This window comes from Globicephala melas, chromosome 1 (assembly GCF_963455315.2).
Source record: "Globicephala melas chromosome 1, mGloMel1.2, whole genome shotgun sequence".
NCBI classification, from domain to species: Eukaryota; Metazoa; Chordata; class Mammalia; order Artiodactyla; family Delphinidae; genus Globicephala; species Globicephala melas.
This window is the reverse complement of record NC_083314.1, coordinates 60,401,060-60,473,148: the sequence shown is the minus strand read 5'-3', so window position 1 is coordinate 60,473,148 and position 72,089 is coordinate 60,401,060. Positions and strand designations below refer to the sequence as shown.

The window sequence follows — 72,089 nt, the reverse complement described above, 5'->3', positions numbered from 1 at the left end:
TACTTATAAGCTTAAGGTGTAGAGAATAATGGTTTGACTTACATCTATTGTGAAATGATCACCAGAGTAAGTTTAGTTAGCATCCATCATCTCATATAAATACAATTAAAAAAAAGCAAAAAAAGCAAAAACATTTTTTCCTTGTGCTAAGGAGAACATCAGTTTAACATGGGGGGAGAAGTCTTAACTGACTCCAGAGAGATGCACTAAAAACAACAAACTTACGTTTTGCCATATTTTACTGCATACCAAGCACTTTCTCATATCTTAGTTCATTTTTGAAATACATTTGGTAGCCAGGATTGATATTATTGTCTTCATTTTTTTTAGAGGGAGAGCGGAAGCTTATTTAAGTGATTTGTCCAAGGTGAGAGAGTGGGCTAGTCGTGGAGCTAAAACTGTATTTCTGATTCCTTTACTAACTCTCTTTGGAGTGTCTGATGTTCCTACACTACTAATTCTGTCAGCTGGGTGAGAGCCTCACTGCTTTTCACTTAACTGGTGTCCACTCATTGCAACGTTGGTGATCTTGGCCAGAATTTAAGCTACCTCACCCTCTAACACACCTTCTCTTATTGCTTTGGAGAGGTCCTCTGAGGCCAGCAGTGAGATGTGGAAAACCACAGAGAAGTCTTTGCGTCCTTTTTCACATCCTCTTAGGCACTCAGTGAGATGACAAAATGTCCATAGTTCATGAATGGCCAAAGAAGGAACAGAACCTTGAGACAGAAGATGGCAGTCCAATCAATAAGCCTTCTTCAAAGGGCTATAGTGTGACTGACACCGAGGGGAGGACAAGCAAGATTGGACCACTACTTTTGGTTAGATGGCTGACAACCTCAACAAAATTCTCTTACTTAGTATCTGATTTCATTACCACTCTGCTTAAAGAGTCCAGTGGCTCCCCCAAACACCTTGAGGTTAAAGTCCACATGCCTTGGTTTAACAGAAGTCCTTTTCTATCTAGTCTGTTCCTTCCTTTGGTTCTTATCTCTCACTCCACTCTAGCTTGCCCTATCGATATCCGCATATTTTCTTTATCTACCCTCTCTATGTCATTGAACTTTTCCTTCATCCAGAATGCTGGAACACCCTTCCTTCCTTCTTTAATTGGAAACCCCTACTCATCAATCCTCTGTGACTCCTTTCTTTTCTGCCCCACCCTTACCCACTAGAAGGGATGTCCCTTCTTTGTGCTCCCACAGAACCCTTTGCTTTTTTCCGTTACTGTTTTATTACTCTGTGTTACAGCTCTTTCCTTGGTTCACCCATTGTCTCCAGTGCTATCACTGGGTTTGGAATTGCTAGATGCTTAGTAAAATGTCTATTGTATGAATGACTAATATGAGTGAATGTTTGTCAAATATGAAGTAATGATTGGCAAAATAATTTTAATTGTCTTGTGTAGCCTATGATATGAAATATGGAGCTCAGCATACAAGAAATATTCAGAGGCATAACCTTCCACTGACATGTTGGACCTCATGACCACTGGGATTGACAGGATGTTTTCAGGTGTTCAAGGAGCATCCTTGCTAGCCTAACCCTGCAAAGGTGCCGAGGATCCTCCCTCATAGAATGGAGCTGATGCTTCCCCACTGATGTCAGGTAAAGGCCACTGAAAGGATCATGAGGGCATGTGGATATCAGAGGAAATGGTTTGCCTTTGCCACATGCACCAGCCCCCCCCCCAGAATACAGTACACAAAAACCACACTGAATAAGAACGCTGTAACCCATAGGCACATGGTGAAGCATCATGAGGAGAAACATCACAATGTGACACTTAGATGGTGTGGTGAGTGGAACAAAAATCAGCTTTTCCACTGATACAGAAGTCCCCCTCAGACCACTGATATCTCTCCTTCCTCAGACAGATCCTTCCCCAGCCTGCTGGTTAGGTGGCTACACTGGTGGTCTTGTACCAGAGGAAATCTCCAGCTCAAGGGAGGGTCCAAGAACCTTAGAGTCTCGCATGGAAAGTCTAATGAGTAACATTTTAGGTTGGTGAACAGCAGAGGCTGAGAAACTTGGTGGAGGGGCAGGTCAGAGTTTTCCTCTTCTGCTTTTACTTCTCCACTCAACACTTTCAAAATAGAAGCTATTTCCTCTCTGCTCCACCACCTGCCCCCAGTCTCAGCTTCAAGGTGGTCTACCACAATATTTTGTACTGACTGACAGTGGAGAAGCCGCCAACCTTCCTGTCAGTCACTACGTCAAGCAGAGGAAGATTCAACCCATGTCACACCAAAGAAGAATGTCTTTGATGTCAGGCTGGTCAGCATGAAAAAGGAATAGAGCTGATGAGAGAGCTCTGGGAAGAACACATTGCCTCTTGAGGTCTGAATGTAAGCAGGAGAAAGAGATATTGATGATCTGGAAATTTTGCTTGGGAGATCCTTAAGTATAGGAATCATTTGTCCTCTGCACCTCTGAACCTGCAACCAGAATAACACCTGGCACCAGGTGGTGACTCAAAAATCTTGAATACATCATCAAATAAAGGAAAGAGGGAGTATGGGATTATTCCCCAGAGTGTAGCCTGCTTGCCAGGTAGGGGCAACTAAGTAGAAATAACTTTCATTTTGTCTTTTTCTAAGGGGCAAAAAAATAAAAGCAGAAGTGCTCAGTTATCTTCTTTAAATAACAATAGAGAGTTTGCAGCATGACATATTGTATAACTGCTTTGTAGGCATCATTTACATGATTAAGACCTAACTGGGATAGGGGACAGATTCTTCAGGAGCTACTGGCCTGGGTATTGAGTAGTAGTCTCAGTTGTTATGCACTGGCAGGGCAATTGCACTCAAAGGTGGAGTAGACGATCCTAAACATGACTTAACTTGAGAAAAACAAGTGATACTAGAAGTTCTAAGTAAAGTGAGAAAAGTAATGATGAATTCTCTTCTTCTTAGTTTGATGGAATCGTGGATTAACTTTCGAGAAGAGGTGTCTGGAAATCAGAGCTTGGGTCTAAACTTAGAGCTTTTGATGCCACCTTCACCTCTGCCCCTGGACCCTTCCGATTCTCCCCCACATTTAATAAAATTTCAGAAAGGTATGGTCATCTTTGATTCTTTCTGGAATAAACAAATTTCCAGATTGGCTCAACAGTGTGAAGAGAAGGAAAGGAGGAGCTGGCTTTGTGGCTCTGTCTGTTACTTGCTAAATCTACACATCTCATGTTGAGTTCCAGAATGTTATTGGCCTTTCCTTTTTTGTTTTTGTTTTAATTTCGGTTTTGATTTCGACCTTTGATAAGTTAGTTATTTTGTCTGCTTGGATTCCTTTCCCATTTTCTGAAGACAACCCCTTCCACCGTCCCATACAAATGTTTACATGAGAGAAGCGTGTTCTTATAATAGAATCCTCATCCCCCTGGCAACAGCTGACTGATCGAAGAGTGAGCATTTGACTCAGGACTCTGTCCCCTAGGGGTCTCTAAGCGATTCCAGTTTTAGTCTGGATGGGACTTTGAACAGAGAAAATAGAAACCAGGGTAGCTGTGACGTACCACGTAGAGTCTCATGAGGCATTGGAAGCTCACGTGCTGTGAGAGAGGGGAATAGAACCTGGTATAGACATGCTTTCCTGCCCTGTCTAAAATGCTCCAAGCCTGCATGCAGACTGCTCTCTAGGCCTGGGCACATCTTTGCTCGTGGCTTCTACGAGTCACTTTTGTATCCTTACAACAATCTTCTCATCTCTACTTAAACTAGTTCTTGCAACCCCAAGTACTAATTCTCATCTCTTCAACCCCGATTTCAGGGGTGAGGCCTCTTGCCTCCATTCGTAGCCTAAATCCTTTGTCCCAGAAAAGGGGTTTTAGCTCAGCCTTCTGCTAACATTATTGAGCAATTTAAAAAGTCTCAGGCACCTTATGAATATCTACCACAATTGGAGGATCTGGGAGGATCAGGGAAAGCCTTTATGCTGTAAAGTGTACAAGTGCTCAAGAAAGATATCACATTTCTTCTGTTCTAAAATAAAACCAGTGGTAAGGCACTTAATAGGAATTTTCAGAAAAAAAATGAAAATATGCTACCACCTTCAAAGTAAACAATCTGAAGCTGATTCCAAATTTAGAAATGTTAAAAATGTGAAAAAAAGTAGACATCTTGGAATTGTGGCAATTTGGTAATGCTTTAGGTTTAAGCATTACATAGCATGTCACATTTTTCCACTATGTTTTTTACATAGAGCACTATTAATCAGTGTGTGATCCTTAAGTCACTAGTCCAGAGATATTCCATGAAAAGAGCTCAAACGTTGAATGAAAACAAGTCTTTTTCTTCCTCTTCATTATGGATCTTTTCTTACAAAACTTTTTGAGGATATTCTCCAGGAAAACAAAAGGAGTAAATTGAGAAAAAGAAAGACATGGGCCTATGAAATAGTGGATTTAACCCCAGATAGCAATAATGGGAAGCCCTAAAGTAACACCCGGGAAGCAGGAGGGGAGAGGGCTCTAGGAGGGAGGCCTCTAGGAATAAGGGCAACTCAATAGATTACCCGACATATACAATTGGGGGAAAAATTTAGGATTTGTGGATTGCATATGGGATGAGAGATTCAAAACAAAAGTCAATTAGAAATTACAAGGAAAACTAAAACATGAGCAAGGAAAGAAATGTAATAATTGAATGTGGTTTGGCTCTGCATTTAGCAATGGTCCCAAATTCATAATAATATAAACTGTAATTATTGAATCAACCTACATTCATCTATTGGAAAGACAAAGTACAGGAGGGAAAACTAATGTGTATATAAAAAAATCCTAACCTGTTATAATAGTAAGTCAATTGATAGCATCTAAAATTCATAAATTAAAATATACCATATAAGCAATATCTATATAGAGAGTCAAATATAACTATAGAAGAAATAGCTAAAAGAGTTAAACATAGTTTAACTATGGCTGGGAGCTGTGAATGGGTGAGAAGAGATCCTTTATTTTCATGATAAATCTTCATCTTTTAGGGCTATTTGGCAATTTAGAAAACCATTTTCATGTGTTTCAATGAAAATCTTTAAAGTACATATAATTAGGATGATACAACATTTTTTAGTGAATCTGAGTCTACTAATCATGGTTTCTTTTTCTAAATACTAGCAAATAATTTATTTACTAATCCGTTTTAGAAACTGGGTCAAACTCAACATTGTGTCATTTGGAAATCTACCATGTCTTCATCTTTGAAAATAGAGACAATACTTGTTTTCCGTCTTCTGTCCTCCTTTTATTTTCCATGATTATTTAGATTCTCACTGTTTACATGCTTTTAGTATTCCAGGCTGGCGTATTTTCTTGAGGTAACACAAGGGCAGAGAGAGAGAGAGAGAGAGAGAGAGGAGAAACAAGATGCAGCTCAACCATGGGTAGGCTGGTTGGACCCATATTCATGTTGTGGCACAAACTCAATTATGATTCAGCCACAGTAAGACCCAAACAGGCTGGCAAAGCAGAGTGTCATAGAATCTGTGCAGATGCACTTTTGGAAATCAGTCATTTCATATCTCTGTGGTCTGAATGTAGGGGAGGAATGGGGATCTACTCAGATCTGTTCATAGGGGGAGGTTTGGCAAGAGCTACAGAAGGTAAGAGAGCAGAAGAGCAGCTCTGTGCTGGAAATGGGGACATGTCTGGTATGGGAAGGCAATAGTTTGGGGGCTCTTCTGATTAAGATTCTAGGATGCAAAAATAGAAACTAACTCTAGAAACCTAAGAAAAGAAGAATATTGAGTAGCTCACTGAATTGTCCTAAATTCTGGGGAACCTGGATCAGAGAGCAAGGGATAATCAAAATGACGTCACAGGGACAGTTTCCTTAGGATGCTGGCACCATCACCACTGAGCACTCGCCAACCCAATGCTGAATGCCAGCGCCCTTCAACAATGGCTGCCTTACTGCCCGACTCTAGATCCTGTCACAGCTACCATGAATAAGCTCTGTCCCTGAACCACTTCGTCATTCTCTTTAGATTCAAACTTCTAAGGAGAAGTATCTACTTGATTTAAATTTGCCTTGTGTCCAGGTTATTGAGAGACAAATGTGTCCTCCATTTTCCGTAGTGGGTGGTAGAGATTTTATTCCCATTTATCTTGGATTTTGGCCCAGCAGGACAGGTGTCTGGATGCGGGATAGCCAATCTCCATGTCCAGATTTATTAGAGATCAAATGTGGGACTGTGCCTACAAAGCGGAAAATTAATGGTCTCAGCTGTGGTGAACACAGAGGGCAGAGCCCAGCCATTGAGATAGGGCTGACATAATTCATCTTGGTCCACAGATTTGAATCTATTAAAATCTAGCCTCTGTCTTGCTGTTTACCACCTACCTCTAACTTCAACTCTCTTTTAACTCTTTTAACTACTTGCTCTTTGTCACTTTGAAAATCATTCCCTTTACTAGAGAAGATAGAAGATAATTGAAGCTGATTTATTCTCTTTTTGTTGACTATGTTATATTGCAAAAACTAGAAAATGCTGCCATGCTTATTAGTGGGCTTTTAAAAAGTGATACACAACATAAGATTACAATTATTTATATTATAGGAAGTGACAGAAAGTAAAACAGAGTGTATTTTGGATGTGGGACAAAATCTAACAGGAAAATGACAACCCCTTCGTCACTTGCAGCTGAGAACTATGCTCAAGGGGATCACAGCTTTCACGGTCTCACAGCTGGAAGTAGGGCTGCCAGATTTAGCAAATAAAAATACAGGATACCCAATTAAATTTGAATTTCAGACAAATAATTTTTAGTAATAGTGTGTCTGTACAATATTTAAAATATACTTATACTAATAATTATTTGTTGTTTATTTAAAATCCAGATGTAACTGGGAATCTGGTGTTTTATCTGGCAACCCTGGCTGGAGAAGACCTCAAAGGAATTCAGTCCAATCTTGTTACAGAAATATGTTCTGCAGAGCAGCAGATCTGGTGTCTGCCCCCCACCTCACTCAATATCCCTAATCAAAAAGCAACACATCATTTAGGAACAGAATATGCTTGGTCAGTGTTTTGTGTTCAAATGCAAAATCTGAAAAAAAAAATGAAAAGGAAAGTTTAAGTATCTAGGTAAATCAGGAAAAACTCCCATTCAGCTGTTGAATCATTTAACCAAAAGCAAGTGTTTTCTTCTTTCATTACTGAATCAAGTAGGTAATTATCCTCACATAACATGACTCTAAAATATTCTTTTAATAACTTTTACTCTCTTGTACATAACATTTTGCATAATACTAGCATTATATTAATAATATCAATTAATATATATTGAATGCTTTATCTGTGCCAGGAACAATTCTAAGTAATTTGCATGTGCTAATAGCTCATTTAATTCTTGCAACAGCTCCATATGGTAATCAGTATTATTACTTTCATTTTATATAGAGAGGGAAACTGAAGCACAGACAGATTAAGTGCATTCAGTAACTGACTGAAGGTCACACAGTTACCAAATGATCAATCTGGCTATAAATACAGCATTCTAGTTTGCCCTTAACCACTACAGTATATTACTTCTCGGAGGTAGATATTCCATAAATGAAATCATATTACATTAAATATAGTGTAAACTGGGTATTCTGGGGTCTGAAACTACACACTTGGTTCTACAACTTCAATAGACTTCCCGGTCTGAACCGCTTGATTAAATGGCTCCACATTATAGTACCTTCTCTAAGCATTGTCAGCTTGTACTTAACACCTCTAGGGTGAGAAACTCCTCCTAAAGTAGACACACCAGTTTTCTTGATGGTTCTCCTCTGGTACTTTCTTCCCACGCACTCTAGATTGATCCAGTGGAACATATGATTACAAGCAATCCCTTGCCAATAGGTAAAGATCAGTCTGTCTTCCTGAGCACCTCTCTGCTTTGCTCCAAACACTCCCAGCTTTTTCAGCCATTTCTTTTTGATCTATGAAGAAAAATGTGCTCATGCTCAAGTTCTGTGGTTGCCCATGAATATTATTTTCTTGGGCATAAACCTGTCCATAGAAATTTTCTTATCATAAACTCTAGTATATGTTCAAATACAAATTTATAATCTTTTACAGGATGCCCACAAGGAAGTTTGCTTCTGTGGAACTTTGGAATGGAAATTCTGTCCTGGTAACTTTCCATAGTGATTCTATGTTCATTGTCTTTCTGAACCAGTTTTTGGCAGTGAAGAGTATAAATTAGGGAAATATTTTTCTTTTGTGTTTTAAGTCTGCTACATTTTTCAGAAGATCTAAGTGTAGGACTTTTGTAGTGAAAAATTATTAAATCCCTACATTTACCTGCTCCCATGCCTAATGAAAGTGCATCCCTGATTCTTTTCCCCCTTGTCGTTTCAAAAAGCAAATTTTTGCACTGAACAGGTTGTTTTAACTTCTGCTTAAGTAGCCTAGTATCAGAATTCATGGAAACATATGGAGAAAGCAGATAAATTGAGAAAAGTAATCTGGATTGCCTGATTTTAGAGACAGCAAGCAGTGACTGGAGAAAGTTTTGTGAATATGACTAAGCTTAGCCTCTGAGGAATATCTGATGGTCGTCTGAGTCTAAGGACTAATGGTTTTGAAAGTATTCATCACCACTGGTGACGAAATTTCACTGAACTTTTGGTTACTTTCAACAAACCACATAGACCTACTGTGGATTAGACTATGCTTTAGGGGTAGTATATTCGTGCATACATACTTCGAGGGGCAGAGAAAGAGAAGCAGAGAAACACACACACACACACACACACACACACACACACACAGATCTGATAAGAAAACAGCAGCCGTGGTATGATACTCTGTTAATAGCATCATTGCTATTCTCTTAGGATGAAGAAATGAATAACCAGGCTTCAGCAGCAGTGCTAGTGCTGTTAGTAGGGTCACTTCTACCATTATTTTGTGCTATGTTATCAAAAAGAACCCCAGACTTACTTTTATTCCTTTTAACTGAAGTGGATTCTGGGAGTATAATGATGCTCCTCCACAGATGAGGGTGATGCTAAGACCAGTGGATGCCACTTATGTAACCTGGCAGCTGTGCTTCTGGTAATTTTCCTAAAGAAATGATTGGTCAAGTACACAAAGATATATGGGAAAGGATGTTTATTGCAGTTTTGGTAATAACCCCCTCTCTCTCATTAAACTTATCTAAATGTCCATCAACAGGAGACTAGCTAAATAAATTTTTTACATGCATTTAAGAGATTCTCAATGGTCGTTTAAAATGATGCAGTTATGTATCTGTGGAATATGCTTATGAATGTTTTTAGGTGAAAAGAAAACAGGTTAAGGAACAGAATATATAGTATATTCTTATTTTTGTCATCTATCTCTCTACCTAAATGCATAAGAAATATTCTGGAAAGATAGACACCTAAACACTGGGAATGGTTATCCTGGATAGTAGAATTATAGATGATATTACCTTTATTTTTGCTTTTCTGTTTTTCAAACAATTTTCTATAATTACTATTAATTAAACTTTATATAATACAGAAAAAATAAAATTGTTTTTCAACAGTAATAAGTAGACCATATAAGCTTATTGTTGCTTATAAAAATACCACTTCTGCAGATCCTTAACTAACTAGAACAGATAAGAGAAGTCTTCCAACAATACCTAGTCTAAACATGCAACGTATATGGATCTACCTTAGTCACAAGATATATTGATCCGTTCTTTCGTTTGAATCCTATACTAACAATTAATTATTATTTTTAAATTATAGAGCTGTTACTACTAAAAAATTCAGCTTACTCATGCTAAAACTTTTTGTATTTCCTTAAAATATTCAATTATTTTCTCTATTGTTACTAGCGTTCCTAAGCTGGTACATCCAATCAAATAGAAAGCCTTACCTTATCTTTTAGGTACAATACTTTGGAGTAAGAAGATCATCTTGGCAGACAGTAAATGTAAAGAGCTTTAATTGAGGGCTTTCTATTACCTGTCAAATGTTTTGATTAGTATCACTTACTTCTCAAAAATAACCTTACGACACAGAAATTATTCCCATTTTCAGAAGAATAAACAGAGATTTGGAAGAGTTAGGTGATTCCTAGCATCGTACAGTTAGCCGTAGGCAAAACCAAAACTTAGACTCAGGTCCGTTGATTTTGAATCCCATTTCCTTTACCTATATCATATTGCCTCAAGAAGAATAATAAAGAGCTAATTGTTTGGCAACTTACTATCAAGAAAATACATTTGACTGTCTTTGGAGATCATTCGTTCCCTGTGAGTTCTTGGTTGCAAACAATAGAACATGCTTTTGAAGAATAATTACCAAATTACACTGTGGGACTACCTACAGGTGGGTTCTCACAATCATGACTCTATGACTACAGTAATCAAGACAGTGTTGTATTGGCAGAAGAATAGACAATTTTATCAATGGAAGAAAACAAGAGCCCAGAAAGAGATCTACACAAATATAATCAACTCATCTTTGACAAAGAAGCAAAGGCAAATCGTTGGAGAAAGAATAATCTTTTCAACACATAGTTCTGGAACAACTGCGCATCCACATGCAAAAAAAAAAAAAAGAAAATAGACATAGACCTTAGGCATTTCATGAGAAAAATAACTCAAAACATATCATAGGCCTAAATGTAAAATGGAAATGATTAAACACATAGAAGATGATATAGGAGAGAATCTAGATGACCGTGGGTTTGGAGATTTTTTTTTTTATTTTGGGTATGACACCAACGTCATGCTCCTTAAAAGAAAAAATTAAGTTGGAGTTCATTAAAATGATAAACTTCTGTTCTGTGAATGACTGTCAAAAGAATGAGATGATAAGCCACAGTTTAGGAGAAAATATTTTCAAAAGACATATCTGATAAAGGACTGTTATCTAAAGCACACATAGAACTCTTAAAACTCAACACTAAGAAAAAACAACTTGCCTAAATAACCCAGGCAAAAGATCTTAACAAATACCTCACCAAAGGAGATATACAGATGGAAAATAAACAAAGGAAAAGATGCTCAATGTCATACCTCATCAGGAAATTGCAAATTAAAATAATAATAACACACCACTACACACCTATTAGAATGGCAAAAATTCAAAACACTAACAACACCAAATGAAGGCAAGGATTTGGAGCAACAGGAATTCTCATTCATTATTGGTGGGAATGAAAAGTGGTGCAGCCACATTTGAATAGTTTGGTAGTTCCTCACAAAGCTAAACATAGTTTTACCATGTGATTCGTCACTTGTGATCCTTGGAATGGACCCAAATGAGTTGAAAATGTGCTCACACACAACCTGCATATGGAGTTTTAATAGCTTTTTTCAAATTTGCCAAAACTTGGAAACAACCAAGATGTCCTTCAATAGGTGACTGGATAAATAAACTGTGCTACATCCGTACAATAAAATATTATTCAGTAGTAAAGAGAAATGAGCGATCAAGTCACAAAAGACATGGAAGGAACTTAAAAATATACTATTAAGTGCAAGAAGTCAATGTGAAAAGACTACATAATATATGATTTTAATTATATGGCATTTTGGAAAAGGCAAACTATGGAGGCAGTAAAGAGTGGTGGTTTCCGGAAATTTAGACTGAAGGAGGGATGAATAGGTGGATCACAGGTGAGTTTTGGGGTGCTAAAACTATTCTGTATGAAGCTGTAAAGGGTGGGTACATTTGTCAAAACCCATAGAATGGAAAGCACAGAGATTGTGTCCTAATGGAAACTGTGGACTTTGGGTGACGATGTGTCAATGTAGGTTCATCAGTGGAACAAATGGACCCCTCTGGTGTGGGATGATGATAGGGGGAGGCTATACATGTGTGTGTGGGGAGGCTATACATGTGTGTGGGGCAAGGGGATATATGGGGACTCTGTACTTTCTGCTCAATTTTGCTGTGAAACTAAAACTGCTCTTAAAGCCAATAAAAAAGAGTGTATATATTTGTGTGTATAACTGATTCACTTTGCCGTACACCTGAAACTAACACAACATTGTAAATCAATAATATTCCAATAAAAAAGTTTTTAAACAGTTAGCTAAAAACAAACTCTAAGGCTTTTGTTCACAATCATAAAACTCTTGCAAAATATGGATATATGGAGCCTTCTATCTGCATAGTGAACTCTTCTAAATCCAAACTTGTAGTGGTAGTTTGATTGGCTCAGTCTAAGCCATATGACAATGACAGGTTGGAGATGGACTCAGGACTCTACGTTGAGGAAAAGGACTATTATAGGGGAATGTCCATAGACATAGGAAGTCATATTGCCACCATTCTGGCAAATACCCACTACAGACACCAATGTGGAAAGGGAAAAAAACCCACATTAATATATTTCAATGAGTAACTCCATTATAGGCATAATACCTGAATAATTAATTCATTCTCTTCTCCCCATTGAATGGAAAAGAAAAGTCTTCTTCATTTTGATATTTTCTTCCTTGAATTTCCATACGTGCACTTTTTTTTTTGGTGGAAATATCAAAATACCTTCCAGAAATACGTAAAGCACACGTGTAACTTTTTCTAATTGCTTTCAATACATTCACTTCTAGGAACTGTTTACTAAACGGATTAGCATTTCCTCACACTAGCTTATTTATTTACTTATTTATTTTTGCGGTTCGCGGGCCTCTCACTGTTGTGGCCTCTCCCGTTGCGGAGCACAGGCTCCGGATGCACAGGCCCAGCGGCCATGGCTCACGGGCACAGCTGCTCCGCGGCACGTGGGACCTTCCCGGACCGGGGCACGAACCCGCGTCCCCTGCATCGGCAGGCGGACTCTCAACCACTGCACCACCAGGGAAGCCCCTCACACTAACTTTTTAAGCACTAAATAAGCAAAGTTTACACATTTATTAAACTCCTTTCATGTCAGTTATGCAAATGTAAATACCCCTAACAAATTTATTTTGACTATGTAAGAAAAATCCAGATGCTGAATATCTAAAGACATGTTTTTTAAATGTTAGGACTATCAACTGATTCTAACAGTGGGAGGATGATTCCATCTTTGGTTCTCATGGTAAACTCAGTAATTAATGGACTTTGCTATTCCATAGGAGATAAAAATACAAGGATTAAGTAAATTCCTACAGCAGGGATAATATAAACGACATGAAGAAAGAAAGAAGAAACAAGAACTAAAACAAGGGCAGTCTCTGGGAGTGTAGATGTTAGTGCAGGTGTGGTGACTCATTTTTGTAGACTATTGATTGTGACCCAAAGGAAAATAATCACGGTCATAAAGAGAAGGAAAAGGTAAATAAACGCACCTGAGTAGCAAAGGGGAGTATAAAACTTTTATAGGTATTATAGGGAAATTTTCGGGAGCAGCTTTACAGTTATGGCTTATTATGAAAGATATTAAAATACCATAAATAAGAAACTGTATAATGCAATTACGTGTACAAAACACAACTTTTAAAAAGATGATGATCTACACTTTGAAAGTTTTAAAAGTTACTTGAGTAATGTCATTTACAGAAAGAAGGGAAGTAGATGGGTTAGAGTTGTGTGGATTTCCCAGGTCACAATGCAGTTCATACTTAATTTTACTTTAATGTCTGTCCTGGTTGGATGCAGTGAACTGTGAAGGGGATCAGCAGAAAAGGAGCCACTGCAGGTGATGGGGGAAGACTAGCGTGCGAGCATGCATCCACCACATGAACCCATCGCTGTGTACTTTTTCCACGGGGGCTCTGTCTTGTGTAGTTGAAAAAGCAAACAAAGAAATGCGTTAATCATTCTCCCCCATATAGATCACATTTTTTTTATTGGTAATGGTCTTTCTTCTCGCTTCCACTGAGACCTACCAAGAGCTATGACAGAATAAGCATGTTTCCTGGGGTTGCCCATAACTGCAGTTTGCTTTTTAAGAGTATTCACAGCAGTTTTATTAATAAAAGCCCACAACTAGAAACAACCCAAATGTCCATCAGCAGGTGACTAGATAAACAAATTGTTCTAAATCCATGCCATGAAATAGTATTCAGCAGTAAAATGAAACGAACTTCAGATGCATGGAACAATGTAAATGAATATTGAAAACACTATGCTGAGTAAAAGTAACCAGACTCAAAAGATGACACACTGTATGCTTCCATTTATATAAAATTCTAGAACAGACAAACTAATCTATAGTGACAGAAAGCAGATCAGTAGTTGCTTGGACCCAGGGATGGAGAGGATTGGGTGGGAAAGGACACAAAGGGTAATAGAAATGTTCTGTATCTTGTGGTACTAGTTACAGAGGTGCATTCATTTCTCAAAATGCATTGAACTGTGTGCATCCGTAAGTGTAATTTGTTTTCCCATTCATAAAAAGATAGTGGATTGGCTAGATCACTTTTAAGATCTATTCTAGTCCCCATATACTTTAACCTTTTCCCTCTGCATATATTTCATCATACTAGGATACTATCAGTGTAAAGTATAATAGTTTGCTCCAAGTTAAATTGAACAGGGCTTCTCTTTTTAGTTCTTTGAAGAAAGAAGAAAATTAGTTTCTATTCATTTAGTTAATCAATAAATGCTTATTGAGTTCCTACATTATAGGCACTGAGAATTCAAGACTGAAACAGTCTCAGCTCTTAGGACATTATATTCTGGTAGAGAGAGAAGAACAATACACAGAATATACAAAGATGTGTCAAAGGTGATGATAAGAGCTATGAGTCCAAATAAAGCAGGTGATGAGAAATTTTAGTAGTGGGATGGTAGCTGCTCTTTTATATGGAATATCCAGGCTAAGACTCTGATAAGACAACATTTGATCAATTTGTTTTTACAATCAAACAAATTGAGGACCCACTCAGATTCAATCTAGTATCATATGTTCTTTAAGTGAATGCATACATTGTCAGAATCCTTCTAGGTTCTGTATATCGGTTATTGGCCTGTGGCACTAATATGAAATGTGTTGACTGAGGCTCTGACATTAAAGATTCAGTTTTTTCCCTCTGCTCTATCAGAAAAAAAATTGGAAAAATTTTCAGTAAAGAATAAAGTTAAAAATTGTTTTGGTTAGTCAGAGAGTTAGGTCATCCATAACACTCACATACAAATATTTCCACAATAAAGAGGTCTTATTGTATTTGTGACTGATTCTTTCACTGGGAAGATGGAAATGTCTTCCTGCTTGAGGTTAAAGGTGTCTAGTGACATACATCTTCCTCCTGGTATTTCAAATATGGGGAGGAGATCAGGTAAGGGAAACAGGGGATCATAGGTTTGGCTGACTCCAAAAAATCAATCGTTAGTATTCATAAAAATAAAATCATAAACTCTGATAAAAACCACTTTCCGCTCTTTGTCACCAACTTCTCTGACAGACTTGGTTCTAGGTTCACAGTCTTTGTGATGGTTTCAATGTCTATCTTTTGATTGTAATCACTACCATTTATTGAGTTCCTCCTATGATCCAGACAAGTTATATGTTCCGTTTCTAATTCTGATGTCTGTGAGGTGGGGATGATCTTGATTCTTCTTCACGTAACACATCTTGTATCAAGTGAACCAGGATCAGGATAAGATTGAATGATCTGCTTTTACAGCTCATGTTTCCCATTCCAGTATGTGGCTTCTCAAGGAAAGGCTCCTTAGGATGGCTGCTGCCCATGGATGTTGGGCCTCAGGTATATTTCTTTCCAGGCAGATTGAGTCAACCTGACATCCAGTTTAGGAAATCCATAAATGTTTGAATTCTGCACCACAAAATGCCGACTTCTGGAAAAAAGGAAAACAAAACCAAAAATGACTCCCGCGCTTACTAATTTTAATTCCCGACAAAGTGATTGACTTGACATCATAGAGACTGAGCACACTTCTTCGTCCCAACCTAACCTTCCCTGGAGAGTTGGTTACTTTGACTGGATTGCCTGTTCTGTCCAGCTTCCTCATTGATCTGTGAACAATGAACAATGTAAGCAAGACTATGTTTAAGCAACTTCTGTACAGTGACCAACATGCAGTATTTCCTCTGTCACCTTGATCCTGTGGCTCCCTGGCCCTGAGTAACACATTCCCATATAGTGGAGAGCAGTAGTTTTTAACCTTTCGATAACCACAAACATTTTTAGAAATTTCTTTGTGTCCTTTTTGGTGACTGTACCTTTTATCAAGGAACAAAGGTGAATACAAACCTACCTAATGACGAAGTGCCTGCCTGCTAGTGGCATATACTTTTATTAATAAAGAATAAATAAATTAAATAGCTAATAAATGACACAGGGAATTGAAATGTCAGAAGCTAGCTCTTACTGGATGTCTTCCTCACTCTGCCAGCCTGACCGTGAACTTGATAACTTCCTAAGGGAATGCGCAGAAATGTTTTGGTTTACTTATTTAGTCTTTTTTTCTCTCTCTGCATGTTTTACATCATTGATAGTATATTAAACATAGCTTGGTTTCAATAATACATACAAATCAGGGGGGGACCCAGGGGTCAGCAAACTCTATAACGGCAAATATTTTAACCTTTGAAGACCAACTCACCAACTCTGCTGTTGCAGTGTGCAAGCATCCAGTAAAAATGTAAGCAAATGGGCATTGATGTGTTCTGATGAAAATTTATTTACAAAACATGAGGTGGGTGTATGTGCTATGCTACTAGTATAGACTTACTAACAGTATCTATCATTTAGAGATAATATCTGTGCGGCATAGCTCATTAGAATTCACTAATTTAAAAAAATCCAGTGACTCAGTTTAATAAATAAAATTTTACAGATTTGACTATAATTAATTACTCAAAGTTCATGCCAGTGAAATAGATATTTTCTATATAATTCTTGTTTTCAGGAGAAAAAAATTAATTCTCTTTGCACAGTATCTCAACTTAAGTGTACAAAAAAAAATCCTATAAAAGTTAAGCACTCATTGTTAGCAGTTTCTGAAAGAAAAAACATCAGTTACTGTTTTAATTGGTTACTGATTAGGATCTAATATTTTTTCTAAGCTGTGAGAAAAACAAGATGTACAATTACACATTTTATTGGAAAGTAAGCAGAAACAGAGTAGTAATCATGGGGAAAACTGCCACAGAGTCAAGATTTCTCCCCTGGCTGGGTAATTCAACTGAAAAATTTATAATACAATTGGATTTCCAACTAGCATCAAGTTCTATACCTGTGTTGAATTCACCATCAAAATATTTCCAACCTCCCGTGCTCTAGACCATGCTCTAGTTTTGGACAGTGACTATTTTTAGCACCCACTCCTATCACACCTAAGTTTTATTATGACACTCCTAAGTAGATACCAACACTCTGGATTAGTATCTCTAAAACACGTCTCCAGTTGGTTTAAGTCTTCTATGAAAAGTGTTCTGTAAGTTAAAAATATTTAGGAAAATCTGGGTTAGCTGAATTTTACTGCAGTTCTTCTCAGAGCCCTTAATATGGTGATATACACTGTGATTTAATAAAACACAAAATTTCCCAAACTTACTGGAAATGGACCCCTGTCTTCCTTTTTTACAGAATAACTTTCAAAGCTAGTATTTGGTATTATCTCACACCAGTCAGACTGGCCATTATCAAAAAATCTACAAACAGGGCTTCCCTGGTGGCGCAGTGGTTGGGAGTCTGCCTGCTGATGCAGGGGACACGGGTTCATGACCCGGTCAGGGAGGATCCCACATGCCGCGGAGCGGCTGGGCCCGTGAGCCATGGCCGCTGGGCCTGCGCGTCCGGAGCCTGTGCTTCGCAACGGGAGAGGCCACAACAGTGAGAGGCCCGCGTACAGCAAAAAAAAAAAAAAAAAAAAAAATCTACAAACAGTAAATGCAGGAGAGGGTGTGGAGAAAGGGGAACCCTTTTGCACTGTTGCTGGGAATGTAAATTGATACAGCCACTATGGAGGATAGTATGGAGGTTCCTTAAAACACTGAAAAGAGAACTACCATATGACCCAGCAATCCCACTACTGGGTATATGCCCTGAAAAAACCATAATTCAAAAAAGGGTCATGTACCACAAAGTTCATTGCAGCTCTATTTACAATAGCCAGGACATGGAAGCAACCTAAGTGTCCATCGACAGATGAATGGATAAAGAAGATGTGGCACATATATACAATGGAATATTACTCAGCCATAAAACGGAATGAAACTGAGTTATTTGTATTGAGGTGGATGGATCTAGAGTCTGTCATACAGAGTGATGTAACTCAGAAAGAGAAAAACAAATACTGTATGCTAACACATACACAGGAGTGTAAAAATAAATGGTTATGAAGAACTTAGGGACAGGACAGGAATAAAGACACAGATGTAGAGAATGGACTTGAAGACATGGGAAGGGGGAGGGGTAAGCTGGGATGAAGTGAGAGAGTTTCATTGTTTCATAAGGTCCCATTTATTTATTTTTGTTTTTATTTCCATTTCTCTAGGAGGTGGGTCAAAAAGGATCTTGCTGTGATTTATGTCATAGAGTGTTCTGCCTATGCTTTCCTTTAAGAGTTTTATAGTGTCTGGCCTTAGATTTAGGTCTTTAATCCATTTTGAGTTTATTTTTTTGTATGGTGTTAGGGAGTGTTTTAATTTCATTCTTTTACATGTTCTAATTTCATTCTTTTACATGTAGCTGTCCATTGTAGTGTAGTTTTCCCAGCACCACTTATTGAAGAGGCTGTCTTTTCTCCATTGTATATTCATGCCTCCTTTATCAAAGATAAGGTGACTGTATGTGCAGGGGTTTATCTCTGGGCTTTCTATCCTGTTCCCTTGATCTATATTTCTGTTTTTGTGCCAGTACCATACTGTCTTGATTACTGTAGCTTTGTAGTATAGTCAGGGAGAGTGATTCCTCCAGCTCTGTTTTTCTTTCTCAAGATTGCTTTGGCTATTTGGGCTCTTTTGTGTTTTCATACAAATTGAGAAATTTTTTGTTCTAGTTCTGTGAAAAATGCCATTGGTAGTTTGATAGGGATAGCACTGAATCTGCAGATTGCTTTGGGTAGTATAGTCATTTTCACAATGTTGATTCTTCCAATCCAAGAACATGGTGTATCTCTCCATCTGTTTGTATCTTCTTTAATTTCTTTCATCTTGTAGTTTTCTGCATACAGGTTTTTTGTCTCCTTAGGTAGGTTTATTCCTAGGTATTTTATTCTTTTTGTTGCAATGGTAAATGGGAGTGTTTCCTTAATTCCTCTTTCAAATTTTTCATCACTAGTGTATAGGAATGCAAGAGATTTCTGTGCATTAATTTTGTATCCTGCTACTTTACCAAATTCATTGATTAGCTCTAGTAGTTTTCTGGTAATATCTTTAGGATTCTCTATGTGTAATATCATGCCATCTGCAAACAGTGATAGTTTTACTTCTTCTTTTTCAATTTGGATTCCTTTTATTTCTTTCTCGTCTCTGATTGCTGTGGCTAAAACTTCCAAAACTATGTTGAATAATAGTGGTGAGAGTGGGCAACCTTATCTTGTTCCTGATCTTAGTGGAAATGGTATCAGTTTTTCACCATTGAGAAGGAGAACATGTCTATCCTTGTTGCTGTGTGGTCTGGGGTTTAGAAAGGAAATAACCTAGAGACTATCAATAGGGAACTGTAAGTGCATTAGAGAATATCTGACAGCCTAGCACACTGTTTAAAAGCTTAGGCCTTGACATCTGGCAGATCTGAGTTTGAATCTTCACTCTGTTATCACTAAGTTTTGGGATTGTGAGTGGATTACTTAACTTCTCCTAGCCTCAATTTTCTCATCTATAAAGTATAGATAATAATTCCACTTAATTTATAATATTGTTATTCATAAATGGTTAATGCCGTTGAGTCCTTAGCTACTTGTATGGCTGAGGCAGGGCATACTAGACCTTAACTGCTCTTCTTTCCAAACACAGATCTAGATCACATTTCCCAGATGCACCCTATTCTTCCCCTCTGTCCTTGCTTCTAGGATGGGACCAGATAACTGGTTCTTACAAGTGAAATGTGACCAAAGAAAAAAATTTCAGTTCCAGATCAAAGTAATTAAGAGTAGGTGTGCTTTTTTGTGTTGTTTCATTTCCTTTCTGAAGCTGGAAGAAAAGGACTCCCAGGCTGTAAGGGTTAGTTTTGCTCAAAGGTACAAGCATACTAGATGCCTGAGTCACATTTTGGAGAAGAGCCCTTAAGAAAGACAACTTGCTAGGCACTTCCGCACTGACTTTTGTGTGAGTGAATGGTAAACTTTTTTTTTTCTGGTGTTATGGCAGTGAGAGTTTTGTTTGCTTGTTATAGCAGTTAGTCCAATCTGAGTTATGGAATTATAGGTTACAATCATTGGTCTACATATGACCTTCTTTTATACAATTAATTAAGTTGTGTAATGTTCCACTAGTAACCTACCTCCAACTTAACATTTCAGATAACTTGAGCATTTCAAATAACTCCTATCTATGTGCCCCTTCCTTTTGATATTCTCTAAGTATACATCTAGGAGTGGAATTTCTGGAGCTTCAGGATATGCAAATGTGTAGCTTTACACAATGATGCCAAACTGCTATTCAAAGTGTTGTACCAATTTCTAATGCCATGAGTAATTCATGTTGTTCCATATTCCTGCCATCACAGTAGTACTATTAGACTTAATTTGGCCATTTGAATGGGAATAAAGTGGGGTCACACTGTGGTTTGATTTACATTTTCATGATCACCAGTGAGCTTAAGCCAAGACACTTCTGAAGAAAAAGATTAAGGAAAGGGGGTTTTCCCTACTAGAAATTAAGGTTAAATTATAAGCCTATAGTAATTAAATAGTAATAGAATGGTATGAGTCAAGGATAGACAGATTTACCAACGCAACAGAGAATTTGAAAGAGGTGCACATGTATGTGGAACTTTAATATGTGACAGGTAGCATGGGTAAAGGAAGAACTATTCAAAACCAGAGCTAGAAAATTCAGTTATCTAAAGAGGAAAAAAATGCATTTGGATCTCTATCTCACACTACAGACAGAAATAACCACTAGAAATGTTAAAAATTTAAGTGTCAAATACATGACTTTAAAACTTTCTGTGGAGTAAGTTTTGTTGACTTTGGGGAAGAAAATAATTTATTAAAGCACAAATGTACTAACCATAGAATAAAATATAGATAAATTTGATTACATTGGTATTAATATTTTTTTGCCCATCAGAGACATCATAAAGGAAGTGAAAAGATAAGCTACCAACTGAGAGAAAATATTTGCAACATGTATAAAAGACAAAGAATTAGTATGGAAATACATAAAGAGATCATACACATCAATAAGAAAATAAATTATCCAATAGAAAAATGGAATATTATACAAACATTCATTCTACAGAAGAAGAAATTTTTATGTGAATTACATATTACATATGATAAAATATGAATTAATTTTCTTTTCAGATGAATCAAAATATTCAGACCATACAGTAAAAAGAAAAGAGAAAATATATTGAATTTTCTTACTTTCACCCTTCATGCTTATACTTTCTTCCCTCAAAAAAGAATTTTTTCCTTCAAAAAAAATTCTACCATTCCACTCTGTGGTCACACATATATAAATGGTACTGATCTTCCAGAGTACTAGTCTTTGCAGGTACAAATATTTTATGTGATCATATGACTTCTCACACACTCATACACTTATGCATTCTTATATATTTACATTTAGAATGTATATATTAATTCAGCACCTTCTTTATGCCAGGCATTGTCCTAGACTCTGACGAAATGAAAAAGGCAAACAATTCCAGGAAAAAGATGGATAATAAAAAAGTAAATTATTGTTATATTAGAAGGTGCTAGGTACTATGAATGAAAGTAGAGCAGCAAAGAGAAATCAAGTGATACCAGAATTGGTATGTGTGTGCACTTTTAAATTGCGTGGTCAGGAAAGCCACAATAAGAAAGCAGTATCTGAACAAAAACTTGAAGGTGGTAAGGGACTGAACCATGCTTATGTCTGGGGGAAGAAAATACCAGGCGAAGTAAACAGCAAGTGAAAAGACTTGAAGGCAGGAGCATGCTGACATGTCTGAGAAACACCAGGGAGGTCATTGTGACTGCAGTGGAGAAAGAAGTGGGGAAGAGTAGCAGGAGATGATGTCAGAGAGTAAATGGGAGATGAGAGCATAGGTCATGGAGGTACATGTAAACCCTTGTTAAGACTGTATATATTTACAGTCTTTACATTCTAGACAAATAACATTCTTTGTCACGTTGTTATGGTTTTTGACCTAAGTCTATTTTGTCTAAATATAAGTATAGCTAGCCTTGCTCTCTTTTGGTTTCCATTTTCATGGGATATCTTCTTCCATCCCTTTACTCTGAGCTGATTTGTGTCCTTAACAATGAAGTGAGTCTCTGTAGGCAGTATGTACTTGGGTCTTTTTTAAAAACCCAATTAGTCACTTTAGGCCTTTTGATTGGAGAATTTAATCCATTTACAGTTAAAGTAATTAGTGATAATTAAGGACTTACTAATACCATCTCAATTGTTTTCTAGTTATTTTGTGGTCCCCTTGTTTCTTTTTTCCTCTGTTGCTGAATTTATTTGTGAATTGATGATTTTCTATAGTAATATGCTTTGATCTCTGTCTCTTTTCTTCTGTGTATATACTGTTTTTGCTTTGTGGTTATTGTGAGGCTTACATAAACATCTGACAAATATAGCAGCCTACTATGACAACATAACGTTGTATGCATGTAAAAACTCTATCCATTTTAATCCCCACTCCATTTTATGTTTTTGATGCCTTAATTTTCCTCTTTTTTATATTGTATATCATTAACAAATTATGGTAGCTATATTAATTTTTAATACTTTTGCCCTTTAACCTTTACTCTAGGGTCAAGTGATTAACATAGAGCAAAGCATCTAAATATATTAAACAATACTTAGAAAAAAAAAAAAGAGGGGCTTCCCTGGTGACGCAGTGGTTGAGAGTCCGCCTGCCGATGCAGGGGACGCGGGTTTGTGCCCCGGTCCAGGAAGATCCCACATGCTGTGGAGCGGCTGGGCCTGTGAGCCATGGCCGCTGAGCCTGCATATCCGGAGCCTGTGCAAAAAAAAAAGACTTTGTTGTTCACTCATGAAAATGTGCTCCATTGAAGGATTTTTGAGCAGAGAAGTAACATATTACTTACATTTTGAAATGATTACCTTTGTCAGGGTGGTAAATTGATCAAAAGCAAATAAGGGAGGAATTAGGAAAATCAGTTAGGAGGCTGTTGCATGAATCTGTTAATCCAGATGAGAAGTGAGGGTGGCTTGGAGTTGGGTCTCTTGGGGTGATGAGAATGGTTTAGATTGTATTTTGAGGACAGAGAGACAACAGTATTTTCTGACAGATTGGGTGTGGCATGTAAGAGAAAGAGAGGAGTCAAGGATGAGAAAAATTTGTTCTAATATCTTTCAACTGATTGTCAATCAACGTCCACATTAGCAGATTATGCCCATTTTGCAATAGGTTTCTACTTTTTTGTTGGTTACTTAGTTCTTCTCCATTAGAGACTGTAGCGCATGCTTTGAACAATTGAAATGAATAATTCATTCTTAGAGTGTAAGAAATTCCATTTCAATATGCTAAGTAAAAATTCAGCCATTGGTCAGTTTGTCTATTTGACTATAAACAGGAGAGGAAGACATAGGCACAGTCTTCTGGCTTTATGTTTTTAGATGTTCATCCTTTACTTAATGTACAATATTATAATGTTGGTCTTTTGAAAAATTCATTTATTCAAAAACCATTTGGTGAGCGTCCACTATATAGCAAACTTTCTGCTAGTGCCAGAGACCCAGACAGCACTGAGGCAAATACCTGCTCTCAAGCAGCCTGGCATCTAGTGGGAGATGCAGAAATGTAATTGAGTAGGAGAATAAAAATGAGATTAGTGATAGAACAGTGGTGGCTAGAAAGTTCCAAGAGAGCATAGAAGATGGCACAACTTAATTGTATCTGGAGAATTCAGAAAAACTTGTAGAAAGAGGATGAGTTTACAAATAATTATGTAGGGAGCTAGGATGGGCATTCCAGAAAATGGAGGCAATATATTGGAAGTAGAAGAGAGGATGGCCCATTTGGTTGACTGCACAGACATTTATTAAGGCTAGAGGTTTTGGAGCATGTGCATGAGTGGTGGAAAATGAGTCTTAAAAGAAGCAGTGTTATATCTTGAACACCTTTACATATGACAATGAATGAATCCTGTAGGCAATGGGAATTAGCAAAGAGGTTCTCAGCAGGAAAACAACCTGATTAGATCAAGACTTTAGAATGATTACTCTGGCAATGCTGTGGAAAATAGTTGGAAACAGAGGAGACCCAAGCCTGGGGAATCAGTTGGTATACTGCAGTAGTCCTAACAAGGAGTGATGGGGTCTTGCCTTGAGCATTGTGGCGAGAAAGGAGAAGACATACAGAAGAGCTACTTTGAAGGTATACTTAGTCCAGCTTGGTTGAGAACAACATATGGGTAGCTAGCAATGAGTCTAAGATGACCCAAGTAATCTGTATTTGGAAACTGAATCGTAGATAACACATTATTTGATGTCAAAGAGTAATAGGAAGAGAAGCATTTTGAGTAGAAAGATGTGTTCAAAGTTTAAGAACTGACAGTGTAGCCACGTGGAGATAACTAAAAAGCTATTTGAATATCTGAGTAGAATCTGGGTGGAAAATTAAATGCCATTAATGAAAAGCATCTTAGAGCTTAACCTATAATTTTCTTAGAAATATAGGAATTTGTTTTCATATCCTTAATAGCAATGGCAAAACCTTTTAGCTATACATATATTTAATCAGAATGTTATTTTCATATCCCTGAATGGTAATGACAAAACCTTTCAGCTACATACATAATTAATAAATGCATTTTATAGATACTTACATTAAATAAAACAAGACAAAAACCAAGAACAACAAATTGAGTGCCAGATAGGTTGTATTGTAGCCGATACACTGAAACCCTGCTGGAAGCATTGCAAATGGAAATTACATTTTGGGAAGTATATATGTCAATATGTAGCAAGAGTTATAAAGATGATCATATGATTTTGCCTAGTCATCCTACGTCTGGTGATTAAAAGCAAAAGATTCAGTGTAATTAATCAAAATTTGCCTTACAGATGTGGTTTATATAACAATAAGTTATAAGGGGATGGTTTAAGTGCCTGTGCATGTGTTTATTTAGAGTAGAAACATGAAGACTATGAAGAAACATGGCAGCATATATACATAGATGTAAAAATAGTCTTTATAATTGTCTCAACTCTGCAAACATATATATACCGATAGATACTCATTGAAAAACATTAAAAATGAAAACAGAATGGTAAGATTATAGATAATTTCCTTTTTCTTTTTTCCAAAATAAAGTTTTTCTGAGGACAACTTTTCAAAATCTTTTAAAAAGGTATGTATTAAGTTAAAATAAGGCAAACCTGTGCATATAGACAGGCTCCAATCATCATTATTGAAGTGTTTCTTGGGTATGTGGGGAGGCTGGTGTAAAGAAAGGGGATCACTTGAATGAGGGCAGAGGAGAGAAATAAGATTAAGGCAGAGGAGTGAGGAGCTCAGGGAAGCAACAGCATCCTTTCACCTCCCTAAGGTGTCACTGGGCTTAGGATTCACAGTGGTGGAAGCCTCATGTCACAGCTGATGTTCCATGAGGCAGGTGGGGGAGATGGACCACAGGGACCACTCCACCTTGTTTCCTTTACACTGTCCCTGTGCTGGGCCATGACACTGGCATGGCCTTGGGGCATGTGTGCAGTGGAAGATTTGAATTTAGACTGGTGGCAGGAGATGAGACAACTATGTTTCTTCTGTGCACATATTTGGTTTCGCGGACACGTTAACCACAGGAGAGAAAAGGCCACAAGGTGTTGGGTTAGTATGAGTGGGGACAAAGGAACTTATTTTTTCAACCAAAGAAAGCATCAGTATTGCAAAGACTTTCCATGATTCCACACCCACCTCGAAAGCGCCCTCTCACCACAGGAAGTGCGCTGATCATTGGAGGAATAAAAGAGACTGAAAGGATCAGTTCCTCAGCCTCTCGCTGCACAGCTCATCAGGACCTCAGCCATGAGACTTCTCATCCTGACCTTCCTCGGGATCTGCTGTCTCGCTGCATACACTGTGGAAGGTAAGTCAAAAGCTTATTTATGAGAGAAGGAGCATCTATGTATGCAGGCAGTGGCCACACATTTTCGTTTTGACTCAAGCTTTGACTGCAGTAAACTTTCGCCCAGCTTAGCCTCAGACTTCCCTAGTGAAAATGGGAATAATTTGACTCTAGGAGACTTTGTAGATTTTGAAGATAGAACTTGGTCACAATCTGGGCTCCTATTTTTCACAATTGGGTGATTTGGGGTAAATTTCTTCACCTCTCTGTGCCTATGCTTCCTTATCTATAAGAAGAATGTTATAACCGATACGCTTACCTGGGATTAAAATGAAATAAATCTGATGATCACTTATCAGGTTTCCACACAAGTCCTAACTTCTTGATTAATGCTCGCTGTGGAATGCTGATGACGATTGTATATACCTTTGAAGCTTTTGCCTATTTAATATTGATCTTGAAAATTCTCCAGATTTTGACAGTTCACAATGCGGGAATGAGCTAGAGGGTGTATGTTCTGAAGGAAATCAATGTTTCCTATGAAAACAAAAATGACTGGTAGCTCATACCTTCATACCCAGGAAATCAATATTACCTTTAAGTGTGTAGGAGAGTCTATTATTACTGCTCTGAATGTTGTTCCCACTGATGATCAATTTCTTGAGTTTATAAGAGACCATAAGTGCGAACAAATATCAACGTCTTATATACAATCAGATAAACCTACAAGACATACCCAGATGAGACTTAACTACACTGAGACTTACCTGAGCGTTCTACACATATTTCTTAAAGGATCATTTTTTCCCAGCTGGTTGGAGTGTATTTCTCCTTGTGGCTCTGGCAACAAGAGAGAATATCCTTTGGGTGTAATTAACGTTTCAGTTAACTGTCCTTTCAACTTCCTAATCCGTAGACTTATTACTTAGACTAGAATATCTGAACCTGATCGTGGATGCCAAGGGTGTCTGTAAATAGAGATGGCAATGTCTGGAACTCCCTGAAATTGTGCCCCAAATTAAAAAAATATTGATGAAACAAAAAGTTTAGGCCAAATGTTGTCTTAACCATGGCTGGCTGGCATTTTTCTGAGACAATATTCTGCCATTTGGTGGAAACCCATGTATGGGTAGGGGAAAGAAGACTGAGGAAGACTGTAGACACTTGGGTATTTCCCTCTTTCATTGGGTTCAGAGATAGTTCAGCATTAGAAATAAATTGGCAAAAAATAAAAAATAAGTAAATAAATAAATAGGCAAATGTAGAGGGTTAAGAATGTACAGGCTGGATATTTTGTGATGGAAAGAAGGAGAGATGAAGAGCAATGTTAGTGAATACCTTCTGCTCAGTTTCATGTTTATAGAAAGACTTCTGATATCAGCAACACTGTAGCTCAAACTTTGTCATCATCAGCTATTATTTTAGATGCTTTTTTGCTGAATATTTCTCTAAGAAATAGTCTCTGAGAATATTTACTTCCTTGAGAAGCAAATACCAGTCTCTTCAACTTAGGAGGAAATCAGCACTTAGAAATCCTTTTTAGATTTTAGAAAACCCTTACTATTATTCACTCTTCCAAGTAATTTTCCCTTCTCTAATGTAAGATGTTCTCTACACTTAAAAAGTTTAATCCCCTGGACCATTTCTGTTGAGGAGGAGTACTTTATGAACTACTTCTTACACATATTTTACATTTTACCATTTAAAATGAGAATGCCTTTATTTATTCAGTCAAAAATGAGCTACCTCTCCCATATTTAGTGTTCCTTTCCCAAATTATTCTTTATCATGTCACTCTTTGTTGGTTTATTTATAGTATTCAAACATTTATAGTATTAGAAATTATATTTTATTTTTATTTACATGGTTTTCTTTCCTAGGTGTGGGGAGTGAAGTTCTAGAAAAGACCATCTGTGTGAGTCTGACTACCCAGCAACTGCCAATTAAAAAAATCAAGACCTACACCATCAAGGAGGGCCCCATGAAAGCAGTGATGTGAGTTGCTCTCCCCCAAATCTGGGCTTGATGGAACACAGATATATAGAAATGCTGCCCTCCTCAGGAAAAATGTCAACAAGGAGGAAAACCTCAATGTAGCCAATAGTCTTTCTGTTTTTCCATATGAACCATGCCTTTATGTAGCCCCAAACAATGTTTATGACAAAAAATTGGCAACCGAGTGAAGACTATCACCCTCCTTTCTGCTTTATCTTAGCAGAAGAATCTAACTGGGAACCAAATGAATAATATGCTCAGTCCCGAGGGTTAGGTTTAGAGCTGGCTGGTTCAGATCAGGATTTGACCATAGAGACACACTGGTGTGGGATGCCTTCCTTCCCATCCTTCCCCTTCCCTGCCTTTCTCTGCCCTTATGGTGGGCTGGAGTAGAGTGCCATATTTTATCAGTTGCCATATCTCGAAGAATAGTGTCAACAACTAGCCTACGTGGTACCGTTCTCTTTCTAGGATCTCATCTTCAGAACAGCAACTCTTCCCAACACACAATTGCAACTTTACCTCCCAAAATATGATAAAGCAATTACCTTTTGTCCAGAAAATAAGATGAGTGTGTTTACATTTGAAAAAGAAGATGATATGTAATAATTGGACTAGATGACCTCAAATGTCCAGTTTAATTACATCACCTGGTAGCAATGATGAGAAAAGGAGCCTGCAATTTATGCTGAGCCAGGGATCTGGGTATTACCTGGAGCTATTTCTCCTTTATGGGAAAATAGATTGCAGAGGAAAGATTTTCATTTATGTTCTCCTGAATCTGAAAGACTGTTTTGTCCAGTCATTTCTGCACAAGATCTCTTATATATGATCTGATCTTAACTTCTGGTCCCAAGGCTTTGAGGATGTGACTGACTTTGTCTATTTTTTCTTTGCATTGCAGATTTATTACCAGACGTGGCCTTAAAGTCTGTGCTGATCCACAAGTTGAATGGGTGAAAAAAGCAGTCCGAACAATAAAGTCCACCAGGAGAAATGTGAGCCAGACCAAGCCTACAGGAGCCCAACAATCCAGCAGTACAGCTGTGACCCTGAGTGGGTAGTGACCCTCTGGCATCTTGTCCCCTCACTAGCCAGGCAGCTCATTTCCCTTTAAAGCTCATGGACTCATTACATTATATTCACCTTTTATAAAAGTGCTGCATGAGTCAAATTATTGTTTTAATATTTTTATGTCTTTCATATTCATTTAGATGCTCTAATTAATACATGTTTATTATTAAGAACAGTCCCAAAGTTTATTCATTACATATTGGGAAAAATAATACATCATTTGTGTCTATTTCTGTCCTAACTGTACTTCGTTGATGGTATCCATGATGGGAGAGATTTTGGTCAGTGTTTATCAGCGATGAAAGATATATTCATCATTTTTAGGTTCTAGTGCAAAATGGTTCTCTACACATGAGTTATAGGTGACAACTGTGACAATGACAATTTAAAATCTATTTCAACCTGTCTTCATAATGGAGTTCTATCTTTATGGAATAAAGGAGAAAATGATCCAACCACTATTGGGGTCCCATTCTGAGGGTTCACTACTCAAAAATTAGCTTCATTCAAGTTTGATCTGGAGCAAATTCTCATACCTCTGTGTCTCATTTGATCTCCTTAAAAGAAAGAAAAAAAAATACAACTTGCGAGTTCTTTCATTTGCCAAAGTAGCAAAGATTAGACTTTTGATGGAAAGATACTTTATTCCAACAAAAATCAATTCTCCTCAAATTGGGCAATGATCTCACTGCCTTTCTGTGATTTCCATAACTGTCACTACTCTAGTTATCATACAAGTCATGCTTTTTTGTTTTGCCAGTAAGATTTTAACATTCCAAACACTGTCACCTGGAACATTTTTTGAATGTGATCACAATTTGCAGTAACGTTTTAATTAACATTACTTCACCTGGTCACTTAGCACCCCAGACTCATGCCCCCCTGTTCTTATTAAGTTGCTAATTTGATTCATGTGTATGACTCTACTATCCAAGTAGCTGATGATGTATACATCCACTTCTATGTGATTTTAAATAGTTAAGAGATGATCAAACCTAGATAGTTTCAAGGGAAGAGAAAGGACTGTTTTACTAGTCCTAAGGGGAGAGTCAGCAATGTCAAGTATTTTCAGAGGGTAACTGAGGGCAGCTTGTTGGAATCAGCTTACTTCTAGTCATCCAACTAGTGAACCAGAGAGGAAATGATTAACACAGTGCCTCCTAGCAAAGGGTGGTGTCATCTGTCTTTTCTCATTGATATTTGCCTACAATAATGTTCAAAGCTGGTCTTAAATGAAACACTAAGAAGGAAACACTTGTTTTATGAGGGGTGAGACCTAGCAAAGTCACAGAAGATGAAAGGAAAGTTTCCTGACTGAACATGTACTTGAGTTTCCCAAATGTCTTCCAAACTCTAGAGGTTTTCAAAAGATAATAATATATGTGGAAGAATATAGGTATACATATCTTGTTATCACATTATCTAAGGGAGCTAGGTAAGGCTAAGAGGTTTCAACCAAATAGTGCACATAACTTTTAACTAACTGACTGGATGTTTTGAATCACTTAGGTAGGACCTGAGTCTACTAACAATAACCCTGTGGTCTTTTGGACTTCAATTCAATTCAATGAAATAATCTAAAAAGAAGAGATCTTACAATATTAATTTGTATTTTTAGTGACTGCAACCCCTCTTTTGTGCTTCTGTGGCATCTTATACTTAACTTTAACCTAAATCTTACCAATTTATATTGAAATGACTCCTTTGCCTGTCTGTGCTTCCCTCACCCCAATCCTGTATTTAGACTGGAAGCTGCTTGTGTGACACCAGGTCCCCTTGCCTAGCACAGAACGGTGGGAGGGGGTCAATTAATATTCTGGGGATGAATGGGAGGAATAACAAATTACATTATATCCTTCATTCTATACTTTCATATTTCTAAAATTATGTATAACAGAAAATAAACTTTATTAACAGGAGGTTCAATTCAGCAAATAGTTTTGAGTACTTGCTATAAGACAGGCAGCTTGTTAAGCTTAGTATATGTCAAGATAATTAAAACACCACTTCTGTTCTCCAGGAACTCACAATCCAGCAGATGACACTATGATGTAAGAAAACCAATTGCAGTACAGCATTTGAAATAGGTAATAATATGGACATGATCAAGAAATAGAAATAACAGAGAGAAGGGGAGAATTATACCAAGAATGTTCTCTAAAATTTTTCTGAATTTATATATAAGTATGAGTTACGATTATTAAATAGGAAATGAAAGATGCATCCTTAGCTAGTTTGAAGAAAGACGTCACATGTTTCTCTCTTCGCTAGGAAATTCTTCCACTGTGATTGTAATACTTGTAGAGTATTATATTTGTTCATAGATATTAGATGTAAGAATACAGCGAGTCTAAAACTGTCACTGAAATTTAAATGGTAAGAAAACTGAGCCACAGAGAGATTGATTGTCTTGGCTAAGAGCACACAGTTATTAAGAAACTGAGCCTGATCTCAAATAGTGACTTTCTGTGATATCTCAGCCTCAGGAAAGAGAGTGGTAATGTACAACTCTTCTTAGAGTGGGTATGATGGGAGAAGGGATAATCTTTTCAATAAATAGTTCTGGAACAACTGGGTATCCACAAGCAAAAAAAAAAAAAAAAATCTAGACACAGACCTTACACGTTTCAAGAAAAATTAACTCAAAATGTATCATAGGCCAAGTGTAAAACACAAAATTATGAAACATCTAGAACATGACATAGGAGAAAATCTAGATGCCCTTGTGTTTGGAGATTATTTTTGCTTTAGGTATAAAACCAAAGGTCTGCTCCTTAAGAGAAAAAATTAAGTTGGAGCTCATTAAAATTATAAACTTCTGTTCTGTGAAAGACTGTCAAGAGAAGAAGATAAGCCACAGGTTAGGAGAAAATACTTTCAAAAGACATATCTGATAAAGGACTGTTACCCAAAGCATGCATAGAGCTCTTAGAACTCAACGATAAGAAAACAAACAACTTGACTAAAGAACCCAGGCAAAAGATTTTAACAAATACCTCACCAAAGGAGATATACAGATGGAAAATAAACAAAGGAAGAGATGCTCAATATCATACCTCATCAGGAAATTGCAAATTAAAATAATAATGACATACCACTACACACCTATTACAATGGTAAAAATTGAAAACACTAACAACACCAAATGAAGGCAAGGATTTGGAGCAACAGGAATTCTCATTCATTATTGGTGGGAATGCAAAGTGGCGCAGCCACTTATGAATAGTTTGGCAGTCCCTCACAAAGCTAAACATAGTCTTGCCATATGATCCATCACTTGCTATCCTTGGAATGTGCCCAAATGAGTTGAAAACATATGCTCACACACAACCTGCACATGGATGTTGTAATTGCTTTTTTTCAAAATTGCCCAAACCAAGATGTCCTTGCAACCAAGATGTCCTTCGACAGGAGACTGGATAAATAAACTCTGCTGCACCCATACAATGAAATATTATTCAGTAGTAAAGAGAAATGAGCAATCAAGTCACAAAAGACATGGAAGGAACTTAAAAATATACTATTAAGTGCAAGAAGTCAATGTGAAAAGACTACATAATATATGATTTTAATTATATGGCATTTTGGAAAAGGCAAACTATGGAGGCAGTAAAGAGTGGTGGTTTCCGGAAATTTAGACTGAAGGAGGGATGAATAGGTGGATCACAGGTGAGTTTTGGGGTGGTAAAACTATTCTGTATGAAGCTGTAAAGGGTGGGTACATTTGTCAAAACCCATAGAATGGAAAGCACAGAGATTGTGTCCTAATGGAAACTGTGGACTTTGGGTGACGATGTGTCAATGTAGGTTCATCAGTGGAACAAATGGACCCCTCTGGTGTGGGATGATGATAGGGGGAGGCTATACATGTGTGTGGGGCAAGGGGATATATGGGGACTCTGTACTTTCTGCTCAATTTTGCTGTGAAACTAAAACTGACCTTAAAAATAAAGTCAGTTAACTAAAAACAAACTCCATGGCTTTTGTCCACAATCATAAAATTCTCCCAAAACATGGATTCCATGTGGAGCCTTCTATCTGCATATTAATCTCTTCCAAATCCAAACTTGTAGCGGTAGTTTGATTGGTTCAATCTAAGCCATATGACAATGACAGGTTGGAGATGGACTCAGGACTCTACGTTGGGAGAAAGGACTATGATATGGGAATGTCCATAGACATAGGAAGTCATATTGCCACCATTCTGGCAAATACCCACTACAGACACAAATGTGGAAAGGGAAAAAACCCACATTAATATATTTCAATGACTAACTCCATTATAGGCATAATACCTGAATAATTAATTCACTCTCTTCTCCCCACTGAATAGAAAAAAAAGTCTTCTTCATTTTGATATTTGCTTCCTTGAATTTCTATATGTGCACCATTTTTGTTTCTATATGTGCACCATTTTGTTTTTGTTTTTTTTTTGGTGGAGATATCCCTGCCAGAAGTACTTAAGTGCACGTGTAATTTTTCTACCTTCTTTCAATACATTCATACATTCACTTCTAGGAACTGTTTAATAAAAGTGTTAGCATTTCCTCACACTAACAGTTGAGGCACTAAATTCGCAAAGTTTACACATTTATTAAACTCCTTTCATGTCAGTTATGCAAATGTAAATACCCCTAACAAATTTATTTTGACTAGGTAAGAAAAATCCAGATGCTGAATATCTAAAGACATGTTTTTTAAATGTTAGGACTATCAACTGATTCTAACAGTGGGAGGATGATTCCATCTTTGGTTTTGATGGTAAACTCAGAAATTAATAGGCTTTATTCCAATAGTAGATAATAATACAAAGATTAAGTAAATTCCTACAGCAGGGATAATATAAGTGACATGAGGAAAGAAAGAAGAAACAAGAACTAAAAAAAAAAAAATGGGAGGCTCTGGGAGTGTAGAGATTGGTGCAAATATGGTGACTCATTTTTGTAGACTATTGATTGTGATCCAAAGAAAAATGATCATGGTCGTAAAGAGAAGGAAAAGGTAAGCTGTAAACTCAGCTAAGCAGCAAAGGGGAGTATAAAACTTTTATAGGTATTTGAGGGAAATTTTCGGGGACAGCTTTACATTTATAGCTTATTATGGAACATATTCAAATACCATAAGTAAGAAAATGTATAATGAAATTAGGGGTACTAATCACAACTCTTAAAAAGAAGATGATGATCAACACTTTGAATTTTTTAAAAGTTACTTGAGTAATGTCATTTACAGAAAGAAGGGAAGTAGATGGGTTAGAGTTGTGTGGATTTCCCAGGTCACAATGCAGTTCATACTTAATTTTACTTTAATGTCTGTCCCGGTTGGATGCAGTGAACTGCGAAGAGGATCGCAGAAAAGGAGCCACTGCAGGTGATGGGGGAAGACTAGCGTGCAAGCATGCATCCACCACATGAACCCATCGCTGTGTACTTTTTCCATGGGGGCTCTGTCTTGTGTAGTTGGAAAAGCAAACAAAGAAATGCATTAATCATTCTCCTCCATATAGATCACATTTTTGAAAAAATGATTCATGTTTGTCAATCTCATCTCTTTATTCTTTTATTTTTTTAAATGTATTTATTTTATTTTTGGCTGCATTAGGTCTTCATTGCTATGCATTGGCTTTTCCCTAGTTGCGGAAAGCAGGGTCTACTCTGGGTTGCAGTGCGCAGGCTTCTCATTGCGGTGGCTTCTCTTGTTGCGGAGCGCGGTCTCTAGGCACGCGGGCTTCCGTAGTTGTGGTTCGTGGGCTTCAGTAGTTGTGGCTCATGGGCTCTAGAATGCAAGCTCAGTAGTTGTGGCGCATGGGCTTAGTTGTTCTGTGGCATGTGGGATCTTCCTGGACCAGGGCTCGAACCCGTGTTCCCTGCATTGGCCGGTGGATTCTTAATCACTGCACTACCAGGGAAGCCCTATGTCACATTTTTTGTTGGCGGCGTCACTTTTCTGACTTCCACTGAGCCCTGCCCTAGGGATGTGACAGAACAGGCATTAGTTTCCTGGTGTTGCCCATAAGTGTAATTTTGCTTTTTAAGAGTATTCATAGCAACTTTATTAATAAAAGCCCACAACTAGAAACAACCCAAATGTCCATCAGCAGGTGACTAGATAAACAAATTGTTCTAAATCCATGCCATGAAATAATATTCAGCAGTAAAATGAAACGAACTTCAGATGCATGGAACAATGTAGATGAATCTTGAAAACACTATGCTGAGTAAAAGTAACCAGACTCAAAAGATGACACACTGTATGCTTCTATTTATATAAAATTCTAGAACAGGAAAACTAATCTACAGTGACAGAAAGCAGATCAGTTGTTGCCTGGGCCCAGGGATGGAGAGGATTGGGTGGGAAAGGACACAAAGGGCAACAGAAATGTTCTATGTCTTGTGGTACTAGTTACAGAGGTGCATTCATTTCTCAAAACGCATTGAACTGTGTGCATCCGTAAGTGTAATTTGTTTTCCCATTCATAAAAAGATAGTGGATTTTAAGATCTGTTCTAGTCCCTGTAAACTTTAAGCTTTTCCCTCTCCATATGTTTCATGATACTAGGATAATATCAGCATATAGTGGTTTGCTCTGAGTTAAATTGAACAGGGCTTTTCTTTTTTGTTCTTAGAAGAAAATGACAAGAGAATCAGTTTCTATTCCTTTATTTAATCAATAAATGTTTATTGAATTCCTACATTATAGGCACTGAGAATTCAAGACTGAAACAGTCTCAGCTCTTAGGACGTTAGATTCTAGTAGAGAGAGAAGAACAATACACAGAATATACAAAGATGTGTCAAAGGTGATGATAAGAGCTATGAGTCCAAATAAAGCAGGTGACAAGAAATTTTAGGAGTGGGATGGTGGCTGCTCTTTTATATGGAATATCCAGGCTAAGACTCTGATAAGACAACATTTGATCAATTTGTTTTTGGAATCAACTTTGGGGACCCACTCACGTTCAATCTAGTATCATATGTTCTTTAAGTGAATGCATACATTGTCAGAATCCTTCTAGGTTTTGTGTATCGGCTATTGGTCTGTGGTACTAATATGAAATGTGTTGACTGAGGCTCAATCATTAAGGATTCAGTATTTTCCCTCTGCTCTATCAGAAAAAAAAATTGGAAAAATTTTCAGTAAAGAATAAAGTTAAAAATTGTTTTGGTTAATCAGAGAGTTAGGTCATCCATAACACTCACACACTAATTATTCCACAATAAAGAAGTCTTATTGTATTTGTGAGTGATCCTTCATCGGGAAGATGGAAATGTCTTCTAGCCTGAGGTCAAAGTTGTCTAGTGACATACCTCTTCCTCCTGGTATTTCAAGTATGGGGAGGAGATCAGGTAAGGGAAACAGAGGATCATAGGTTTGGCTGACTCCAAAAAATCAATCATTAGTATTCATAAAAATAAAATCATAACCTCTCATAAAAACCACATTCCTCTCTTGTCACCAACTTTTCTGGCAGTCTTGGCTCTAGTTTTGAGTCTTTGTGTTGGTTTCAGTGACTATCTTTTGACTGTAATCACTGCCATTTATTGAGTCCCTCCTATGATCCAGACAAGTTATATGTTCCGTTTCTAATTCTGATGTCTGTGAGGTGGGGATGATCTTGATTCTCCTTCGTGTAACACATCTTGTATCAAGTGAACCAGGATCAGGATAAGATTGAACGATGTGACTTTACAGCTCGTGGTTTCCATTGCAGTATGTGGCTTCTCAAGGAAATGCTCCTTAGGATGGCTGCTGCCCATGGATGTCAGGCCTCAGGTATATTTCTTTTCAGGCAGATTGAGGCTACCTGACATCCAGTTTAGGAAACCCATAAGTGTTTGAATTCTGCATGACAGAGGATTTTAAGATTATGGCAGACTTTGTGGCCAAAATGTCAGCCTTCTGAAAAAAAGGAAAACAAAACTTAAAATGACTCCTGTGCTTACTAGTTTAGACAGTGCTATGTTTAGCACCCACCCCTATCACACCTAACTTTTAGTATGGCCCTCGCTAGACAGAATACCAATGCACTGGATTAGCATTTCTAAAATACATCTCCAGTTTGTTTGTCTTCTATGAAAAAGGGTTCTGTAAGTTAAAAATATTTAGGAAAAGCTGGGTTAGCTAAATTTTACTGCAGGTCTTCTCAGAACTTTTAATATGGTGATGTATACTGTGATTTAATAATACACAAAAATATCCCAAGCTTATTAGAAGTGGACCCCATCTTCTTTTATCATAGAATAACCTTCAAAACTAGTGTTTGGTATAAAACACTTGGGAAAATGCCAATAGAGCCAATCTGCCCACGTTCTTTCTTCAGAATTATCTTCTCTGTGAGCTCCCTTAGGGACCTTCTTGCTTCATAGAGTGACATTCTATTATGTAATGTATTAACCATAATTCACTGTTAATATCTGAGAGTGAGGCTCTATGCTCTATGCACCCCCAGGATTGTTTGTGACTCCTGGAGATTCAATGTTCCTTTTCAAGTAATTAATCAAGCTATGATAGTACAGGTCGTGTTGCAATGGCTTATGATATATATCTATATGTCTGTAGGTATAGATATATATCACTCACCAGAACATGAGTCATACCTTATTCTTTTCTCTTCCCTTATTTCTAAGATGGAATCTTACACATAATAAAAACTGTTTTTGTTGAATGAAGGTGTAATTTTATGAGTAAATGACTTTAATGGAGGGATTTCTGATATTATGTCAGAATCATGGGAGTATTGCTTTGGGTCAGGAGAGATTTTGGTGGCAACTTGAAAATCAAAGTATGAAGGCCACTTGTTTTCACAGTACCCATTGGCAGTACCTGCAAAACTCTGCTTAGAAACCCTTGGGAGTGAGAACAGGCTACTCATTCAATTTATATTAGGTACTATTTTTTCTCTCTCTCTCCCTCTCCTCTTTGCCTTTTAATTATCCTGAACTTGAACATAAAAACGTACCCTTGAGCTACCTAATTTCCTTAATTTCACTTCTTTACCTGCATTATTGTCTGACATACTATGATCTACATGGCAAAAGAGAAAGAGCATGGTTACAAATTACACTTGTACTTTGTATATTATCTGAGTATTTTGTAGACATAATACTACCAGCTTCCATCATATGTCCAAGAGGTTAATGAAAGTAAAGATAGAAGCACTGAGTCACTGACAGTCACTGGTTGGCTGATTCCTCAAAACTAGTTTGCGGTAGAGCCTCTACTGGTATCTGTGGCATAGTTTCTTGTACTCCATTTTAAGTGTTGTTTCTTTATAAGTCACGTAATTAATAAGTAAGGAACACATAGTAGAAAAGCTCTGAGTAATAAGCAGTGTTTTATTCATTATGGATTAAATGAGAGTCCCCAAACAAAATGTCAGAGCAACAAGATACTTTCCCCTCATGGAGAAACCCCTGGTCTAGATCTTGCACAAGAAATATGCAAACTAAAATATTTTATCTGTACTTTTAAGCTGAGGTTTTCTGTTAGAAAAGGCACTCTTGAGGTTTGCAGGAAGTAAGTGTAGTTCCTGTGAAAGTGAATAAACCAGTATATACCTAGTACTCTCACTTTTTATGTATTACTAGCATTGCAATAGTCAGGAAATTTAGTAGAAAAATAGTTGTAATAAATATGACAGCACACTCTCACAAATAAAAAGAAAGGTACAAACATTCCAAAGGAAATGGGCAAAAATTACTGAAAGGCAATTTGTAAAATATTATCAGCTTTACTAGTAGTCAAAGCAATTGAAACTGAAGAAGATATAAACATTAACCTTTCACCTCTATGTTTGCAATGGCTAAAATGATTGATAAAACCCAGTATTGGTTAATCTGGGAAAACTTGTGTTTTCATACCTTATTAGTGGGAGGGTAATTTAGGCCCTATTTTGACATTACTGTAAGCCACAGTTTCATATGTTATAAATAAATATCCATAGATTTGTTTTTTTTAGGAAGGAAGGAAACAAATTTATTGATTACTTATTTTAGGTTCATCTATTTCATAATCGTGTATTCTCAATAGTGCTTGAAGAATGCTAAAGCATCTTTCAAAAGAAGGTAACTGAAGTTCAGAAATGCAAAGTGCCTCACCCACATTTACACAACTATTAAAAATGCAGACTTGGTATCTGTGGCCACGTCTATCTGATGTCCAAGACCATGCCTTTCCAATATACAACAACGAACACTTACTAAAAGGTAATCAAAACAACACACTCCAAACGATGTGAGAGTTTAGTAAAAGAACAAGTTAATGAACCATTAATCCACATGCATGCAACATGGAGTATCTGACCAACAAACTACATGAATCTAGGTGTTCTGATTTAGAAAGATGTTTTCTAATTGAGGGGTATAAAACATGATATCTGAGAACCATTGAGCTGGTATAAAATAAATTAAAAATTGCACGTCAATACATACCATAAATGGAAGCATTTCCAAAGTCTGAGTGGTATAAATTGACTTTCATGTAACAAATTTGGCTCTGCAGATCAGTGGAAAAGCAACGACCATTGAGAGGTATCTTATGTGGCATTTACCTGCCAGCAGGCTTCATTTTTACATATTCAGCCTTTGCACAGCTTTTTAAGAAAGCAGTATGTATGAAAGTAAGAGACTGTTTTGTGAAAACTTTCTGGAGGGAACTGATGACAAAGAGATACACAGAAAAGTACAGAAAGTTCAAAGACATGTCTATTCTCGTTGCTGTGTGGTCTGCGGTTTAGAAAGGAAATTACCTAGAGACTCTATCAATAGGGAGTAGTAGGTGCATCAGAGAAGATCTGACAGCATAGGGCACTGCTTAAAAGCCTAGGCTTTGGAATCTCGCAGATTTGAGTTTGAATCTTCACTCTGTTATCACTGAGCCTTGGGATTGTGAGTGGATTACTTAACTTCTCCTAGCCTCAATTTTCTCATCTATGAAATATAGATAATAATTCTACTTAATTTATAATATTGCTATTCTTAAATAGGTTAATGCCCTTGAGCGCTTAGCACAAAGCCTCACACATTGCAAATGTACAATAAATCTACAGCCATTGAATGCTGCAAAAAGACTGTGAAGTGATATACGTGTAGGCATATTTATCTGAGAGATGCTTGGAAGAAGGTCCATCAGTAGTGGTTAAATGGCCATCTTGGGTAGTGGGATTTAGGTGAATTTTCTTAAAAAAATTATTTTTTCTATAGCGTCTGACTTTTTTTTACAATAACCATACTGTTTTTATCAGAAAAAATATGACAAAGCTATTTTAAATTAGGGGGAAGAAAACTAAGTACAATATAAGAAAAAATATACTGGAAGTATGTTTCAAAGAAAACAATAGTAGTAATCTTGTTTTTATTTATTTATTTTTAAATGAATGGTTAATTTTTTAAAAATAAATTTATTTATTTTGGCTGCTTTGGGTCTTCGTTGCTGTGTGCAGACTTTCTCTAGTTGCTGTGAGCAGTGGCTACTCTTCGTTGCCGTGCACGGGCTTCTCATTGTGGTGGCTTCTCTTGTTGTGGAGCACGGCCTCTAGGCACACAGCCTTCAGTAGTTGTGGCACGTGGGCTCAGTAGTTGTGGCTCACGGGCTCTAGAGTGCAGGCTCAGTAGTTGTGGCACACGGGCTTAGTTGCTCCGCAGCATGTGGGATCTTCCTGGGCCAAGGCTCAAACCCATGTCCCCTGCGTTGACAGGTAGATTCTTAACCACTGCACCACCAGGGAAGTCCTTGCTTTTATTTTTGTCTTTGAAAAGATAGAACCTTAGGATAGTGAAATCATGCCATTTGCAACAACATGGATGGAACTAGAGGGAATTATGTAAAGTGAAATAAGTCAGAGAAAGACAAATAGTGTATTATTTCACTTATATGTGGAATCTTAAAAAAAAACAAATAAAAAAATTTAAAAAACGTGACCAAACAGAAACAGAGTTAGAGATACAGAGAAAAAACAGGTGGTTGCCAGAGGGAAGGGGGTGAGGGGAGGAGAGAAATAGGTGAGGGAAACTAAGAGGTACAAACTTTCAGTGACAAAATAAATAAGTCAGTTATGAAATGTACACTGTGGGGAATATAGTCAATAATTTTGTAATATCTTTGTATGGTGACAACTAGACATCATGGTGACCATTTTGAAATGTATAAAAATATTGAATCACTGTGTTGGTACCAGGAACTAACATAGTTTTGTAGGTTACTTATACGTCAAAACCAAACAAATCAACAAACAAACAGAAAAAAAGGGGATTGGATTTGTGGTTACGAAAGGCGGCGGGTGGGGAGAGGGGAGATTGGATGAAAGTATTTGAAAGGTACAAACTTCCAGTTGTAAGATAAATAAGTACTAGTGATTAATGTACAATGTGATAAAAATAATTAACACTTCTGTATGTTATATATGAAAGCTGTTAAGAAAGTAAATTCTAAGGGTTCTCATCACAAGGAAAAATATTTTTTCTTTTTATTTAATGTTGCATCTATATAAAATAATGGATGTCCATTAAACATTGTGATAATTATTTCATGATGTAGGTAAGTCAAATCATTATGCTGTACACCTTAAACGTATACAGTGCTGCATGTTAATTATATCTCAATGAAACTGTGAGAAAAAAGTAGAAATGAAATGGCAGAAGAATAATAAAGTTGTTTAGAGTGTATAAAAGAACCAGAACCGTAGCTGCACAATTGGATTAATCACTGTTGCATAGTTGCAGCAGGGCATGCTAGACCTGAATTGCTCTTTTTTACAAACACAGATCTAGATCACATTTCCCACATGCAACCCCATTCTTCCCCTCTGTCCTTGCTTCTAGATCAGACCAGATAACTGGTTCTTACTAGTGAAATGTGACCAAAGGAAAAAAGTCACTTCCAGATCAAAGTAGTTGAGAATAGGTGTGCTTTTCCATGTTCTTTTGTTGCCTTCCTGCAGCTGGAAGAAAAGGACTCCCAGGCTGTAAGGGATGGTTTTGCTCAGAGATGGAAGCAGACTAGATTCCTGAATCACATTTTGGAGAAGAGCTCTGAAGAAAGACAATTTGCTAGGAACTTCTGCATTGACTTTTGTGCGAGTGAATGGTAAATTTTTTTTTTTTTTTTGGTGTTATGGCAATGAGAGTTTTGTTTGCTTGTTATAGCAGTTAGTCCAATCTGAGTTATGGAATTATAGGTTACCATCATTGGTCTGCATATGACCTTCTTTTATACAATTAACTAAGTTGTATAATGTTCCACTAGTAACCTACTTCCAACTTAACATTTCAGATAACTTGAGCATTTCAAATAACTCCTATCTGTGTGCCCCTTCCTTTTGATATTCTCTAAGTATACATCTAGGAGTGGAATTTCTGGAGCTTCAGGATATGCAAATGTGTAGCTTTACACAATGATTCCAAACTGCTATTCAAAGTGTTGTACCAATTTCTAATGCCATGACTAATTCATGTTGCTCCATATCCCTGCCATCACAATAATTATCAGACTTAATTTGGCCATTTGAATGGGAATAAATTGGGGTCACACTGTGGTCTTGTTTACATTGTCATGATCACTAGTGAGCTTAAGCCAAGTCACTTCTGAAGAAAATGATCAATGAAAGGTGATTTGCCCTACTAGAAATTAAGGTTAAATTATAAGCCTATAGTGATTACATAGTAATAGAATGGTATGAGTCAAGGATAGACAGATTTACCAATGCAACAGAGTAGAGGATTTGAAGGAGATGCACATGTATGTGGAAATTTAATATGTGACAGGTAGCATGGGAAGAGGAAGAACTATTCAAAACCAGAGCCAGAAAATTCAGGATCTAAAGAGGAAAAAAATGTATTTGGATTTCTATCTCACAATACATACAGAAATACCGACTAGAAAGACTAAAAATTTAAGTGTCAAATACAAGAGTTTAAAATTTTTATTGGTGTAAATTTTGCTGACTTTGAGGAAGAAAAGAATTTATTAAAGCACAGAAAGTACTAACTATAGAATAAAATATGGATAAATTTGATTACATTGATATTAATATTTTTTTCCATTAGAGACATCATAAAGGAAGTGAAAAGCTAAGCTACCAACTGAGAGAAAATATTTGTAACACTTATAAAAGACAAAGAATTAGTATGGAAATACATAATGAAATCATATATATCAATAAGAAAATGACAAAGTATCCAACAGAAAAATGGAATATTATACAAACATGCATTCTACAGAAGAAGAAATTTTTATGTGAATTATATATTACATATGATAAAATATGAATTAATTTTCTTTTCAGATGAATCAAAATATTCAAACCATACAGTAAAAAGAAAAGAGAAAATATATTGAATTTTCTTGCTTTCACCCTTCATTCTTATAAAAAGCAATGTTTTCCTTCAAAAAAGGATTCTACAATTCCACTCTGCGGTCAATCATATATAAATGGTACTGATCTTCCAGAGTACTAGACTTTGCGGTTACAAATGTTTTATGTGTGCTTATGCCTTCTTACACTTATGCATTCTTATACATTTACATTTAGTATGGCTATATTAATTCAGCACTTTCTTTGTGCAAGGCATTGTCCTAGCCTCTGAGGAAATGAAAAAGACAAACAAACAATTCCAGGAAAATGATGGATAATAAAAAAGTAAATTATTTTTATATTAGAAGGTGCTAGGTACTATGAACGAAAGTAGAGCAGCAAAGAGAAATCAAATGATACCAGAATTGATATGTGTGTGCACTTTTAAACTGGGGGGTCAGGGAAAGCCACAATAACACTATTTGAGCAAAAGATTAAAGGGGGTAAGGGACTGAGCCATGCTTATGTCTGAGGGAAGAAAATACCAGGTGAAGTAAACAGAAGGTGAAAAGACTTGAAGGCAGGAGCATGCTGACATGTCTGAGAAACAACAGGGAGGTCATTGTGACTGCAGTGGAGAAAGAAGTGGGGAAGAGTAGCAGGAGATGATGTCAGAGAGTAAATGGGAGATGAGAGCATAGCTCATGGAGGTACTTGTAAACCCTTTACAATATAGCAATTGTAAAGACTGTAAATATATACAGTCTTTACAATTGTTATATCCTTTTGATGAATTGACCCCTTTATCATTATATAATAACATTCTTTGTCACTTTGCTATGGTTTTTGACATAAAGTCTATTTTGTCTGATATAAGTATAGTTAGGCCTGCTTCCTTATGGTTTCCACGTTCATAAGGTATTTTCTTCCATCCCTTTACTCTGAGATGATGTGTGTCCTTAGGGATGAAGTGAGTCTCTTGTAGGCAGTATGTATTTGGGTCATTTTAAAAAATGCATTTAGTCACTTCATGCCTTTTGATTGGAGAATTTAATCAATTTACATTTAAAGTAATTATTGATAAATAAGGACTAACTAATGGCATCTTAATTGTTTTCTAGTTGTTTTGTAGTCCTCTTGTTTCTTTCTTCCTCTGCTGAATTTATTTGTGAATTGATTTTCTATAGTGATATGCATTGATTCCTCTTTTCTTCAGTGTATATATTGTAAGTGAGGCTTATATAAATATCTTACAAATATAGCAGTCTACTGTAAGCTGATTAACAACCTAACTTTTTGCATGAAAAACTCTATCCCTTTAATCCCTGCTCCATTTTATGTTTTTTATGCCTTAATATTCCTCTTTTTTATATTGTGTATCATTAACAAATTGTGGTAGCTATATTTACTTATTTATTTATTTTTATTGCAGTCAGTCAATTTATTAGTAATTAAAGAAATACAATATTTATTTTTACATCTTTATTGGAGTATAATTGCTTTACGATGATGTGTTAGCTTCTGCTGAACAACAAAGTGAATCAGTCATATATATACATATATCCACATATCTCTTCCCTCTTGTGTCTCCCTCCCTCCCACCCTCCCTATCCCACCCCTCTAGGTGGTCACAAAACACTGAGCTGATCTCCCTGTGCTATGTGGCTGCTTCCCACTAGCTACCTATTTTACATTTGGTAGTGTATATATGTCCATACTATTCTCTCACTTTGTCCCAACTTACCCTTCCCCCTCCCCGTGTTCTCAAGTCCATTCTCTATGCCTGTGACTTTATTCCTAACCTGCCATAGGTTCTTCAGAACCATTTTTTTTTTTTAGATTCCATATATATGTGTTAGCGTACAGTTTTTGTTTTTCTTTCACTGACTTACTTCACTCTGTATGAGAGTCTCTATGTCCATTCACCTCACTACAAATAACTCAATTTTGTTTCTTTTTATTGCTGAGAAATATCTTTGGATATATGTGCCACATCTTCTTTAACCATTCTTCTGTCGATGGACACTTAGGTTGCTTCCACATCCTGGTTATTGTAAATAGAGCTGCAATGAACACTGTGGTACATGACTCTTTGAATTATGGTTTTCTCAGGGCATATGCCCAGTAGTGGGATTGCTGGGTCATATGGTAGTTCTATTTTTAGTTTTTAAGGAAACTCCATACTGTTCTCCATAGTGGCTGTATCAACTAACATTCCCATCAACAGTGCATTAGGGTTCCCTTTTCTCCACACCCTCTCCAGCATTTATTGCTTTGATGTTTTGATGATGGCCATTCTGACTGGTGTGTGGTGATACCTCATTGTAGTTTTGATTTGCATTTCTCTAATGATTAGTGATGTTGAGCATCCTTTTATGTGTTTGTTGGCAATCTGTATATGCTCTTTGGAAATGTCTATTTAGCTCTTCAGCCTATTTTTGGATTGGGTTGTTTGTTTTTTTTATATTGAGACACATGAGCTGCTTGTATATTTGGAGATTAATCCTTTGTCAGTTGCTTCATTTGCAAATATTTTCTCCCATTCTAAGGGTTGTCTTTTCGTCTTGTTTATGTTTTCCTTTGCTGTGCAAAAGCTTTTAAGTTTCATTAGGTTCCATTTGTTTATTTTTGTTTTTATTTCCATTTCTCTAGGAGGTGGGTCAAAAAGGATCTTGCTGTGATATATGTCATAGAGTGTTCTGCCTATGTTTTCCTCTAACAATTTTGTAGTGTCTGGCCTTACATTTAGGTCTTTAATCCATTTTGAGGTTATTTTTGAGTATGGTGTTCAGGAGTGTTCTAATTTCATTCTTTTACATGTAGCTGTCCAGTTTTCCCAGTACCACTTATTGAAGAGGCTATCTTTTCTCCATTGTCTATTTTGCCTCCTATATCAAAAATAAGGTGACCATATGTGCGTGGGTTTATCTCTGGGCTTTCTATCCTGTTCCATTGAGCTATATTTCTGTTTTTATGCCAGTACCATACTGTCTTGATTACTGTAGCTTTGTAGTATAGTGTGAAGTCAGGGAGCCTGATTCCTCCAGCTCCATTTTTCTTTCTCAAGATTACTTTGCTTATTCGGGGTCTTCTGTGTTTTCATACAAATTGTGAATTTTTTTGTTCTAGTTCTGTGAAAAATGCTACTGGTAGGTTGATAGGGATAGCACTGAATCTGTAGATTTCTTTGGGTAGTATAGTCATTTTCATGATGTTGGTTCTTCCAATCCAAGAACATGGTATATCTCTTCATCTGTTTGTATCATCATTAATTTTTTTCATCAGTGTCTTATAGTTTTCTGCAAACAGGTCTTTTGTCTCCTAAGGTAGGTTTATTCCTAGATATTTTATTCTTTTTGTTGCAATGATAAATGGGAGTGTTTCCAAATTCCTCTTTTAGATTTCTCATTATTAGTGTATAGGAATGCAAGAGATTCTTGTGCATTACTTTTGTATCCTGCTACTTTACGAAATTCATTGATTAGCTCTAGTAGTTCTCTGGTAGCATCTTTAGGATTCTCTATGTATAGTATCCGGTCATCTGCAAACAGTGACAGTTTTACTTCTTCTTTTTCAATTTGGATTACTTTTACTTCTCTTTCTTCTCTGATTGCTGTGGCTAAAATTTCCAAAACTATGTTGAATAATAGTGGTGAGAGTGGGCAACCTTGTCTTGATCCTGATCTTAGAGGTAATGGTTTTATTTTTTCACCATTGAGAATGATGTTGTTGTGGGTTTGTCATATATGGCCTTTATTATATTGAGGTAAGTTCCCTCTATGCCTACTTTCTGGAGAGTTTTTATCATAAATGGGTGTTGAATTTTGTTGAAAGCTTTTTCTGCATCTATTGAGATGATCATATGGTTTTTATCCTTCAATTTGTTAATATGTTGTATAACGTTGATTGATTTGCATATATGGAAGAATCCTTGCATTCCTGGGATAAACTGCACTTGTTCATGGTGTATGATCCTTTTAATGTGCTGTTGGATTCTGTTTGCTAGTATTTTGTTGAGGATTTTTGCATTTATGTACATCAGTGATATTGGCCTGTAGTTTTCCTTCTTTGTGACATCTTTGTCTGGTTTTGGTATCAGGGTGATGGTGGCCTCATAGAATGAGTTTGGGAGTGTTCCTCCCTCTGCTATATTTTTGAAGAGTTTGAGAAGGATAGGTGTTAGCTCTTCTCTAAATGTTTGATAGAATTCACCTGTGAAGCCTTCTGGTCCTGGGCTTTTGATTGTTGGAAGACTTTTAATCACAGTTTCAATTTCAGTGCTTGTGATTGGTCTGTTTATATTTTCTATTTCTTCCTGGTTCAGTCTTGGAAGGTTGTGCTTTTCTAAGAATTTGTCCATATCTTCCAGGTTGTCCATTTTACTGGCATATAGTTTCTTGTAGTAATCTCTCATGAACTTTTGTATTTCTTCAGTGTCAGTTTTCACTTCTCCTTTTTCATTTCTAATTCTATTGATTTGAGTCTTTCCCTTTTTTCTTGATGAGCCTGACTAATGTTTTACGAATTTTGTTTATCATCTCAAAGAACCAGCTTTTAGTTTTATTGATCTTTGGTATTGATTCCTTCATTTCCTTTTCTGATCTTATCTTTATGATTTCTTTCCTTCTGCTAACTTTGGTTTTTTTTTGTTCTTCTTTCTCTAATTGCTTTAGGTGTAAGTTTAGGTTGTTTTTTTAGATGTTTCTTGTTTCTTGATGTAGGATTCTACTGCTATCGACTTCCCTCTTAGAACTGTTATTGCTGCATCCCAGAGGCTTTGGGTTGTTGAGTTTTCATTGTCATTTGTTTCTAGGTATTTTTCGATTTCCTCTTTGATTTCTTCAGTCATCTCTTGACTATTAAGTAGCGTATTTTTTAGCCACCATGTTTTTGTATTTTTTAAAGATTTTTTTCTGTAATTGATATCTAGTCTCTAGCGTTGTGGTTAGAAAAGATACATTATACAATTTCAATTTTCTTAAATTTACCAAGGCTTGATGTGTGAACCAAGATATAATCTATCTTGGAGACTGTTCCATGAGTGCTTCAGAAGAAAGTGTATTCTGTTGTTGTTGGATGGAATGTCCTATAAATATCAATTAAGTCCATCTTATTTAATGTATCATTTAAAGCTTGTGTTTCCTTATTTATTTTCATTTTGAATGATCTATCCATTAGTGAAAGTCAGGTGTTAAAGTCCCCTGCTGTGATTGTGTTACTGTCGATTTCCCCTTTTATGACTGTTAGCCTTTGCCTTATGTATTGAGGTGCTCCTATGTTGGGTGCATAAATATTTACAATTGTTATGTCTTCTTCTTTGATTGATCCCTTGATCATTACGTAGTGTCCTTCTTTGTCTCTTGTAGTAGTCTTTATTTTAAATTCTATTTTGTCTGATAAAAGAATTGCTACTCCAGCTTTCTTTTGATATCCATTTGCATTGAATTTTTTCCATGCCCTCACTTTCAGTTTGTATGTGTCCCTAGGTCTGAAGTGGGTCTCTTGTAGACAGCATGTACATGGGTCTTGTTTTTGTATCCATTCAGCCAGTCTACTTCTTTTGGTTGGAGAATTTAATCCATTTACATTTAATGTAGTTTTTGATATGTATGTTCCTATTACCATTTTCTTAATTGTTTTGGTTTGTTATTGTAGGTCTTTTCCTTCTCTTGTGTTTCCTGCCTAGAGAAGTTCCTTTAGCATTTGTTGTAAAGCTGGTGTGGTGGTGCTGAATTATCTTAACTTTTGTGTGTCTGTAAAGTTTTTAATTTCTCCATCGAATCTGCATGAGATCCTTGCTGGGTAGATTAATCTTGGTTGTAGGTTTTTCCCTTCATAACTTTAAATATGTCCTGCCACTCCTGAAAGATCTGGCTTGCAGAGTTTCTGCTGAAAGATCAGATGTTAACCATATAGGGATTCCCTTGTATGTTATTTGTTGTTTTTCCCTTGTTGCTTTTAATATTTTTTCTTTGTATTTAATTTTTGATAGTTTGATTAATATGTGTCTTGGTGTGTTTCTCCTTGGATTTCTCCTGTATGGGACTCTCTGCATTTCCTGGACTTGATTGACTATTTCCTTTCCCATATTAGGGAAGTTTTCAAATAATATCTCTTCAAATATTTTCTCAGTCTCTCTTTTTCTCTTCTTCTTCTTGGTCCCATATAATTCGAGTTTTGGTGCATTTAATGTTGTCCCAGAGGTCTCTGAGATTGTCCTCAATTCTTTTCATTCTTTTTTCTTTATTCTGCTCTGTGGTAGTTATTTCCAATATTTTATCTTCCAGGTCACTTATCCATTTTCTGCCTCAGTTATTCTGCTATTGATTCCTTCTAGAGAATTTTTAATTTCATTTATTGTGTTGTTCCTCATTGTTTGCTCTTTAGTTCTTGTAGGTCCTTGTTTAACATTTCTTGTATTTTCTCCATTCTATTTCCAAGATTTTTGATAATCTTTACTATCATTACTCTGAATTCTTTTTCAGCTGGGCTGTCTATTTCATCTTCATTTGTTTGGTCTGGTGGGTTTTTACCTTGCTCCTTCATCTGCTGTGTGTTTCTCTGTCTTCTCATTTTGCTTAACTTACTGGGGGTCTCCTTTTCTCAGGCTGCACTTTTGTAGTTCCCATTGTTTTTGGTGTCTATCCCTACTGGCCAAGGTTGGTTCAGTGGGTTGTATAGGCTTCCTGGTGAAGAGGACTGGTGCCTGTGTTCTGGTGGATGAGGCTGGATCTTGTCTTTCTCCTGTGCATGACCATGTCCAGTGGTGTGTTTTGGGGTGTCTGTGGCCTTGTTATGATTTTAGGCAGCCTCTCTGCTAATGGTTGTGGTTGTGTACTTGTCTTGTTGATTGTTTGGCATAGGGTGTCCAGCACTGTAGCTTGCTGGTCATTGAGGGGAGCTGGGTCTTAGCATTGAGATGGAGATCTGTGGGAGAGCTTTTGCCATTTGAGATTATGTGGAGCCGGGAGGTCTCTGGTGGACCAATGTCCTGAACTCAGCTCTCCCACCTCAGAGGCACAGCCCTGACATCTGGCCGGAGCACCAAGACCCTGTCAGTTACATGGCTCAGAAGAAAAGGGAGTAAAAAAGAAAGAAAGAAATAAGATAAAATAAAGTTATTAAAGTAAAAAATAAAAAAGTTATGAAAAATAAAAGAAAATAAAAAGTAATTAAAAAAATAAAGAATGAAGAGAGCAACCAAACTAAAAAACAAATCCACCAATGATAACAAGAGCTAAAAACTATACAAAAAAATGACCCAAAAGCAGAAAAGAAAAAACGGACACACAGAACCCTAGGACAAATGGTAAAAGTAAAGGTATAGAGACAAAATCACACAAAGATACATACACATACACACTCACAAAAAGAGTAAAAGAAAAAAATATATATCTATATTTAAAAAAAAGGAAGATAGCAACCAAATCAATAAACAAATCTACCAATGATAATAAACTCTAAATACTAAACTGATATAAACATAAAACTGGAAACAAATTTGATGCAGAAAGAAAACCCCAAGTCTACAGTTGCTCCCAAAATCCGCCACCTCAATTTTGGGATGATTCGTTGTCTATTCAGGTATTCTAGAGATGTTGCGTACATCAAGTTGATTGTAGAGATTTAATCCGCTGCTCCTGAGGCTGCTGGGAGAAATTCCCCTTTCTCTTTTTTGTTTGCACAGCTCCTGGAGTTCAGCTTTGGATTTGGCCCCGTCTCTGCATGTAGGTCACCTGAGGGCATCTGTTCCCTGCTCAGACAGGACGGGGTTAAAGTAGTAGCTGATTAGGGGGCTCTCTCTCATTCAGGCCGGGGGGAGGGTGGGGTATGGAATGCAGGGAAAGCCTGCAGCAGCAGAGGCTGGTGTGACATTGCAACAGCCTGAGATGCACCGTGTGTTCTCCCAGGTGAGTTGTCCCTGGATCACGGGACCCTGGCAGTGGCGGGATGCACAGGCCCCCATGAGGGGAGGTGTGGATAATGACCTGTGCTTGCACACAGGGTTTTTGGTGGCTGCAGCAGCAACCTTAGCATCTCATGCCTGTCTCTGCAGTCTGTGCTGATAGCCGTGGCTCATGCCCATTTCTGGAGCTCGTTTAGGCGGTACTCTGAATGTCCTCTGCTTGTGCACCCTGAAACAATGGTCTCTTTCCTCTTAGGCAGTTCCAGACTTTTTCCTGGACTCTCTCCTGGTTAGCTGTGGTGCACTAGCCCCCTTCAGGCTGTGTTCATGCAGCCAACCCCAGTCCTCTCCCTGGGATCTCACCTCCAAAGCCCAAACCTCAGCTCCCAGACCCCACCTGCTCCAGCGGGTGAGCAGACAAGCCTCTCAGGCTGGTGAGTGCTGGTCGGCACCAATCATCTGAGTGTGGGAATCTCTCCTCTTTGCCCTCTGCACCCCTATTGCTGTGCTCTCCTCCATGGCTCCGAAGCTTTCTCCCCACCACCCATCTCCACCAGTGAAGGGGCTTCCTAGTATGTGGAAACTTTTCCTCCTTCACAGCTCCCTCCAAGAGGTGCAGGTCCCATCCCTATTCATTTGTCTATGCTGTTTTCTTTTTTCTTTTGCCCTACCCAGGTACGTGGGTAGTTTCTTGACTTTAGGGAAGTCTGAGGTCTTCTGCCAGTGTTCAGTAGGAGTTGTTCTACATGTAGATGTATTTCTGATGCATTTGTGGGGAGGAAAGTGATCTCCACATCTTACTCCTCCACTATCTTGGAGGTCTCTCTGCCATATTTATTATTAGTACTTTTGCCCTTTACCCTTTACACTAGAGTTAAGTGGTTAATGTACAGCAGAGCATCTAAATATATTAAACAATACATGGGGGAAAAAAAGTCTCTGGTTTTCACTCATGAAAATTTGCTACACCAAAGGATTTTTGAGCAGAGAAGTAACAAATTACTTACATTTTGACGTGATCAACTTTGTCAGGTTGGTAAATTGACCAAAAGAAAGTAAGGGTGGAATTAGGAAAATCAGTTAGGAGGCTGTTGGACAAATCCAGGTAAGAAGTGACTGTGGCTTGGAGTTGGGTCTTTTTGGGTGGTGGGAATTGTTTAGATTCTATTTTGAAGACAGAGAGACAACAGTATTTTCTGACAGATTGGGTGTGCCATGTAAGAGAAAGAGAGGGGTCAAGGATGAGAAATATTTGTTCTAATATCTTTCAGTTGGTTGTCAATCAATGTCCACACATTAGCAGATTATGCCCATTTTGTACTAAGTTTCTATATTTTTGTTTGTTGCTTAATTCTTCTCCATCAGAGACTTTAGTGCATGCTTGGAAAAACTGAAATGAATCATTCATTCTCAGAGTTTAAGAAATTCTTTTTCAAAATGCTAAGTAAAAATTCAGCCATTGGTCAATTTGCTGATTTGACTATAAACATGAGAGGAAGACATAGGCACAATCTTCTGGCTTTATGTATTTAGATGTTCATCCTTTACGTGATGTACAATCATTATAATGTTGGTCTTTTGAAAAGAATTCATTTATTCAAAAACCCTTTGATGAGTGACCACTATATAGCAAACATTTTGCTAGTGCCAGAGACCCAGACAGCACTGAGGCAAATTCCCTACTCTCAAGCAGCCTGCCATCTAGTGGAAGATGCAGAAATGTAATTGAGTAGGAGAATAAAATGAGATTAGTGATAGAACAGTGGTGGCTAGAAAGTTCCAAGAGAGCATAGAAGATGGCACAACTTAATTGTATCTGGAGAATTCAGGAAAACTTGTAGAAAGAGGATGAGTTTACAAATAATTATGTAGGGAGCTGAGATGGGCATTCCAGATAAAGGAAGCACTATGTTGGGAGTAGAAAAGAGAATGGCCCATTTGGATGATCGCGCACATATTAAGGCTAGAGGTTTTGGAGCATGTGCCTGAGTGGTGAAAGATGAGTCTTGAAAGAAAAGCGTGTTATATCTTGAACACCTTTATTTATGACGATGTGAGGTTTGAAATGAATCCTGTAGGCAATGGGAAGTAGCAAAGAGGTTCTCAGCAGGAAAACAAGTTGATTAGATTAAGGCTTTAGAATGGTTATTCTGGCAAGGCTGTGTAGGATACATTGGAAAGAGAGGAGACCCGGGCCTGGGGAATCAGTTGGTATACTGCAGTAGTCCTAACAAGGAGTGATGAGGTCCTGCCTTGAGCAGTGTGGAGAGAGAGGAGAAGACATATAGAAGAGCTACTTTGAAGGTATACTTAGTCCAGTTTGGTTGAGAGCAACATATGGGTGACTAGCAATGTCTAAGATGATGCAAGTAATCTGTATTTGGAAACTGAATAGATGACAACACATTATTCCATGTCAAGGAGTAATAGGAAGAGAAGCATTTTGAGTGGAATGGTGTGTTCAGAGTTTAAGAACTGATGGTGTAGCTAAGTGGAGATAACTAAAAAGCTATTTGAATTTCTGAGTAAAATCTGGGTGGTAAATTAAATGCCACTAATGAAAACTATCTTAGAGCTTAACCTATAATTTTCTTAGAAATATAGGAATTTGTTTTCATATCCTTAATAGCAATGGCAAAAACTTTTAGCTATACATATATTTAATCAGAATATTATTTTCATATCCCTGAATAGTAATGACAAAACCTTTTAGCTACACATATAATTAATAAATGCATTTTATACATACCTATATTAAACAAAACAAGACAAAACCCAAAAAAGCAAATTGAGCAACAGAGAGGTTGTCTTGCAACAATTACAGTGAAACCCTGCTGGAAGCATTGCAAATGGAAATTACATTTTGGGAAGTATATATGTCAATATGTAGCAAGAGTTATAAAGATGATCATATGATTTTTGCCTAGTAAACCTACTCCTGATGATTAAAAGCAAAAGATTCAGTGTATTTAATGAAAATTTACCTTATAGATGTGGTTTACATAAAAATAAGTTAAAAGGGAATGGTTTAATGTGTCTGTGTATGTGTTTATTCAGAGTAGAAACAGGAAGATTATGAAGAAACATGGCAGCATATTTACATAGATGTAAAATTAGTATTTATAATTGTCACAACTCTGCAAAACATGTATAACAATAGAGACTCATTGAAAAACATTAAAAACAAAAACAGTCAGAATGGTAAGATTATAGATAATTTCCTTTTTCTTTTTTCCAAAATTTTATGTCAGGACAACTTTTCAAAATCTTTTAAAAAGGTATGTATTAAGTTACAATAAACCAAACCCGTGCACATAGACAGGCTCCAAACATTATTGAAATGTTTCTTGGGTATGTGGGGAGGCTGGTGTAAAGAAAGGGGATCACTTGAATGAGGGCAGAGGAGAGAAATAAGATTAAGGCAGAGGAGTGAGGAGCTCAGGGAAGCAACAGCATCCTTTCACCTCCCTAAGGTGTCACTGGGCTTAGGATTCACAGTGGTGGAAGCCTCATGTCACAGCTGATGTTCCATGAGGCAGGTGGGGGAGATGGACCACAGGGACCACTCCACCTTGTTTCCTTTACACTGTCCCTGTGCTGGGCCATGACACTGGCATGGCCTTGGGGCATGTGTGCAGTGGAAGATTTGAATTTAGACTGGTGGCAGGAGATGAGACAACTATGTTTCTTCTGTGCACATATTTGGTTTCGCGGACACGTTAACCACAGGAGAGAAAAGGCCACAAGGTGTTGGGTTAGTATGAGTGGGGACAAAGGAACTTATTTTTTCAACCAAAGAAAGCATCAGTATTGCAAAGACTTTCCGTGATTCCACACCCACCTCGAAAGCGCCCTCTCACCACAGGAAGTGCGCTGATCATTGGAGGAATAAAGGAGACTGAAAGGATCAGTTCGTCAGCCTCTCGCTGCACAGCTCATCAGGACCTCAGCCATGAGACTTCTCATCCTGGCCTTCCTCGGGATCTGCTGTCTCGCTGCATACACTGTGGAAGGTAAGTCAAAAGCTTATTTATGAGAGAAGGAGCATCTATGTATGCAGGCAGTGGCCACACATTTTCGTTTTGACTCAAGCTTTGACTGCAGTAAACTTTCGCCCAGCTTAGCCTCAGACTTCCCTAGTGAAAATGGGAATAATTTGACTCTAGGAGACTTTGTAGATTTTGAAGATAGAACTTGGTCACAATCTGGGCTCCTATTTTTCACAATTGGGCGATTTGGGGTAAATTTCTTTACCTCTCTGTGCCTGTGCTTCCTTATCTATAAGAAGAATGTAATAACCGATACGCTTACCTGGGATTAAAATGAAATAAATCTTATGATCACTTATCAGGTTTCCACACAAGTCCTAACTTCTTGATTAATGTTAGTTGTGGAATGCTGATGACGATTGTATATACCTTTGAAGCTTTTGCCTATTTAATATTGAGCTTGATAAATTCTCAAAAATTTTGAGAGTTCACAAAGTGGGAATGAAGTAGATGGTTTATGTTCTGAAGCAAAACAATGTTCTATTAAAACAAAAATGACTGGTAGCTCACACCTTTACACCCAGGAAATCAATTTTACATTAAGTGTGTAGGAGAGTCTGTTATTACTGCTATGAATGTTGTTCCCACTGATGATCAATTTCTTGAGTTTATAAGAGACCATAAGTGCTAACAAATATCAACGTCTTATATACAATCAGATAAACCTACAAGACATACCCAGATGAGACTTAGTTATACTGAGACTTACCTGAGCATTCTACACATATTTCTTAAAGGATCATTTTTTCCCAGCTGGTTGGAGTATATTTCTCCTTGTGGCTCTGGCCACAAGAGGGAATATCCTTTGGGTGTAATTAATGTTTCAGTTAACTCTCCTTTCAACCTTCTAATCCATAGACTTATTACTTAGACTAGAATATCTGAACCTGATCATGGATGCCAAGGGTGTCCGTAAATAGAGATGGCAATGTCTGGAACTCCCTGAAATTGTGCCCCAAATTAAAAAAAAATATTGATGAAACAAAAACTTTAGGCCAAATGTCTTAACCATGGCTGGCTGGCATTTGTCTGAGAAAACAGGCTGCCATTTGGTAGAAACCCATGTATGGGTAGGGGAAATAAGACTAAGACTGTAGACACTTGGGTATTTCCCTCTTTCACTGAGGTCAGCGACAGTTCAGCATTAAAAGTAAGTTGGCAAATGTAGAGGATTAAGAATGTGCAGGCTGGATATTGTGTGATGGAGAGAAGGAGAGCTGAAGAGCAATGGTAGTGAACACAGGGTCAGTTTCATGTTTATAAAATGCCTTCTGATACCAGCAACACTATAGCTCAAACTTCATCAACATTGGCTATTATTTAAGATGCTTTTGTGCTGAATATTTCTCTGAGAAATATTCTCTGAGAATACTTGCTTCCCTGAGTAGCAAATGCCAGTCTCCAGCTTAGGAATAAATCAGCACTTAGAAACCCTTTTTAGATTTTAGAAAACCCTTACTATTATTAACTCTCCCAAGTTATTTTCCCTTCTCCAATGTAAGATGTTCTCTAAACTTAGAAGGTTTAATCCTCCGGGGCCATTTCTATTGAGGATGAGTATTTAATGAACTACTTCCCTTACATATTTCACATTCTACCATTTAAAATGAGGACACCTTTATTTATTCAGTCAAAAATGAACTACCTCTCCCACATTTAGTGTTGCCTTCCCCAAATTACTCTTTATCAGATCACTCTTTATTTTATTTACAGCACTCTAACATTGATAGTATTAACAATTATATTTTATTTTTGTTTGTTTGGTTTTCTTTACCAGGTGTGGGGACTGAAGTCCTAGACAAGAACATCTGTGTGAGTCTGACTACCAAGCAACTGCCAATTAAAAAAATCAAGACCTACACCATCAGGGAGGGCCCCATGAAAGCAGTGATGTGAGTTGCTCTCCCCCAGATCTGGGCTTGATGGAACACAGTATATAGAAATGCTGCCCTCCTCAGGAAAAATGTCAGCAAGGAGGAAAACCTCAACGTAGCCAATAGTCTTTCTGTTTTTCCATATGAACCATGTCTTTATGTAGCCCCAAACAATGTTTATGACAAAAAATTGGCAACAAGTGAAGGATATCACTCTCCTTTCTGATTTATCTTAGCAGAAGAATCTAACTGGGAACCAGATGAATAATATGCTCAGTCCCGAGGGTTAGGTTTAGAGCTGGCTGGTTCAGATCAGGATTTGACCGTAGAGACACACTGGTGTGGGATGCCTTCCTTCCCATCCTTCCCCTTCCCTGCCTTTCTCTGCCCTTATGGTGGGCTGGAGTAGAGTGCCATATTTTATCAGTTGCCATATCTCAAGGAATAGTGTCAACAACTAGCCTACATGGTACCGTTCTCTTTCTAGGATCTCATCTTCAGAACAGCAACTCTTCCCAACACACAATTGCAATTTTACCTCCCAAAATATGATAAAGCAATTACCTTTTGTCCAGAAAATAAGATGAGTGTGTTTACATTTGAAAAAGAAGATGATATGTAATAATTGGACTAGATGACCTCAAATGTCCAGTTTAATTACATCACCTGATAGCAATGATGAGAAAAAGAGCCTGCAATTTATGCTGAGCCAGGGATCTGGGTATTACCTGGAGCTATTTCTCCTTTATGCGAAAATAGATTGCAGAGGAAAGATTTTCATTTATGTTCTCCTGAATCTGAAAGACTGTTTTGTCCAGTCATTTCTGCACAAGATCTCTTATATATGATCTGATCTTAACTTCTGGTCCCAAGGCTTTGAGGATGTGACTGACTTTGTCTATTTTTTCTTTGCATTGCAGATTTATTACCAGACGTGGCCTTAAAGTCTGTGCTGATCCACAAGTTGAATGGGTGAAGAAAGCAGTCCGAACAATAAAGTCCACCGGGAGAAATGTGAGCCAGACCAAGCCTACAGGAGCCCAGCAATCCAGCAGTACAGCTGTGACCCTGAGTGGGTAGTGACCCTCTGGCATCTTGTCCCCTCACTAGCCAGGCAGCTCATTTCCCTTTAAAGCTCATGGACTCATTACATTATATTCACCTTTTATAAAAGTGCTGCATGAGTCAAATTATTGTTTTAATATTTTTATGTCTTTCATATTCATTTAGATGCTCTAATTAATAAATATTTATTATTAAGAACAGTCCCAAAGTTTATTCATTACATATTGGGAAAAATAATACATCATTTGTGTTCTATTTCTGTCCTAACTGTACTTCGTTGATGGTATCCATGATGGGAGAGATTTTGGTCAGTGTTTATCAGCGATGAAAGATATATTCATCATTTTTAGGTTCTAGAGTAAAATGGTTCTCTACACATGAGTCATAGTTGGCACCTCTGATAATACAATTTAATATCTATTTCAACCTACACATGAGTCATAGTTGACACCTGTGGTAATGACAATTTAATATCTATTTCAACCTGTCTTCATAATGGAGTTCTTTTTTTATGGAATAAGCAAGAAAATCATCCAACAATTATTTGGTCCCCATACTGAGGGTTTGCTACTCAAAAAGTGGCTTCATTCAAGTTTGATCTGGAGCAAACACATACCTCTGTGTTTCATTTGATGTCCTGTAAAGGAAAGAAAACAAATATAACTTGCCACTTCTTTCATTTGCCAAAGTAGCAAGGATCAGACTTTTGATGAAAGGATAATTTATTCAAACAAAAATCAGTTCTCCTCAAATTGGGCAATGATCTCACTGTCTTTCTGTGATTTCCATAATTGTCACTACTCTAGTTATCATACAAGTCATGCTTTTTTTTTTTTTTTTTTTTTTTTTTTGCCAGTAAGGTTTTAACATCCCAAACTGTCACCAGGAACATTTTTTGAATGTGATCACAATTTGCAGTAAAGTTTTAATTAAAGCTACTTCATCTGGTCACTAAACACCCCAGACTCGTGCCCTCCTGTTCTTATTAAATTTCTAATTTGCTTCGTGTTTAAGACTCTACTATCCAAGTAGCTGATGATGTACACGTTCACTTCTATCTGACTTTAAATAGTTAAGAACTGATCAGACCTTGATAACTTCAAGGGAAGAGAAAGGACTAACTGTTTTCTAGTCCTAAGGGGACACTCCACAATGTCAAGTATTTTTAGAGTGTTACCTGAGGGCAGTTTGTTGAAATCAGCTTTACTTCTAATCTCATCCAACTAGTGAACCACAGAGGAAACCATTAAAACACTTCCTCATAGTGAAAAGTGGGGTCATCTATCCTTCCCTATTGCTATTTGCCCACAATAACTTTCAAAGCTGGTTTTTAAGAAAACACTGAGAAGAAAACACCTGTTTTATGAGGGGTGAAACATAGCAAAGTCAAGTCACAGAAGATGAAAGGAAAGTTTCCTTAATGAACATGTACTTGCATTCCCCAAATGTCTCCCAAACCCTAGAGGTTTTCATGAGATAATAATAATACGACATGTGGAAGGATATGGGTAAACACATTTTACTAACTTGGCACATTATCTAAGGTGGCTATGTGATGCTAAGTGGTTTCAACCAAATAGTGCACATAACTTTTAACTAACTGACTCGATGTTTTGAATCATTTAGGTAGGACCTGTGTCTACGAACTATAGTGCTGTGGTTTAATGGATTTCAATTCAATTCAAAGAAATAATCTAAGAAGAAGAGATCTCAAAATATTAATTTTTTTAGTGGCTGGTGACCCCCCTTTTGTGCTCTTGTGGTGTCTTATACTTAACTTTAACCTAAAACTTACCAATTTATATTGAAATTGCTTATTTGCCTGTCTGTGCTTCCCCCACCCCAATCCTGAAATTAGACTGGAAGCTGCTTGTGTGTATTATTACATCAGGTTCCCAGTGCCTAGCATAGAACTGTGTGTGGGGAGTCAATTGATATTTGTTGGATGAATGGGAGAATAACATATATTACATTATTTCCTTCATTCTACTCTTTCATATTTCTAAAATTATATGTAACACAAAATAAACTTCATTAACAGAAAGTTCAATTCAGCAAACATTTTTGGGTACTTGCTATAAGACAGTCACTGTGTTAAGCTTAGTAGACATCAAGATAAGTAAAACACCACTTCTGCTCTCCAGGAAATCATAGTCCAGTGGATGACACTATGATGTAAGAAAACCAATTGTAGTCGAGCGTTTGAAACAGGTAATAATATGGGCATGCTCAAGAGAGAAGGGAATAATTATCCTGAGAATGTTCTCTAAATTTTTTTCTGAATTTATATATAATTATGAATGACTATTATTAATAAGAAATGGAGGATGCATCCTAAGTTGATTTGAAGAAAGATGGTGTCACATATTTCTCTCTTCTCTAGGAAATTCTTCCACTGTGATTGTAATATTTGTAGCGTATTCTATTCTTTCCTAGATATTTGATGTAACAATAAAGTGAGTATAAAACTGTTACTGCAATTTAATTGGTGAGAAAACTGAGCCACAGAGAGCTTGATTGTCTTGGCTAAGAGCACACAGTTATTGAGAAACTGAGCTTGATCTCAGATAGCAACTTTCTGTGATATCTCAGCCTCAGGAAGGAGAGTGATAATGTACAAGTCTTCTTAGAGTGGGTATGATGTAGGCAGTCTCTGAGCAGGGCCACATTATCTCACCAGTCTCAGATTTTTACAAATAAATTAGAAGTATTTGAAGACTATAACAAGTACTTCCCATTTGCCTTTTTCTATGCAATTATTTAAAAAATATTTTTATTTTATCAAAGTAATACATGAACATGGTCAAAAGTTTAAGTAGTACAAAAGGAGTACTAATGAAAATGGATAATTTCCTGCCCTATTCTTCCTGTTTTCTAACCTTCCTCCTCACAGACAACTGCTTTAACTCTTTTAGCTGATGGTTCTTCTGATAGTCACCTTCAAATCACCAATGTTTGGTCACCATTAATTCTTGGGCTATGAATTTTGGGCATTGTTTGTGGCTGCCTTTATGATACATGAGGATTTAGTTCACTTCTTCCATTCTCTACATATAATTATGTTGATATTTTAATTATCTATGTTTATAGATTTAGGTAATATACCTATCATTTATTTCTTATTTGGTCAACTGTGGACAATACTTCTTGACTTTCCATTTTGTAATATTGTTCTGTTGTCTATAGCAAATACTTAAATAGTTTTTACTATGTAACCAGCACGATTTCATTGATTTGCAAATGTTAAGACATTTAATCACATTATAGACCTCAGTTAAAGACAAAACACCTAAGACATAAACTATTGGCTTGTGTTGGACAGAGTTCAGATTTGAACCCATGGAAGCCTGGCTCCAAGTTCATGCTCTTGACCACTATGTCATGCTGCCTTCCTCGCTTTAGGAGCCAGTTTCCCGAAGACCAAACCATATGTAATATATCCATGAAAAGTCTACTAAGACCTACATAATATTTTCATTTAACCAACCTAATTAATTAATTAGCTCATTCATTCAGTAAATATTTGTTGACGGTCTATTATATGCCAGAGGCTGTAACCATAAGCAGAACAAAGCCCCTGCTTTCACAGAGCTTACATTCTGATAAGATGTGCCTTCTATTCCTTACTCCAGGGTATTTATTTATTTATTTATATTTATTTTTTTATATTGAAGTATAGTTGATTTACAATGTTGTGTTATTACTGCTGTACAGCAGAGTGATTCAGTTTTTTACATATGTGTATATTATATATGTATATATATATTCTTTTTTATATTCTTTTCCATTATGGTTTATCACAGGAGATTGAATATAGTTCTCTGTGCTATACAGTAGGACTTTGTTGTTTATCCATTCTATATATAATAGTTTGCATCTGCTAACCCCAACCTTCCACTCCACCCCAGGGTTCTTTTATCTACTCACTCAACCAACAGATTCTTACTGAGTGCCTAACGTAGTTCAGACACTTTGCTGAGCACTGGAACGCAGTGGTGAAACCAGACACAATCCTCACCTTCAGGGAGCTTACCCAACTAAGCAGACAATTTCAACAATACTGTAACCTGTGATGATAGGGCAAGCAGGGAGTGTGAAGTTTGGGCAGACAGGAGCAAACCTGTCCAGGTCTTAGCAGGTGGAGAGGGTCAGGACAGGCTTCCCCTTGAAAATACCTTTTAACCTGAGACCTAAAGAATGAGTCAGAGTTATCCAGGGGAGTTCAGTGCAATCCAGGCAAAGGAACAAGCAACACATGAAAAGACCAGCAGGCGAGAGAAATCCAGATGCATTAAGGAAATGAAAGTAGTTTAATATGACTGAGGGACAAAGCTAAGCTTTGACAAAAAAGAGAGTGTGAGCAAAAGGTGAGGTTAGAGAGATGGAGGAGATCACCAATGGCTTTGTCTGCCAGATGGAGGAATTTTACTCCATCCTAAAGGTAGTGGGAAATGACGCTGGCTGCCAGGTGGTAAACGGTGTGCAGAGAGGAAAACAGGAGCTGGGAAGACAGTTGGGAAGTGGCTCTGGGCTTGATAACTTTTGAACTTGGCCTGGCGTGCTGTGACACATTTTTCCTTTTCCTCATGTTTTTTTCTGCTTAGCCCGGGAGCACATTAACGATGCATAATTGCCTAACTCTGGCTGTGTAGCCCCGCTGTACATGCCAAATGCCTCAGACCAGCAAATCCAATCACTGCTTCTTTGGATGTGGGGAGCCAGGTTTGAGATGGGAGAATATTGCATTTATGGGACTTGCTTTATTATTTACACTTTTTTATTGGCTGAGCTGAGATTGGATCTGTGTAGTCAAGATTGAAGCCAACCACCAAGAGGAAGGAGAAGGCAGGGTTGAGAGGCAATAAACTTGATATCAGTTATTCAATTTTCTGAATATTTATGGAGCACCTGCATACTACAAGGAGCACAGGATCTAGTCTGCTATCATAAAGCCCATGATCTCATGGGGAGAAAGTGCAGTCACCAAAGACTTTCCCACTTGAATGTTCCAAACAACTTAGATCAGGGCTCACCTCCTCTTAGAGACCTTTCTGATGTCCCCAGCCTAGGTGACACCCCTCTCATGGGCCCACTCAGCCCCTGGGCTTACCTCTACTATCATTCATATTACTCTGAAATACAAATTTATTTTTCTTTACTTTCTATCTTACTTAGTAGTCAGGGTAGGGACTGCGAATTTGATCTCTGTGTACCTAGTACCTGGTATAGTGCCTGGCACATCATAGGCTTCCAATAAATTTTTGTGGAATATACACTACATTATACGTATCTGTACCTTAGCAGTTATCATAAAGAGCTATAGGAATGCAGAAGAGAGAATATTTAAATCTGTGCTGGGAAGGTTAGGAAAAGCTCTGCAGAAAAGGTGATATAAAAACTGTACCTTTAAACCTGAGAAGAAAAATGCCAGGATGAAACAGTAGGGGTGGACACTCCTGCCAGAGGGAACTGTGCGAATGAGAAAGAACAGAGGCAGGTAAATCAAGGCCTGTTCAGGGAAACTGCTCATTTCTAGGGTAGCTGGGGTATAGAGCTCAGAAATCACAGAGGAAAGGAAGTCAAGGCTAGATGGAGATCACCCAGAGTGCCATGCCAAAGGGTGTGATTTTAAATAGTGGGTCCCAGGGAGCAGCATAATCAAATTTGACTTGGAGGAGGGCAGAAAATGGTTGAGGGTGGAGGGGAATAGTGAAGTGAACACTGAGTCAGGTTGGAAAAGATGGGTCCAGGCTGGAGGATATGGTGGCCTGAATTAGGCTGTAGCAGTGAGGGGCCTGAGACAGAATTAGAATGGCTTGGTTATCAACTGGATGTGGAGAATAAGTTAGTTGGAGGAGTGGAAACTGCACTGAGGTTTCCAGCTTGGGTGGATGGTTAAGAAACAGCACGACTGATTGGTAAGATTTTAGTGTGGTTACTAATAGACTCTGAAGAAAATAAATAGTACCAAGGAAGAGATGCAGAGAAGGAGGAGGTCTGAAAGATGAAAAAACTGATTATCAACCTTAATACTCAAATAATTCAGACTTAAAGCCCAAACTACATTTCTATCCCTGTTTGACAGACTATCTTTTTACAAGGATGAGGTAAAAATAAAACTGAATATCTATGAAACCTTATGCCCCTTGGTGAAAAAAGGTACACATAAAGGGAATACAGTATCCACTGGGTGAGTCACCAGTGTTATTTTAAGAGGGATTTGTCACATGGCAGTGAGAGGCAGAGAGGAGCAAAGATATGAATCCATAATGAGAAAAAAAAAAAAGAAATGAGGTGAAAGAAAAGGTTTTGTGTGGGAGTTAGGAGTGCCCAAGCATGACAGCAAGGTGGAGTTTGATGAGAGAGGACGAGGGAGAAGGTCAAAGAGATTTTTTTCTTTCTTTGGGAGGAAGTAGTAAAAATTGGGACAGACTGCTGAAAGTGGAAGGCCAGAGCAGTGACCTGGAATTATTATTTTGGAAGCTAGGAAGGAAATTTAGAGGAATCTCTGCTGAGAGAAATTTGTACCCCCCCCACCGCCTCTCCCCTCAATCCTTCCAAAAGAAATTTCAATCAAATACAAGTAATATATGTTGATTTCCTTTCACACTGTGCTGCCTAGAGTAATTGCTAAGGCTGTATAATTTGCTTCCTCCTGAAACTTGTGATTTCTCTCATCAAGGTGGAACTGCTGAATGAGATATTTGGGAAGAAGTTTCACATTATAGAGTAAGGAAACAAAAGGCCACATGGCTAGACTGAGCTGATCTTAACCAGAAGCACCAGGTGCTGTATGAGGGAAGAGTGGATTCCCATTTCCCTGAAGCCTGGGTAGAGGAGATGCGTGGGTGCAGAGATGGATGGGTGGGTGAAGAGATGGATGGGTGAGAGGAGTATTGGCAAATTAACCTGTCATAAGCAGCGGGTGAAAGAGGAGAGAAGACTAGTCATGTGCTCTCTCTGTCTTTCTCTCTCTCCCCTTCTTGCTCTCTGGGGTAGACACTGATGTGGTAGTTAGAAGTGTAGCTCTGCCTGGTATACATTTGTATACTGGCTTTACCACTTACTATATAGGTGACCATGGGGAAATTCTTCAATTTCTCTGTGCCTTAGGTTGCCTCATTTATAAAATTAGAATAATAATAGTGCTGACTTCATAGGATTATTACGAGGGTCAAAACACTTAAAACAGAGCCTGGCACATAGTGAAGACTCAATAAATGACAGCTTTTATTATCCCTAGTGGATAGGCTGGAATAGGAGGTGGTAAAAGGGAGGATAGATAAGAAAGGGAATAGATCAAGAATCTATAAGATTTCCTGTATGCTTACATTTACTGGTTGATGCTTCTGTCTTCACCATTTAGGCAAAACTGGATTTAATTTTCTATATTTTCTAAATAATTGTATTTAACTCATCAAGTCATAAATTGTTCTACGGAATATTTGTACCATGAGAGCCTCCACTTAAAAAAAGGTACTCTAGTCAAATGTATTTAGGAAATGATCATACCATCCTCCTTCTGTTGGAGAATCATGGTGACATAGCTTGTCAAAGTCTCTGAAAAGTACTATGAAAAAGATAGCCATTAAACCTCACTTAGTCCTGTGTGCCAACTAAGAATTGTCACTTGCCATCTGCCTCTACAAGAATGAAGTCACTAGCCACTGCAGTTGCTGACCTTCAACACACCGTGAAAGGAGTTCAGTGTGGAGTTCAGTGTGGAGATCAGGAATGAGGCACTCTGCTCTGAGAAAAACTGGCAGAACAGGCCTTCAGATAAATATTTTCAGGAGATTTTATGAGCCCAAATTCTTGCATCTTCTCATATCCAGAAAAGCACTAAAATCATTAACGGAGACATCTGCTCCTTGTGACTAGCAGCAAGCCTCTACCAAAATGTGTGCCTGATTGCATGTATCCCCCTTCACCAAAATCACATGTAGACTGACCCCCCAACCCCACCTTTTCAGAGCAGTTTCTCGGAGCTATCTGAGAGGCTGTCTCTCAGGCTATAGTCCTTATTTCGTCTCAAATAAAACTTAACTCAAAATTCTCATGTTGTGCTTTTTTTTTTCTCCTCAATTGACACGTGTTTCCTCAAGTTAACCTGAGTACAAAACTTCTTTCCATACCATTGATAAACATCCCAAGAACATCTATTGAACATCAATTCCTCAAAAGATTGAAGACTAAAAATCTCTCAGATCCATAATCCCAAAAGAATAAAACCGTAATCCATCAATAGCATCAACACAATCAGAAAAAGGAATCTGCTCCGTGTTCCCTCACTTATATCTCTGTAACCGGTTGGAGCCTGGAGTCCCATTTTTGGAAATGTCTGATCTTCTGGAGTGTGTTGTGTGGGTGTGCGTGTGTTCATATAAGGTGCTCACAGACTCTTTGGTTCCTTTATGTTGTTAATTAATCAGGTACTGCCTAAAGTATCTACTTACTAGCACTCACTGAATACCTACTACGAATGAGAGATCAGGCTAAGTAACAATACTTTGAGGCCAAAGTAGATACGTGAAGGGTTCTAAACTTTCCTCTTTTGGTGGCTTTGCTAATGCTCTTCATTGTGCCTGGAGAGTGACATTCTTCCTCCTCTTTCTCTTTCTCCAATCATCAGTGTTCATCTCAGGTACCACTTTCTCTAAGAAACCTTTCCCTCTCCTTCCAACTGGATCTGATCTGTGGCTTCTCTGAACCTTCAGGACTTTCTTATGACATTCATTTTACTCTGCTATGAGTTGTAGATATTTATGAACTACTTATCCCTCAAAAAAATGGAACCTTTGGCAGGAGGGACTGTGTCTTATTCATCCCTGTATTCTCTGTAGCACCAAAAACAGGGCTTTCCCATCCTCTGAGCTCAACATATAGCTGCTGAATTAGAACTATTAAAAGAAACATAAGACATAGTTGCCATCACTTAAGGTATTTAGTATGTGGTTGTGGAGATAATACCTACACATGAGGATGTAATGACAACAGAAGATAGAGGTGAATGATAATTGCCTAGTTAATGGAATGGATGGAGGATGACAGTATGTTTCTTTAAAAGAATAAACTCCACTTGACTGGCAAGGCTGCCTGACATTCTGTATTGAGTGCAATCTTGAGGTGACTTCCTGGCTCGGTGGAAAGAGTGTTGTGATCAGTTACTGATGTCTGCCTTGTGTTATAAACTCACTAGTGGTGGCATGCATTTAGATGATTTGATGATGCTGGTAAGGTCAATGGTGTATGGGTTTCAGAGAAAGTGCAGGTTACTGTGGGTTGACTGCAATAAGTCAACAAAAGCTTGTATGGGTAAAAAGACTTCAACCTGGCCATGGAAGATGAGTAGCACTTAAAAGCCAAAGGAGAGGAGTACGATAGGTGGCTGAGACCACCTGGATGGTCTGTATACATGACTGAACCTCATTAAAGACTTTATATACATTTTAAGGTTCTGGAGTCCAGTGCGGAGGTCTGCTTATCTTGCAGTGCCCAAGACAAACATGCTGTGTGGCTGACAGGGTCTTGGTGCTCTAGCTGGGTGTCAGGCCTGAGCCTCTGAGATGGGAGAGCAGAGTTCAGGACACTGATCCACCAGAGACCTCCCAGCACCATGTAATATCAAACAGCGAAAGCTCTCTCAAAGACCTCCATCTCAACGTGAAGATCTCCATCTCCAGCTCCACTCAACGACCAGCAAGCTACAGTGCTGGACACCCTATGCCAAACAACTAGCAAGACAGGAACACAATGCCACCCATTAGCAGAGAGGATGCCTAAAATCATAATAAGTTCACAGACACACCAAAACACACTACCGGACATGGTCCTGCCCACCAAACAGATGAGATCCAGCCTCATCCACCAGAAAATAGGAACCAGTCCCCTCCAACAGGAAGCCTACACAACCCATTGAACAAACCTTAGCCACTAGGGGCAGATACCAAAAACAAAGGGAACTATGAGCCTGCAGCCTGCGAAAAGGAGATCCCAAACACAGTAAATTAAGCAAAATGAGAAGACAGAGAAATACACAGCAGATGAAGGAGCAAGGTAAAAACCCACCAGACCAAACAAATGAAGAGGAAATAGGCAACCTACCTGAAAAAGAATTCAGAATAATGATAGTAAAGATGATCTAAAATCTTGGAAATAGAATGGAGAAAACAGAAGAAACATTTAACAAGGACCTTGAAGAACTAAAGAGCAAACAAACAATCATGAACAACACAATAAATGAAATTTAAAATTCTCTAGAAGGAATCAATAGCAGAATAACTGAGGGGGGAAAACGGATAAGTGACCTGGAAGAAAAAATATTGGAAATAACTACCACAGAGCAGAATAAAGAAAAAAGAACGAAAACAATTGAGGACAGTCTCAGAGACCTCTGGGACAACATTAAACACGCCAACATCCAAATAGTAGGGGTTCCAGAAGAAGAAGATAAAAAGAAAGGGACTGAGAAAATATTTGAAGAGTTTATAGTTGAAAACATCCCTAATATGGGAAAGGAAATAGTCAATCAAGTCCACGAAGTACAGAGAGTCCCATACAGGTTAAATCCAAGGAGAAACATGCCAAGGCACATATTAATCAAACTGTCAAAAATTAAATACAAAGAGAAAATATTAGAAGCAGCAAGGGAAAAGCAGCAAATAACATACAAGGGAATCCCCATAAGGTTAACAACTGATAATTCAGCAGAAACTCTGCAAACCAGAAGGGAGTGGCAGGATATATTTAAAGTGATGAAAGGGAAAAACCTACAACCAAGATTATTCTATCCAGCAAGGATCTCATTCAGATTCGAGGGAGAAATGAGAACATTTACAGACAAGCAAAAGCTAAGAGAATTCAGCACCACCAAAACAACTCTACAGCAAAGGCTAAAGGAATTTCTCTAGGCAGGAAATACAAGAGAAGGGAAACCCTTACAATAACAAACCCAAAACAATTAAGAAAATGGTCGAAGGAACACACATATCAATAACTATCTTAAGTGTAAATGGATTAAAGACATAGACTTTAATCCATTTACACTTAAGACATAGACTGGCTGAATGGATACAAAAACAAGACTTGTACATATGCTGTCTACAAGAGACCCACTTCAGACCTAGGGACACATACAGACTGAGAGTGAAGGAATGGAAAAAGATATTCCATGAAAATGGAAATCAAAAGAAAGCTGGAGTAGCAATTCTCATATCAGACAAAATAGACTTTAAAGTAAAGACTATTACAAGAGACAAAGAAGGACACTACATAATTATCAAGGGATCAATCCAAGAAGAAGATATAACAATTGTAAATATTTATCCACCCAATATAGAAGCATCTCAATACATAATGCAAATGCTAACAGCCATAAAAGGGGAAATCAACAGTAACACAATCACAGTAGGGGACTTTAGCATCCCAATTTCACCAATGGACAGATCATCCAAAATAAAAATAAATAAGGAAACAAAGCTTTAAATGATACGTTAAACAAGATGGACTTAATTGATATTTATAGGACACTCCATCCAAAAACAACAGAATACACTTTCTTCTCAAGTGCTCATGGAACATTCTCCAGGATAGATCATATCTTGGGTCGCAAATCAAGCCTTGGTAAATTTTAAAAAATTGAAATCGTTTCAACTATCTTTTCCAACAACAACACTATTACACTAGATATCAATTACAGGAAAAAATCTGTGAAAAATTCAAACACATGGAGGCTAAACAATACACTACCTAATGACCAAGAGATCACTGAATAAATCAAAGAGGAAATCAGAAAATACCTAGAAACAAATGACAATGAAAACACGATGACCCAAAACTTACAGGATGCAGCAAAAGCAGTTCTAAGAAGGAAGTTTATAGCAATACAATCCTACCTCAGGAAACAAGAAACATCTCCAACCTAACCTTACACCTAAAGCAATTAGAGAAAGAAGAACAAAAAAAGCCCAAAGTTAGCAGAAGGAAAGAAATCATAAAGATCATATCAGAAATAAATGAAGGAAACAGTAGCAACAATAATAAAACTAAAAGCTGGTTCGTTGAGAAGATAAACAAAATTGAAAAACCACTAGCCAGACTCATCAGGAAAAAAAGGGAGAAGACTCAAATCAATAGAATTAGAAATGAAAAAGGAGAAGTAACAACTGACACTGCAGAAATACAAAGGATCATGAGAGATTACTACAAGCAACTATATGCCAATAAAATGGACAACCTGGAAGATATGGACAAATTCTTAGAAAAGTACAATCTCCAGAGACTGAACCAGGAAGAAATAGAAAATATAAACATACCAATCACAAGCACTGAAATTGAAACTGTGATAAAAAATCTTCCAACAAACCAAAGCCCAGGACCAGAAGGCATCACAGGTGAATTCTATCAAACATCTAGAGAAGAGCTAACGCCTATCCTTCTGAAACTCTTCCAAAATATAGCAGAGGGAGGAACACTCCCAAACTCATTCTATGAGGCCATCATCACCCTGATACCAAACCCAACAAAGATGTCACTAAAAAAGAAAACTACAGACCAATAACACTGGCAAACATAGATGCAAAAATCCTAAACAAAATACTAGCAAACAGAATCCAACAGCACCTTAAAGGGGTCATACACCATGATCAAGTAGGGTTTATCCCAGGTATGCAAGGATTCTTCAATATATGCAAATCAATCAATGTCATACACCATATTAACAAATTGAAGGAAAAATACCATACGATCATCTCAATAGATGCAGAAAAAGCTTTTGACAAAATTCAACACCGATTTATGACAAAAAACCTCCAAAAAGTAGGCATATAGGGAACTTGGAATAACCCTACCTAAGGAGATAAAAGACCTGTATGCAGAAAAGTATGACACTGATTAAAGAAATTAAAGATGATACAAACAGATGGAGATATGTACCATGTTCTTGGATTGCAGGAATCGGTATTGTGAAAATGACTATACTACCCAAAGCAATCTACAGATTCAATGCAATCCCTATAAAATTACCAAAGGCATTTTTTAAAGAACTGGAACAAAAAATCTTAAAATTTGTATGGAGACACAAAAGACCCCGAATAGCTAAAGCAGTCTTGAAAAAGAAAAATGGAGCTGGTGGAATCAGGCTCCCTGACTTCAGACTATACTACAAAGCTACAGTAATCAAGATGGTATGGTACTGGTACAAAAACAGAAATATGATCAATGTAACAGCATAGAAAGCACAGAGATAAACCCATGAAGATATGGTCACCTTATCTTTGATAAAAAGAGGCAAGAATATACAATGGAGAAAAGACAGCCTCGTCAATAAGTGGTGCTTGGAAAAGTGGACAGCTACATGTAAAAGAATGAAATTAGAACACTCCCTAACACCATACACAAAAGTAAACTCAAAATGGATTAAAGACCTAAATGTAAGGCCAGACACTATCAAACTCTTATAGGAAAACATAGGCAGAACACTCTATGACATACATCACAGTAAGGTCCTTTTTGACCCACCTCCTAGAGAAATGGAAATAAAAACAAAAATAAACAAATGTAACCTAATCAAACTTAAACGCTTTTGCACAGCAAAGGAAACCATAAACAAGATGAAAAGACAACACTCAGAATGGGAGAAAATATTTGGAAACGAAGCAACTGACAAAGGATTAATCTCCAAAGTATACAGGCAGCTCATCCAGCTCATTATGAAATAAACCAATAACTCAATCCCAAAATGGGCAGAAG

General features: G+C 37.5%; 2 protein-coding genes across 2 annotated transcripts; both read left to right on the top strand.

Annotated features, from left to right (window-relative positions):
- Nucleotides 1–26,047: 26,047 nt before the first annotated feature.
- LOC115863136 (lymphotactin-like) lies at nucleotides 26,048–29,146 on the top strand. Its single transcript, XM_030875626.2, has 3 exons — nucleotides 26,048–26,108; nucleotides 27,968–28,082; nucleotides 28,987–29,146. The coding sequence occupies exons 1-3, from the start codon at nucleotides 26,048–26,050 to the stop codon at nucleotides 29,144–29,146; spliced, it is 336 nt and encodes a 111-aa protein (XP_030731486.2).
- A 26,158-nt stretch (nucleotides 29,147–55,304) lies between these two features.
- LOC115863135 (lymphotactin-like) lies at nucleotides 55,305–58,355 on the top strand. The gene is made up of 3 exons (XM_060286081.1): nucleotides 55,305–55,365; nucleotides 57,179–57,293; nucleotides 58,196–58,355. The coding sequence occupies exons 1-3, from the start codon at nucleotides 55,305–55,307 to the stop codon at nucleotides 58,353–58,355; spliced, it is 336 nt and encodes a 111-aa protein (XP_060142064.1).
- Nucleotides 58,356–72,089: the final 13,734 nt, after the last annotated feature.

What these genes read in the sequence shown, in the direction of transcription:
- LOC115863136 (XM_030875626.2), top strand. Translation starts at nt 26,048, where the DNA reads ATGAGACTTCTCATCCTGACCTTCCTCGGGATCTGCTGTCTCGCTGCA. An exon ending in CGCTGCATACACTGTGGAAG is followed by an intron (nt 26,109 to 27,967) that starts GTAAGTCAAAAG and finishes TTTCTTTCCTAG; the next exon opens with GTGTGGGGAGTGAAGTTCTA. An exon ending in GGCCCCATGAAAGCAGTGAT is followed by an intron (nt 28,083 to 28,986) that starts GTGAGTTGCTCT and finishes TTTGCATTGCAG; the next exon opens with ATTTATTACCAGACGTGGCC.
- LOC115863135 (XM_060286081.1), top strand. Translation starts at nt 55,305, where the DNA reads ATGAGACTTCTCATCCTGGCCTTCCTCGGGATCTGCTGTCTCGCTGCA. An exon ending in CGCTGCATACACTGTGGAAG is followed by an intron (nt 55,366 to 57,178) that starts GTAAGTCAAAAG and finishes TTTCTTTACCAG; the next exon opens with GTGTGGGGACTGAAGTCCTA. An exon ending in GGCCCCATGAAAGCAGTGAT is followed by an intron (nt 57,294 to 58,195) that starts GTGAGTTGCTCT and finishes TTTGCATTGCAG; the next exon opens with ATTTATTACCAGACGTGGCC.